The sequence below is a fragment of the Nicotiana sylvestris genome, chromosome 7 (assembly GCF_000393655.2).
Source record: "Nicotiana sylvestris chromosome 7, ASM39365v2, whole genome shotgun sequence".
In the NCBI taxonomy this organism is placed as follows: Eukaryota; Viridiplantae; Streptophyta; class Magnoliopsida; order Solanales; family Solanaceae; genus Nicotiana; species Nicotiana sylvestris.
The window spans coordinates 142,188,013-142,260,101 of record NC_091063.1 but is presented as its reverse complement, the minus strand read 5'-3'; the positions used below and the strand labels follow the sequence as shown (position 1 = coordinate 142,260,101).

The 72,089-nt window shown below is 39.6% G+C and overlaps 1 protein-coding gene across 4 annotated transcripts; it reads left to right on the top strand.

Moving 5' to 3' along the window:
- The first annotated feature begins 20,422 nt into the window (after positions 1 to 20,422).
- LOC104248191 (uncharacterized) lies at positions 20,423 to 42,590 on the top strand. 4 transcript variants are annotated; one of them, XM_009804399.2, is made up of 18 exons: positions 20,424 to 20,737; positions 24,250 to 24,449; positions 25,590 to 25,722; positions 26,050 to 26,201; positions 26,603 to 26,686; positions 26,795 to 26,857; positions 28,185 to 28,316; positions 28,400 to 28,606; positions 31,444 to 31,563; positions 31,778 to 31,824; positions 33,760 to 33,922; positions 34,044 to 34,181; positions 39,573 to 39,695; positions 39,803 to 39,901; positions 40,254 to 40,343; positions 40,536 to 40,617; positions 41,759 to 41,889; positions 42,044 to 42,590. In XM_009804399.2, the coding sequence occupies exons 2-18, from the start codon at positions 24,309 to 24,311 to the stop codon at positions 42,173 to 42,175; spliced, it is 2,037 nt and encodes a 678-aa protein (XP_009802701.1). In that variant the 5' UTR covers positions 20,424 to 20,737; positions 24,250 to 24,308; the 3' UTR covers positions 42,176 to 42,590. The 4 variants fall into 4 exon arrangements, with proteins under 4 accessions (XP_009802705.1, XP_070006729.1, XP_009802701.1 ...); XM_009804398.2 differs by having other exon boundaries at positions 24,244 to 24,449; XM_009804403.2 differs by lacking the exons at positions 39,803 to 39,901; positions 40,254 to 40,343; positions 40,536 to 40,617; positions 41,759 to 41,889; positions 42,044 to 42,590 and adding an exon at positions 34,852 to 34,878 and having other exon boundaries at positions 20,423 to 20,737; positions 24,244 to 24,449; positions 39,573 to 39,688.
- The last annotated feature ends 29,499 nt before the right edge of the window (positions 42,591 to 72,089 follow it).

Below are 72,089 nucleotides of genomic sequence, written 5' to 3'. Positions count from 1 at the left end.
AGCCCCACAGTTATGACATTGTGATCCTGGAAAAGCATCCATATAGGAGTTAGGTAAGTTAAAATGAGTGTTGCGTAAATAAAAGAAAGTACCACCGTGAAGACAATCAAAATATTAGTTCAGGAGTAACCCTACAAGCACAATGGCGTGGAGATAAGTAACTACGGGTAATTATAGGCAAGGAAGAACATCGAAAATTCTGCCAGGCATACAATGTGATAAGCTCGCAGCCTTACAAGAGTCAGAGGACCCTCCCTAAATACTACAACGAAAGACTAAATGAGAAAGTAAGGAAGAAGGCTTCAACCTAAGCTCAGTGACCTAAGGAGAGAATGGTCGTGTAATAACAGTCTCACAACAACATTGGAAGCACTCCAAAGGAAAGTGGCACCTACCGTGGCTAATGAACAGGAAGTAAAAATTAAAAGTAATACTCGAGATCATATGAGTTGCACGAAAACTCTGGCATGTGTGGGCACTGAAATAAGCCAAGTATAGACGCAACACGGGGGTAGAAAGACTAGGAAAAGTAATAGCTTATTTTGAAAGAAAGCTAAGATGGAACGAAAAAAATTATACGATCAATGATCCAGAGTTGGTTACATTATGATCGCACTTAAGGGTTCGGGGCTTTATACATACAGTATATACAGCCGTAGAAGATTCTGGTATACGTTAAAAGAAATAATTGAGCCCAGGTCATAGACGAAGGATTGAATTATTAAAGGGTTCTATAATGGATATTCCTCAGCATCCATAAAAGGCTAAAGTAATAACTAATACCATGAGCCGTAGGTCAGGAGATAGCTTAAGCCTACATAAAGGCTGATCTGAAGAAGGAGGAAACTAAAGAGTTACATCAACGAAGTAAATCAGGAATCTGATCATTGGACCCAAAAAATTATAGAAATTGTGATTGAGCACATTACACGGTCACTCTTAATATTAGAGGTACAAGAGAGATAGTACGACAACCATATTCTATAACGGCCCTATGATGAAATCGGTTAGAAAAGTAACAGTCTCATAAGAAGTCAGTATGAAGCTCCCACAGGATTGTAGTATTAAAATAAAGCTCTAAGTTGTGGATGTGAATCATACCTATGTGGAAGGGAGGTTATGAAAGAGATACAAGATGTGATGCGAGCTTTTAAGGTAAGTAAGGTAAAAGTGAACAACGTACGAGATACTCAAAGGCAGAAGGTTGGGAATAGTCCATACTTTGGATAGAAGGCTAGAAGCACAGGGATTCAGTATCCAAGAACGATAGCAGCATCGTCAAGGGTATATTTCCCAGCCTATAGTTTCTAGATACAAAGAGATCTAGCCAAGAGAGCAAAGAAGAGATAGAGACGATGAGATGTCTCGTTTGATGTTCCAGAATAATACAAGGATATCTATGGTGAAGCAAGATTATGGGAAGTATAAATGGATATATGTAGGTCGCAAGCTAGAGCATGATAAAGCGACAAGGTTTTAGGAAGACAATAGTAAGAACAAGAAAGGGTGAGTGAGGAGGTGACAAAAATGAATAAGTTCTCGGGGTTAAGCCCATGAAAACAAGAGAGCTGATGAATTCTCTAAGTTATAGAGGGCTCAATATAGCCGAATGAACTCAAAGGAGTCTAAGACTAGCAGCATTTAGAAGAGATGGAATGTTGCCCCGGTAGTAGAATAAGGGCGTGATTGTGATAGATAAAGATGACTTTTGGGCTTTCGATTGAGTAATGACTCGAAGAGAATTTCATGAATCGTAAGGGACCAAAATACCCATATATGGTGAGTCACCTTGGGATGCTATAAAGTACGGTTATGGAAGTATAGTATCACTCCTAGGTGGATCAATCTAATTACCCTAGATGCCCTCGATGAGACGTGAGCCCTAGCGGCAGTGTTACATAAGAGATCAAGTTATCAGTGGTAAATGATGGATCAATATTTAGGTGAATCAACAATAGATGGATAAAAGTTCATCAATAAGAGATGAGATTAGACCATCAGTCGTAAGGATAAGCAACGAGAGTAACAATAAATCGAAGTAAGAATTATAGTATAGTATGACCTACGTAGATGTAGTAAAGTCATAAAAATGGATAATCAAATCTATGAAATAAGATATGGCCATATTCGCAAGTTCTATAAAGTACCAAGCAAAAAACTTCAGTACACCTATAGATGCCCAGAGAGGCATCCTATTAAGCCTTGTATATGTTTACAAAGTAAGGCCTAGAGATTGACTAAAAACTAAAAGGAAAAAGGAAAGATGAATCACATAAGCGCACTTACAAAGCCAGGGTCATACAGGTTGTATGACAAGAGGTAGCAGCAATTGCGAGATTAGAAAGATTTCGACCACAAGTCATGATATGAGCAAAAAGACTAAAGGGGGGAATACCCTAGACTTTGGATTTATTCACAGAGAAACTTCCTAAATATCAAGGAGAGTATTAAGGTATTCACAAGATCTATAAGTTATGAAAATGATAAGAGCATCAGTCAACATTCGAGGACGAATATTCCAAAAGGGGAATGATGTTACACCCTGCAATATTACAATAATGTTACGCCTTGCAGTATTACATTACGATGATGTTATGCTCCACAGTATTATATTACGATGATGTTACGCCTTGCAGTATTACATTACGACAATGTTACGCCCTGCAGTAATGTACGTTGAATTTGTCGTAAAATACTTGACATCTGTTCAAGGACAAGATTATTTGGAGATTATAAGTATTATGCTATTTCAAATAAGCGATGAGTATATTCGTGAAGGAGAGAGGGTAAGCAAATCGAAGAAAATGAATTTTATCGAAGTTTGGCATTTTAGGGTAAAATACGGCCCGAGCTAAAATACCCGGTATTTATGGACTAGTACCATACAAGGTACTCCATGACCATGATAGTAAGGTCTATAAGATGTTTTAAAAGTTAGTAATATTTTAAGTAATTTGAAATAATTCTTAATTATGTGGGTAATTGGTTAATTATTGGTTAGTGGGAGATTAATAAATTCACAATTATTTAGAATTGTGGATAAATGTAATAAATCTTATCACTAAATGTGGCATCAACATAATGAGTCATTAAGTGACTCTTACACCACTTTGCTAGGTGGCACTTTGGAGAGGATTCTTGGCTAAGCCATAAAAACCTCTAAAATTCACAAAATATAGGGAAAGGGTGACGTGCTTTATAAAAGACATAGAAGATTTCTCAAATTCAATGTCACATAAGATTAGGATTAATTCACCAGAGAGCTACAGGAATTCTTGGAATAGAAAAGGAATCCATACGAAATTATATTGCGTAATAGCAACAAAATTTTGCAATTCTAAGGGAGTACGGTGCAATTTTTCTCAAGAATATCATACGGATTTTCCTCTACTTCGATCTGTCGTTACGTGTTGTCGCAATCAATGTTTGTTAAAAGGGATTGTCAAGAGAATCGATTCAGGTATGTTAAGGTTATCCCTTCTTTCTTTTTGGCATGATCCATACGATACAAACGAAACGTGCAAATGCACAAGTTCCATAAATGACTTTATTCATAGAAGTATTAGAGATATCTATGTTCTTGAATTTCCATGTGTCATAATATATTATCATTTGTTCATGGGTCTCAGAAAAATACGAAAGTTGAAAAGAGTTTATTTTATGATATTACTCAAAGGCAAAATGGTCTTATGACAATTCGAAAGATTTTATTAACGTACTTTTCATGCATTGCATTCATGTACATTGACTAGTGACAAGATGGCGTTATATACGCATATATATGTATGTATATATATATATGTATATGGGATATGAGAAAGGTTATGGCGTTATATACGCACCACCACATAATCAGCTGGTATACGTTGATGATTTTGCCCACAGCGGCCGATATGATATGATGGGATGCCCTCAGAGGACGATAATGTTATGAAATATGTACATATGCACGACATGACATTCATACGCATATGCTCATACTATAATTATTTCATGATTTACAAAATTATTCAGACTTACAAGTGGAGTCATTTACTCTATATTTCCTCCACGTCTGTTATGTACCTATTTATGTGCCTTACATACTCAGTACATTATTCGTACTAACGCCCCTTTTTGCCTAGGGACACTGCGTTTCATGCCCGCAGGTCCCGATAGACAAATCGAGAGCCCTCCAAGTGGGCTATCAGCTCAGCAAAAGATGTTGGTGCGCTCCATTTGCTTCGGAGTTGCTTGTTTGGTTAGTATGAGTTAGATGTGTATTATTTGGTATGGCAGGACTCTATCCTGACCTTTATGAAAATTATGTATTCTTAGAGGCTTGTAGACAGATGTCATGTACGTAAAAGATTGTATGGCCTTGTCGGCCTATGTTCAGTGTTCAAGTGGTTATTTTGGTCTTAGAGGCCCATATATCTTATGTATGATTTGGCATTACCTGTTGTATTCTACCTATTTCATGGCAGCACTCCAGCTCAGTTATTTATGATAATATGACATGAAAAGATATGTTATGTTGGTACTCGGTTGAGTAAGATACCGGGTGCCCATCGTGGCCCATCTATTTGGGTCGTGACATAGCAAAACATTGGAGGAACACCTGGAGCGCGTGCGGAAGGTCCTAGACCTACTGTGGGAGCATGAATTATATGTGAAGCTATTAAAGTGCACATTCGCCCAAAAACAGATTGACTTGCTCAGACATGTCATTGAGGAAGGATGGATAAAGATGGACCAACAGAAGATTCAGGCTATCACAGATTGGTCTGTGCCTAAGGATATCCACGCTTTGAGGGCATTTCTTGGCCTATGCAATTTTTATCGGCGATTTGTGAAGAATTACTCTCTCATTGCACTGCCATTGACAAAACTCCTAAAGAAAGTAACGCCTTGGGATTAGGGTCCCAAGCGAATGGAATCCTTTAACGCATTTAAAGTGGCTATGTCTAGTAGCCCTGTCTTGGTCCTTCCTGATTTGGCCAAGCCATTCGAAGTACAAATGGATGCCTCTGAATATGCTCTGGGCGGAGTCTTGCTACAATAGGGGCATCTAGTTGCATACGAGAGCCATAAGTTAAATAATGCAGAACGATGTTATGCCACCCACAAAGAATTATTATTGGTTGCCATCCATTGCTTATGCCTTTGGAGGCACTATCTGCCGGGAACCCTGTTCGTGGTCAAGACACACAACACATCGATTAGCCATTTCATGACCCACCCAAATCTTAATGGTCGCCAGGTCAGGTGGCAAGAACTCCTATCAGAATTTCACTTCAACCTGGAGTACCGAAGTAGGAAGACTAACCAAGTTGTTTATGCGCTCAGCCTGAGGGTGACCTAGCATCGGTGTGCCTACTCAACACCCTAAGGGGGAGTGAAGTGTCCACCACTATAAGAGACCAGACACATTATCTAATCCTAAAGTATCCTGTTGTACAGTATTTGGTCGATTTGGTAGGACATGGAAAGACTCGCCAACTCTTCCGAGACTACATTGACGAGTCTATCTCTCATGTTGTCAAATATTGGGGACTGCCTAAAGACATCGTTAGTGATCGTGATTCTCGCTTCACTAGCAACTTTTGGACTCAGCTCTTTATGTGCCTTGGGTCCAAATTGAGCCACAATTTAAGTTTCCATCTGCAATTTGATGGCCAGACGGAGCGATTTAATGGCATACTGGAGGAATGTCTCCACCATTTTGTTACCGGATCACAGAAGAATTGGGTGAAGCTTTTGGATGTTGCTCAAGTGTGTTTCAATTCACAAAAGAGCTATAGTACAAATAAAAGCGCTTTTGAAATTGTTACCGAACAACAACCACTACTCCCACACACTATGAATGTCCCGAACATGTCGAAATCTCCTCGAGCTACTAGTTTCTCGAAGGAATGGAAGCGAAATTTGGAAATAGTGCGGAGCTATCTTGTCAAAACCCAAAAGCGGATAAAGAATCATGCTGATCAAAATCGTCACTTTGTTAAATACCAAGTAGGAAATAAAGTGATGATGAAATTCCCAAAGCGATACTTGTTTGCAGGGGTCCATGACCCTCGTCTATTGCAAAAATACATTAGACCCTTGTCCATTGAGAAACGCATTAGGAAAGTTGCATACTGGGTGGATACCCCAGCTTGGTGGAAGATTCATCTAGACTTCCATGTTAGACTTCTGAAACCTTTTCGGGAAGACATGATGGATCTTTCACGGAGCAAACTCACAATACCCAGTATTTGAGACCCTAACTCAACCGAAAAAAGGTGTGTAGAAGTTATTCTCGATGATCGAGTGGTTCATGCTTCAAGGAAAGATCACCAAGAGTTCATGGTGAAATGACATGGTTGTGATGTAGAGGAGAATACATGGGAGAGGGGAACAACCTGAAATCGTATAAGAGCCTGATCGATGATTATTTTACAAGTAAGGCATTGAGGGCATCGCCAACTCAGGTGGGGGAGGATGTCATGGGCAATTTTCTAGCCATACCCCATGACCCCTTGGATGCGCCCCATGGCGTCCAAGCAAGCCTCTCAATGCCTAGCGCCATGTGCGGCCACGTGGTCTTGGCCGCGCTAAGTGACAAGTGCGCTTGTACCTGTGTCGCCCCACAGATAGCCTTTGCCAGCGCCCAGCCGCAGGCAGATGCCAACAAAGCGCGCAGACTCTGATGCTAAAGACAAGGTTGCTGCCAACGGACCTGCTTCTACCTTGTAGGAATCTAAGTCCTTTTCCTTATAAATATAGATTAGTTTTATTTCATGTATTTCCATTATGTCTCTCTAGCTTAGTTAGGTCAAGCCCTGTAACTTTGTTTTTTTTTTTTGTTTTTTTTTTTGCATTATTAGGGGGGATCAAGCAATTAAACTTTCTAGAAATCAAGTAATTCTCTGTACGGGTATCTCTCTCCCTCGACACCGTGTTGTTTTTCTGTAATAGCTTTCATTAATGCAATCAAGCTTTTTTTCAGCCTCAATTTTCTTTTTGTTCTCTTAATTGTTCTTGACATTGGTTTTTCCGTATGACACTGAGAATCTCGTCTAGCGTATGGTAGGGAACCCCAGTTGGCGGATAGTAACTACACGGACAATAGTAACTACACGGACATCGGTTGCTTAACCTTACGTCGCCCTTCCAGGAATCTCAGGAAGGCGCCGCGTAACATTTAGCACGTGCAAGAATTACCTAGTTAACTTATATGTCTTGATTTTCTTTTTTATTTATTCTAAAAAACTAGACTCCTTTATAAAGTTAAAAATAAAATAATTAGAGGAGTATAAAGGGTAAAAAGGACAATTGTGCAACAAAAAAAGAGAAATATATAAATTTAAATTTGGAGGAAAAAAATTATAAAGCTTAACTTGGAGCGTACGAACATAATTTTATTTTAACGCTAATCGCATCTAAGCTTATTAGTTCGAACAACAACAACAACAACAACAACAACAACCCAGTATAATCTCACTTAGTGGGGTCTGGGGAGGGTAGTGTGTACGCAGATCTTACCCCTACCCTAAGGTAGAGAGATTGTTTCCAAATAGACCCCCGGCATCCTTCCCTCCAAGAACTTCCCACCTTGCTCTTGGGGAGACTCGAACTCACAACCTCTCGGTTGGAAGTGGGGGTTGCTTACCATCAGAGCAACGTTCGAAGAGACACACAAAGAAAGTACCTTTACTTCAGAAAAAGGATGTCCAAAATGTTTGATGATTAGAAAGAAGACTTTATAACTGCATACCAAAAGATTAATAATTTCTTAATATTAAATTATTATTATTCGTTAATAAATTAATCATAAGAAAGATTTTACAATTTGATTTGAGAATCTTGACCGATAATCGTTCAAATAAATGACGAATTTTGTATTAAGTCAGGTCGATATATGGTTCCTAATTAATATGGGATTGATAAACCAAAATGTTTTGTGTTAACAAATTGCAAAGCGGTTTGGAAATATTATATTTGTGGATGTCTATTCCTTGTATAGTCGGTCTAGCAAAAGAAGGGTTTTAGAAGAAAAAAAATATACTGTAACTTAAATTCTTTGTCTAAAAATTAGGACATTTCTTCGGCTCTTTTCTATTATTATTATATACAACAAAAGCAGAAAAAGTACTCACACTACCGTCATATAACTAAAAATTATTAACGATGTTACAGATGAAATTAACATAAAACTAAATACTCACACTTATCTTCAATATTGAATGTTGCATCAACAAGTGGAGTCATTAGTTTATCTTTCGGACAGTGTAAGATCTTTTGATAATATTTATTTTGTAAACTTGTTGTAGGGAAATAATACGAAATACCGCACTAATATTATTTGTAAGAAGATATAAGAATTGGCTGGAGTCGTGCACTGTCCTAAGAAACTATTTCAGCAATGTGAAATGTTTTTTCAGGATTAAACAAGCTCATCTCTATTTATTTAGAGGATACAATCAACAAAATTAAATAATAAATCCAGTAGGTTCAAAAAATTGGAGAGAAGAAAAAATAACAACAACAACAATAACAATAATAACAATAATAATAATAATAATAATAATAATAATGATAATAATAATAATAATAATAATAATAATAATAATAATAGGTAATGATGGTAGGAAGAAAGTAATGATTAGTTAAAGAAGAATTCTTGGTTAAGAATTGAGTGAATATGATGGCTAAAGACCATCCTATTTATAGCATGAAAATGAGTTTAGTTTCATGACAAGTGTCTTACTTACTTGTCAATTTTCTTTCAAGTAAGGTGACAAAGCATCTCATGCAAAATGACATTTGGCTTAGCAAGGCCATTTGTCAAACAATCTTTTAAATTAATGCAACATGTAAAAACTCTTGTCGTGTACCAATTATTTAAGAGTATTTGACCATAAAACTTTATGCAACAAGCCACTTGAAAATAGATAGGATACTTGTAAAATAAAAAAAGCTATGACTATTTAAAATTTTAAAAATACTCCCACACTTGTAAATTGTTACGAGGAAAAATAGAGTTGAAGACATATAAAACAAGGAGTATGAAGGATGAAGACAACTTATAACACACAAAGTCAGTCTAATTATTTGCTGGAAACTGGAATAGTATATATGGACAAGTACACCAAACTAACATTGGCATTTTTCACCTTTCTTTTTGTTGTTTATGCACACAACTAAACATTGACAGCATGATTATGGTGTCTTTTGTGCCTTCAAAGAGTTACTTGTGGACTTGTGATTGTTTTTAATTGTCACGTAACTATGTTGACCACAGTCACACCTTCTAAAAGCTTTACAAAGATCCAATATTCTTACTTGCTGATAAGTTAGCTGTTCAAATGTGTTTTTGGATTCCTTAAACTGCAAAATTTCTCGTTTATATAGAAAGTACGACGTTGCACTGTCATTTATATAAGAAAAAAGTGAGACGTCGAATAACTTTACTCACTTGTGTTGCAATGAAATTCTACGTCCCGAGGCCTTAAAAACCACCCTTAGCACCACCTCGATTTACATGCGCATAGCCGGGAAGCTTAAATGTGAAAATCTGTGAAAAATGATAAGTTTTGACTATAAAATGAATAAATTTGACTTCGGTCAACGTTTTGAGTAAACGAACCTGGACCCGTGATTTGACGGTCCCGGAGGGTCCATAGGAAATAGTGGACTTGGGAGCATGCCCGGAATCGAATTCCGAGGTCCCAAGCCCGAGGAATGAATTTTTTAAAAAAATTATTTTCTAAAATTGTTTAAGGAAAATTAAAATGAAATTTGCTTAGAACATGATGGTATCAGGCCCGTATTTTGGTTCCGGCGCCCGGTAAAGGTCTTATATATGATTTAAGACATTTCTGTGGAATTTGGTGAAAAACGAATGTCATATGATGTGATTCAGACTTAAATTGTAAAGTTTATGTTTAAAGAAGTTTTGAGAAAATTTCATTGATCTCTAGATTTAATTTGATGTTCATGATGTTATTTTGATGATTTGATTACACGAGTAGGTCCATATGATATTTTTAAATTAGTATGCATACTTGGTTTGGAGTTCCGAGGGCTCGGGTGAGTTTCGGGTAGGGTTCGGGATATTTTAGACTTAAAACCAAAAGTTGCAGGTCTCTGAACCCGTCAGTGCGGTTCGCACAAAATCGTGTGCGACCATGGAAGGGGGCCAGTGCGGTCCGCGGTCGATCTCGTGCGGTGCGCGGTGGAAACCTGTGCGGTCCGCGGTCGAATTCGTGCGATGCGCGGTGGAGACCTGTGCGGCTGCGGTCCATTTCATGCGGTCCGCACAGGGCACTGGACCGCAGTACCTCAGGAAGGCCTGTGCGGCCGCAGTCCATTTTGTGCGGTCCGTACAAGGGGTCTGAGAGGGATATAAATAGACGGGATTTCCAGTTCATTTTTCAAAACCCCAAAAACATAAGAGACGATTTTTCAAACAACATTTCTTCTCCAAATCAATTGTAAGTCATTTTTAACTAGTTTTCTTCAATCTTTAACATCTTTTAACATGATTTCAACTTCACATCAATTATTTTCATAGGATAAATTGGGTGTTTTGGGTAGAAACTAGGTTTTTCAAAAAAAAAAAGGGATTTGGACCTCAATTTGAGGTCCTATTTCAAAACAAATTACATATTTGAGCTCGTGGGGGAATGGGTAATCAGGTTTTGGTTCGAACCTCGGGTTTTGACCACGTGGACCCGGGGGCGATTTTGACTTTTTGGGAAAAACCTTTAGAAAACTCATTTTCATGCATTCAAATTGATTCATTTAGCATTTATTGATGTAATTAAGTAACTTGTGACTAGATACAAGCGAATTGGCGGTGGATTCGAGGAGTAAAGCTATAATTGAAACTTGAGTTGTGTTCGAGGCATCGAGGTAAGTGTTTGGTCTAACCTTAGCTTGAGGGATTATGAGTTGTGTTCTATTTGCTATTTGCTTATTGTCGAGTATGACGTATAGGCATGGTGATGAGTATCTATACGTTGGTGTCAAACATGACCGTGGGTCTTATATTGTGATTTTTCCTAATTTCGTTGTATTGTTCATGCCCTGGTGAAAATTTCTAATTGTTGTATAAAGTTTGTGGAAAGAATTGTGACCTATGAACATTGAGGAGCGTTGGCTCGAGTTGTACAACGTAATTGTGAAAGTATAAGTGACAATTAAACTTTTAGAGCATTGACTCGAGTTGTGAAATGAGTTGTGAAAGTATAAGTGATAATCGAACCTCTAGAGCATTGGCTCGAGTTGTGAAGTGAATTGTGAAGTAAAATTGAGAAAGAGAAGAGATCATTATGTTGTCACCCTTGCCGGGCTATTGTTGATTTATTTGTTGTTCCCTTGTCGGGATTTAATTGTTTAACTATTGTTCCCTTGTCGGGATTTAATTGTTTAATTATTGTTCCATTGTTGGGACTTAATTGGTGACTTATTGTTCCCTTGTCGGGATTCTTATTGCAAATTTCCTTTATTTCCTTACCCTATTTGCCTTGTGATTGTTGTTTGGTTGAGGAAGAGCGTAAAACACGAAGGGTGATGCCGTGCATTGTTTGCTATTGTGAGGAAAGAGTGTAAAGCACGAAGGGTGATGCTGTGCCGTACGATGTACCATTCCGTTCCGATTTTCATTGATTATATGGTGAGGAAAGAGAGTAAAAGCACGAAGGGCGGTGTCGTACACATCTTTATTATATGATTGATTTGGTGAGGACGAAAGTAAAAGCATGAAGGGTGATGTCGTGCACACTTTTATTATAAAATTGCTTTGGAGGGGACGAGAGTAAAAGCACGAAGGGTGATGCCGTGCAAATTGTTGATTTCTGATTCTTTGTTGATATTCGAGTTATGTGGTTTCTTTCCTTACTTGATGCTTTCTATTCGGAACTAATATCTCCCCCACAACATGTTTTTCCCTCCCACATTAACTGGTTATTTCTGTATTTCTTTTCCGATGTGTGTGTGTATATATATATATATATATATATATATATATATGAACTGCACAGGTTTATTTGGTAGTATGGTCCTAGCCTCGTCACTACTTCGCCGAGGTTAGGCTAGACACTTACCAACACATGGGGTCGGTTGTGCTGATACTACACTCTACACTGTGTGCAGATCCAAGAGCAGCTTTCGGACAGTAGTTGGAGTGCTTCCTTCAGTCCATCCGGAGACCCAAGGTAGACCTACAGGCGTCCGCAGGTCCTGGCGTCTCCCTCTATCTCTATTTCCTGTTTCATTTCCTTTTGTTCAGAAACAGTGTATTGTTTTTCTTCAGACCTTGTATGTAGTAACTCTTAGACAGTCTGTGACACTGTGACACCAGGTTTTGGGTATTCGAGGTTTTAAAAGTTGTAATAGACGTAGCCTTAAGATATATAATTGTTGACTTCCGCTTATTTATTTAAAATTCCGCTTTATCATATTATCGACTTGTGTTTGTTAAAAAGAAGCAAAAATGAAAGTGTAGCAAGTAGTTAAGGTTTGGCTTGCCTAGTTCCCATTAATAGGTGTCATCACGACTTCCGAGAGTGAAAAATCCGGATCGTGACATTTAAAAACTGAAGTAGTACAAGCACAACGATAAATCACTAAAAAGCTAAAAGAGAATATTAATAAAAATTATAAAATGAGCGGTATGATCGTTTGGAGAGTAGACTATTAGTAGTGTGTTTGGATTGCCCAATTTTTGGAAGGTCTGACTTCATTTTATAGGAGACCTAGAGTAGCATGTTAGATTTAAATAGGCGCATGTTACATCCTTGTGCCTATTACAAAATATTCATCAAATATTAATTTATTTGCGATTAGCGATTGCTCGCACCTGGAAGTAGCAACTAAGCAAATAAGGGATTTTGTGTCAATCTTAATTATGAAGTTTGTTTCAATTTTTCTGACCGTACCCTTTGTAGCTAAATTACTGAAAATATATTACTTATACGTTAGATCAACGATGTAAGTGCATGATTGTATTTGTACATATAGTTGGGTTATTAGACATTATTTTTAGGAAATTTCTTTCGAACAGTAATGTACCATTCGTTTTGCTTAGTTTAGTTTTGATAAAAAGTCCGTTGCATAAAATGTCCCTTTCTTTTCTTGCACTCGCAACATTGTGTATCCAAACTAGTAAAAGTAGCCAAATTATGTAAAAATATGTGTTTTTTAATCACGTGAAACATTTACAAAATGATGGTAAGAATTTTAATGGCTCGTAAGTGCTACTTTTATTTTTTAGCCACACATGCATAGCAACATTATGAAGTATCTAGGTTAAGAGATATTGGTTCACGTGAACTTAGGAGTGTTAATGGTTCGGTTCAGCGGGTTATTTTATAAAATTTGTATCATATCAATTTTTCGGTTATTCTATTATGTATAATCAAAATTAGACTTTTCAAAACCGTCCCAATCATATCGGTCACACTTTGTTATCGGTACGGTTCGGTTAATTTTCGGTATTTTTTTAAATGTCATATAAAATTCATCAGTAGAAGTAGAATGCAATAACATACGTTCTTTTATAGGACTTAGCAAAACTTTCTAGAGATTTTTACTGTTTAAAGGGTGATAAATTAAAAAAAAAACATGAAAGATGGCTAGAGCATAGATCCATCAACTATTCGACAACAACGTACAAGAAATCAAGTAAAAGCAAAGAAAATATAAATTACACGAGCGGAAAGATATTAACCAAGTTGTATATTACAACAACAACAACAACCCAGTGTAATCCCACAAGTGGGGTCTGGGGAGGGTAATATGTACGCAGACCTTACCTCTACCCGAGAGGCAGAGAGGTTGTTTCCAGGAGACCCTCGGCTCAAAGAGGCAACAAGAGACACTATATTAGTACTATCAATAGACTCATAATAAAACAACATAAAATGCCATGAAATCCATAACATAACATAAATGCCATAAAAAACAAAGTAACAGCAATATAAGAGATATAGGAAATACGAGAAGGATATAAGGTATTAATACACATCAGATAAAGCCCATCATCAGTAGTTGATCAATAGCATCCTAAGACTAACTCCTAACTGGCTAGTCTCACTCTAGTACGCTGTAAAAAAGACATCACAATTTCCCCTAACCTACAACCTTAATGCTCGATCTCCACAATTCCCTGTTTAGGGTCATGTCCTCAGTAACCCTAAGTCGCGCCATATCCTGCCTGATCACCTCTCCCCAATACTTCTTAGGTCTCCCTCTACCTCTCCTCGTACCCACCACCGCCAGTCGTTCACACCTTCTCACCGGTGCATCAGTGTTCCTCCTCTGAATGTGCCCGAACCATCTGAGTCTTGCTTCCCGCATCTTGTCCTCCATGGGGGCCACACCCACCTTCTCTCGAATATCTTCATTTCTAATCTTATCCTTCCTTGTATGCCCGCACATCCACCTCAACATCCTCATCTCTGCAACTTTCATCCTCTGGATGTGTGAGATCTTCACCGGCCAACACTCGGTCCCATACAACATAGCAGGCCTAACCACTGCCCTATAAAATTTACCTTTCAGTAACAATGGCACTTTCTTGTCACACAGGACTCCCGTCGCTAACCTCCATTTCATCCACCCCACCCCTATACGGTGTGTGACATCCTCGTCGATTTCCCCAGACCCCTGAATAAACGACCCCAGGTACTTGAAATTACCCCTCTTAGGGATGACTTGAGAATCAAGCCTCACTTCCACTCCCGCTTCCGTCGGCTCTGCCCCAAATTTGCACTCAAGGTATTCCGTCTTCGTCCTGCTCAACCTGAAACCTTTGGACTCAAGGGTATGTCTCCAAACCTCTAACCTCTCGCTGACGCCGCGTCGTGTCTCGTCGATTAGGACTATGTCATCAGCAAATAGCATGCACCATGGCACCTCCCCTTGAATATGAAGCATTATAGCATCCATCACCAGGGCAAATAGGAAAGGGCTGAACGCAGACCCTTGGTGCAACCCCGTAATAACCGAAAAATAATCGGAATCGCCTCCTGCTGTCCTAACCCGAGTCTTAGCTCCATCATACATGTCCTTAATCGCCCTAATGTAGGCAACCGGGACCCCTTTAGCCTCTAAGCATCTCCATAAGACCTCCCTAGGAACCCTGTCGTACGCTTTCTCTAGATCGATAAACACCATGTGGAGATCCTTCTTCTTATCCCTGTATTGTTCCACCATCCTCCTAATAAGGTGGATAGCTTCTGTGGTAGATCGCCCCGGCATGAACCCGAACTGGTTGTCTGAAATAGACACCGTCCTTCGCACTCTCATTTCTACCACTCTCTCCCAGACTTTCATGGTATGACTTAGTAATTTAATACCCCTATAGTTGTTACAGATCTGGATATCGCCTTTGTTCTTATACAACGGGACCATTGTACTCCACCTCCACTCTTCGGGCATCCTATTAGTCTTGGATATAACATTAAGCAACTTAGTAAGCCATTCCAAGCCTGCTCTACCCACACACCTCCAAAGCTCAACCGGAATTTCATCTGGTCCGGTAGCTCTGCCCCTTCTCATCTTACGCATTGCCTCCATGACCTCATCGACCTCAATGTCCCGACAATCACTTAGTTCATGGGGGCTTCCTCAATTCACCTAGTACAATATTCTGATCCCCTTCCTTATTTAGAAGTTTATGAAAGTAGGTCTGCCATCTCCTCTTAATCTGGTCATCCCCCAACAAAACTTTGCCGTCCTCAGCTTTTATGCACCTCACTTGGTCCAAATCCCGAGCCGTCCTCTCTCTCACCTTAGCGAGTCGGAGTAACTTCTTCTCCCCGCCTTTGTTCCCTAGTTCCTCATACAAATGAGCAAAAGCTGTCGTCTTTGCCTCCGTCACTGCCATCTTTGCCTCCTTCCTAGCTACCTTATATCTCGCAATGTTCGCTCTCTTCTCCTCCTCTCCAGTGCTCCCCACTAACCGCAGGTAAGCCACCTTCTTCGCTTTCACTTTACCTTGTACAACTGCATTCCACCACCAGTCTCCTTTGTGGCCACCGGTGCGGCCTGAAGATACCCCTAACACCTCTCTCGCCGCCTTCCTTATATAGTCCGCCATCGTCGACCACATAGTGTTTGCGTCCCCACTACTTCTCCAAGCTCCCATTGCCGACAACCTTCCTTCCAACTCCTGGGCTTTAACCTTAGTCAAGGCGCCCCACCTAATCCTCGGGCGGCCTCGTACTGACCTCTGTTTCCTTCTTATCATAATACTAACGTCCATCACCAAGAGCCTATGTTGCGTTGCAAGGGTCTCACCTGGGATAACTTTGCAATCCTCGCACAACCTTCTGTCGCATCTCCTGAGGAGGAGATAGTCAATTTGAGTCTTCGCCACCGAACTTTGGTAAGTAACCAAATGCTCCTCTCGCTTCGGAAAACTCGAGTTTGCAATCACTAGATCGAATGCCTTGGCAAAATCCAGCAGTGAGGTGCCCCCTCCGTTCCGTTCCCCAAAACCAAAGCCGCCATGCACCTCAGTATAACCACCTGCCGACGACCCAATATGACCATTGAAATCCCCTCATATGAATAATCTCTCGGAAGGCGGAATACTACGAATAATGTCATCCAACCCTTCCCAAAAACACCTTTTAATCTCCTCATCACAACCTACTTGCGGTGCGTACGCGCTAACGACGTTTAAAGTACACTCACCCACCACCAATTTAATAGTCATTAGTCTATCATTCACACGCCTGACCTCTACCACCGACTCCCTAAGATGGCTATCTACTAGGATACCCACTTCATTCTTACCCATCACGACTCCAGAATACCACAACTTATGCGTTTCTCGCTCTCGATCCGACCCACCTAGTCTCCTGGACACACGCTATATTAATCTTCCTCTTCTGAAGGATCTTCGCCAACTCTATAGACTTACTCGTTAGCGAACCTATGTTCCATGACCCGATTCTCAACCTATAGGCTCCCTTGCCCTCTCTACCTCCCCTGCCTCCCGACCCACCCCCTGACCCCGGGCCCACTCTTTGCCCCATACTCTGCCCCACCTGAGGACATGCCTTTAATCTATCATCCCAGACTGCCGCCACTACACCTACGACAGATCTACAAAAGACTCGCTAGTGCACAACGGACAACAAATCAAACTAGAAGGAAACAAGTGACTACCTGTACACCTATTGGATGATTTAACTATTGTGATCTAAAGTAACATCAATTTAGCTAACACCAAAAGGAAAACAGTAGAACGGGAGGTACCAATTCCCGAGAACCAAACTTGTGTTGATTTGCAGCCCTCGATATACTTGCAAGCTCATGCACCGCTTCCCACTGCCCTTTGTTGACGCTCGTCCAGGTTGCTCTCCTTTGCTAGTGCTCGTGCGCCCAACTTGTCTCCAACAACTTTGAGAATTTTCCTGAAAACACAGAAAATACCACGACCCAAAGACCAAAAAGGGCTATCACCGCTACCACTGGTGTAGCACCGAAAGTAACTAGCAACCAAATTAATCAGCCACTGAGTTCTGAAAATAAACTGGAGATAACCAACACAGTTCTGAAATAGAAGGCAAAATCCAGCAGCAGAAACAGAGACAAACCAGCGACCAAATGAGTTCAACTCGACGGCAGCGGACAACGGTTCAATCCGCCAGATTTCTTAGCTACTGCCTGAATCGGAAGCTCTAAACCCAAATGTCACTTGACATTCCAGAAAAATCGAAGAAAAAACAAAAAGATTTCAACTGTGTTCTGCACACAGATCCGAAGGAGTTCAAAAATCGATTCAAAGAGAGAGAAGATTAATGAAAAAACGGATCTCGAAGAAGCTGCAAAATCCAAAGATAGTTTCTGAAATCTATAAAATGAAGAAAGAAGGAAAAATAAAAATATCAAATTTCTATCAAAATTTGAAGTTTCAACTTTCAACTCTAACCAAGTTGTATATTAAATATTCAAAAAGATAAATCTAAATTATATGAAAGGAAACTTATTCAATACATTGTAGTTTGCTACTCATAATCGCTAGAATACTTTGTATCATGCTAATAAAGATACTTGAAATAATTTAGTTTAAGTATAAGTAGCATAATAAGTTTTAGGAATTAGTATTTTGAGTTTAATTTCTTGTAGGCTTGTAACAATTTTCATAATTCCAAGGCCCAATGAAAAATTTAATGCTTTATTAGTTTTAAACTTATTGTATAAATATATTTTCTACATGTAAAATTTATTCGGTACGGTTTGGTATTTTTTCGGTTTATTTTTATAAAATAAAAAACTTATCCTAATTATCGGTACGGTTATAGATTTATATAAAAACTTACGGTTTCTTTAAAAAAAAAACTAAAAATCGGTTCGGTGCGGTACAGTTCGGTCGATTCAGTCGGTTTTCAAATATCCATTGATACCCCTACGTGAACCCGTCCTTTTCTTTAAGCTATGTATATGTAGTATTTCTTTAAAATTACAAATATATGTACATGTGCGCACCCAAGCTCAAAGACTCCTATGATGCAATAATTATTTGGTGCACCTCTACAAGTAAAATTGGCGGTTCAAATCTCACTATGAATAGTCTTTTTTCGGCACGAAGAGTGTGTGTGTATGTATATATAAAGTCACTAAATTTTCAAAAAAAATATAATTTTGAACCTATAATTTCAAAAGTGTAACAGATTTATGGTAAGAGCCTAGAGTTAAGCCCATTACAATAGTACATCCATCCTTTTGAAATTTTAGATCAGCCTATAAAAACGAACTTGTATCGCAGGAAACATTGATAAAGTGCTGGCGAAGAAATAAAACGCATAAATGTTCTTCTTTTTTTTGTTTTCTAAACGAGAAAATATATAATAATGATACTAATAATAACTGCATTAGGAAAAAAATGCATCACATCACGATACTATAAGTCATGTGTCGTGTCCAAGGATGAATATATAATCAATGCAACGAATATATGAGCGACAAAGGGAATTAAAAGAATAAAAGTTGCTCACACATCGACTCGTGACACTTGCGTGTTTCTAACACGAGACCATTGTTATTTGTTGCCTTTATTTAAGTGGTTATTGCTTCTTAATAAAATCATAAAACCTCTTAGCGCACTATTTATCTTTTTAATTAGCCAACCAGTTACATCCCCTTTTCTCCCACATTGTCGTACGCACATCTCGAGCAGCTATTGCAATCACTTTGTTTGATTCAAACAGTATATTCTAACCAACCATCACCTATACCTATTCATTTTGTTTTAACTCATTTTATTTCACTACTCGATAATTAGAGATTTTTATTTTTTCTACAGAATGCAACTCAATCATATGAACTACTTGCACTCACTTGCCAAATATGATTCTTTATAGTAATTTAATATGATGCATAAATATTCTTAATTAATTCTTGCATTTATACAATTCGAGGTGTATATAATTAAAATTCGTTTTATGCATTATTACACCTAATTTTGAACATATATCATAACATATCTAAATAAGCTTCGTCCTATCCAGGATTATAGTGAAATAAATAGAGTTTCTCTTTACTTAATCAGAGATCGCAAATTTGAGGCTCGAAAATAGAAAAATCCTAATAGGAAATGCTTCTTAGTCAGGGCTTCGATGCGAATACGCTCACTAGGGGTAGCAATAGTTCGTCTTTGCCTATTATTTCATAAAATTTATATCATACTAATTTTTCGGTTACTCTATTTTGTATAACTAATATTAGACTTTTCGAAACCGTACCAATCATCTCAGTATCGGTACACTTCGTTTAATTTTTGATATTTTTTTAAATGTCATGTCAGAATAGCTAGTAGAAGTAAACACTCGATAATATGCGTACTTGTATAGAACTTTAAAAAAACTCTCCCTGTTTAAGAGGTGATAAATCAAGAGAACATGAAAAATAGCTTGAATAAAACCATCTCACTATTCTATAACAATACAAAAAATAAATTAAGTAAAATTGAGAGGAATATAAATCACGAAAAAATATTAATCCTTGGGACTCAATAATAAAATCTACTACTTCAGAAAATTAAATATTCAACAAATAAAATCTAAATCATACAAGAGGGAAGATATTCAATACTATATTGTTTGCTACCTAAAATTATTGAAATATCTTGTGACTTGCTATTTAAAATTATTGGAATATTTGATGACCTGCTACTTAAAATACTGGAACTAATTTCATTTCAACGGGAGTACCAAAATAGGTTAAGGAGTTAGAACTTAAAAGTGTCAATTACATGTTGATTAATAGTCATTTTCATATTCTCAAGGCGTTAGGAAAAAGCAAATGCTTGTTATTTTTAAATTTAATATACAAAATATATTTACAGAAAAATTTACGGTTTTATAAAAAAATAAAAAAATAAATTTGATATACGATTACTCACACCTCAGCACCCTAAATAGCCCACCCCAAGTTCCAACCGGCTCTTAATTGTTCTTTCCTAACAAGATCACATGTACGTACTTAACATGTGTCTAAATTCTCTCAGTTTTCAACCATCTAAATCTTCCCTTTTCATTTTCAATTCTTCGCAATCGGTAAAATCCTTTGTCTTCGTCATGTATTAAGCCATGAATCTCTCTCTCCGTCTTTCTCTCTCTATCATCACCGCCGCTTCATTTTTCTCTCCATCTAGGGTTTTGAAATTTCGAGGTTTCTTTTTTTGTTGTTGTTGAAGAATCATAGCATTTCTACTTTTATACTAGGGTTTTCCAGTTCGCTTTACGGTATAAAGCAGGTTTGAATTCTTCTTCTTCCTTTTCGTTTTTAGCTAATTTGAGTTTATTTTTATTTTTGGACTAATTATTTGTATGCATTTTTATCAACTCTTTTTTTTAAAAATGTTTTTTTATGAGATTTGGTAACTGTTTAATCTACAGTTTTGGAGCTAGGTTTAATCATCCCTTAGGTTTTTTGTATGCTCCGTGCAGTTGTATGCAATGTGTTGGTGTGGAGTTGATTTTGATTAGTTTTTTCTCTCTCGAAGTTTTAGTTTTTATAGTGACTGACACTGATATATTTGGGGAGCACGTGCTGTTTGATTATTATTTTTTGAGCTTAATAGGAAATCGTTTATCTGTTATTTGTTGTTAGTGTTGTTTTTGAAAGATATAAGAGTAACGGCTTAATCCAAATTCATTTTATTTGTTATTTTCTGTTCTATCCTTGTTCAATTGCTTTTGTTTCTTGCACTTTTCAGTCTAAATTCATAGTGTAGCTTTGAAATTGAGACTGATATTGGCGATGATAGCTTCTTTTTTGGCTGCATTTGTCCGATATTTTTTTGAGGAGCACTTGCTGTTTGTTTGTCATTTTGCTGTCCTGAATGTCTTAATTGTGTCGGGGTTTGATTGGGCTTTTACAGGGTTTCTGAAATAGAATTGGTTTGTTACACTTGTTGGGGTTTCTGTTGGCGTTGGTGTATAGGAACGTTCTTTGTCAACCCGATGACGTAGTTCACAAGTCATTTATTATTTGGAATATTGCATTTATAACTACTGGTGTTTTGCGTGCGGTGGTAGAATCCCGTGGGGATTTGGTGCTATAAACGTATTGTGCATGGTTATGCCGAATTGTTAAATGTGGAGAATTCATTAAGAAATACTCCCTCATCCCAATTTTGCTAGAAAGTATTTGGCTAAATGCGGAGTTTAAATGCTTCTGATATAAGCTTAAAGTGCCTTAGGTGCAGAATTGTTCTTTTTTGTATTTAGTGGGATCTACAGCTCGCCATGTCAATGGTAAAATGGGAATGTAATAATTATTAGATTTTAAACAGTTCGGTGCCAATCTTTTTGAGATTGACAATAAAGGGAAGGGGGACAAACAAATTTCCACAGGGAGAATTAAAATTGGTATGGAGATTTTAAACATTTAACCACTTCTTAAAATTAATTTGTTTTGAATATGGTCATTGTTCTTCGACAATTTTCATGTTATAGGAGGTTGTTATTTCTATGCTTGGATGATGCAATTGTGATTTTAGTGATCCTTTGAATGTACTTAATTCAAATTGATCCTTTGTTATTGTACTTAATTCCATTGTACTTAATTCCATTGATCCTTTGAATGTAATGTGATAGTCTTCCTTGTTCCTGAATATTGGGATTTCATTCTATAGATTAAGGTTTTCGACTGTCACATCTTTAGTATGTGAGATCGCCCACCAAGCAGAAGGTGTGGAATTGTCTGTTTAGCCCGTTCTTAATGAGTAATGATGGCTTAATTTGGTATTTGGTGCCTGTAATCTTTAATGCTCGCGTGATTGAGATGCTGTGGCTTTATATACTTGCTGCTTATACACCTGAAATCAAATGAATGGGATTTGAGGATGGAATGCTAAAAGTTTGTAGGAGGTGAATTTATAAATGTAAATCAAACAAACAGATCAAACTGGTGGAGATCACAGTTGTCAAATCTGAATAAGTGTTTTTTTTCTTCCTGGCTCATGCATGTGTGAGGAGAGGGTGAAGGATATGCATATATCCATGTTATAGAATCTGATTCACATCGTTTAAGGTAGAGTGATCTTTTATTGGTTTGATCTGCCCAAGATCATTTTCTCCATGGCTTTTCTAGTATTTTCGGGGATGGACATTTTTTCAAAAGGTTGACTTCTATTTGGTCAATTCAATCGAAAGCGGGTTGAGGTGGTTGGTTTTCTCTATTATTTTATGATATAGGCCCAAGTTAAAATTGGACTTCTCAACTATGAGTTGTCTACCACTGGTAAGTCAAACTGGTGGGTCTAGCTAATTCTGTGATATGGTACTTCACCCTTTAGGTGAGTACTGAGTGGGTTCAAGAAGTTCTTCCAGGAAGAACAGATAGAGAAAATGGTTGGACGATTATAAATAATGTGAAGCGAATCTACTAACTCTGGTTCTTGCACAAATTGAGTGTACCTTCTCCAATTCTGGGTCAAAACTCAAAACTATTGCAATAAATCCCTAAACAAACAAAAGCCAAAAAGAAGCAAGAGTAAGAGTCATTGCCTCGTGAATATCGTGATATTTCTGGAAGGAGCACCATGTGTTGCATCTCATAGAAAAATTATAACGTGCTAATACTTTTTGGATTTAGACCCTAATACTAGCCACATCTCACAGGAACTCATCAAGAGTTAGATTAGCTTTATAATAGTTGTGCTATTACATTGGATGAACTTCAAATCAAGGTGAGGTCTAGGTTTACATCCACCAAGTGGAAATTAAATTGAGTGCGGCTGATGGAAGGGGTGGTCACTTGATTGTAAAAGAATGCTTAATTCTAGTTCGCTGTGGGTAAAGGTAGGTGGTGCCCATAACATGCAAATAGATATTGCCTATAATTAGGGATTGGTCTAAGGAGGTGGAGGGAGAGCTTACTTTCTGGGACCATTCAGAGGTTGTAGAGTGCATTCATGAGAGAGAAGGTTAACATAAGCAGGGATAGAGGAGAACAAAAACGGTTGTTTGCTGGTGGAGAAAGAGGGAGGTCGCAAGGGGCTAAATAGTGCATGAAACTTGCTTCTCGCCGCCAATTGGGGCTCTTTGTTGCTGAGTGATAAAGGGAAAGAGAGTACTATTTAATATTCTCCTTTTTCAGGGAGAAAAAAAGCTCCTTTTTATTTTCTGGACTTATGCCCATCTTATATGTTTTTGCTTTTAGTGAATTTATAATTAGGATCACAAGTGAACAAAAATTCTTTTAGAAGTACTTTTGCAGCCCAAGTTATTTTTGGTCACTTCCTTGAGTTCTCGAATTACGCTTACATCCTCTGTCATGAATCGTTTCTGCTAAAGTAGGCATAATTACACTTAGTTGCCCTCTCAGTTCCCAACCATGGTCATTCATAAACAATTATCCTCTCTCCATCAAAATTGACCATGCTGCGTATTTGAGAACCCAAATGAAACTCAAATAATGGCACTGGAGGAGATCACTATGAGTTTCTTTTTAGGTCGATAAGTTTCTTTCTCTCTAGTTCTCTGGTCCTAAAAAAGGTTGTATTCTTTGACTCGAGTCAACTATTATATTGTTTCAAATCATGTCGACTCCAGCATTGTGTCCTTTTGTGTCCTATGCATTGATATATTTCTTTAATATCCAAATTTATGATGTTTGTTTGGTTCATTAACTTATTAATATTTGAATGATGCATTGAAATTTTATTTATCAAAGAACTATGCATTGGATTTGAATAAATTCAGCCTTCCCCACAGGGTAGTTGAACAATTCAATGTGCGATCTTATTTGTTGTAGGAACAGAATATAAATTACTTACAGGCACCTTGACATATGCTTTTGGTGAGACTTGAATCACCAGCATGGATCTGAATGCCTCGCCACAGCCACAGGATGACGATGAGATATTTGGACAACAATTAGAAGATGAACCGGAAGAATCCAATGTAGAACATAGTGATGACCGTGCAGATTATACGAGTGCAGTGGAGATTTCACGTCGCGTATGTCTCTGTTTCTACTGCTCACTATATCAGCTATTGAGCTGTACTCTTACTGGAACTTGCTTCTTTATTGGATATCTCTTCCGCGTTTTGTTCGATGCATCTCTCCTTTATATTAGATGTTTGTTTGCTGTTTGTCTTCAGCAGATTAATTCCTGTAGATAGCTTTGTGCAACGTCTTTAAGGCAATTTTTTTGGAGAATGCTATTTTTATCCATCTTTCAAACAGATGAAAAGTTGCTTGAGAAAGTATCCGAAGTGTTGAAATTTCCCCTAGCTATTCTTATTCATCTTTCAAACAGATGAACAGTTGCTTGAGAAAGCATCCGAAGTTTTGAAATTTCCCCTTTCTTTTGAATAAGTCCAAATGCTGGATTTTTCTTGACCCATAAACTAGCACAATGAGAAGCTTGAGTTGTCTACAATGAGTGGTAGGCTGAAGCTGCTGAAGTCTTACTGGTATACAGCTGATAAGACTACCTTGGTTCACTAGTACAGAATTCGTGTTAATCTGAACTCTTATATGTTGGCGTTGGATGGGGCCTTAGCATAGCATGGTTGAAGAATGAAGATTAGCTTATTTTATTTTTTTCCTTCCTTTTTTGTGTAATTGCCCCCCCCCCCCCTTCCCTTCTTCTTTCGCTTTTTAGTCAGGCAAGCAGTTTGGGATCAACAAAAAAGTATGGATGGGGAAGTCGCTTAGGTCGTTGAACAGATTATCCTCTGATTAATGGGGATATTCAGCATTATTGGTAATCTGGTTATCTCCAAGTCAGCCATTATTGGTAATCTGGTTATCTCCAAGTCAGCTTAGTTATATAATGTGAACTATTTTTGGTGCCATGCTCAGTACCTCCTCCAATCAATCCCCCCTCTGCCAAAAGGGGGAGAAAGTAAAAGAAATAGGACTTGCTTCTTTGTTGCTTCTTTCAGTAGAAAGTGGAAAAAGATAGGGGACAAGGGAGTAAGTGCCCATAGATAGGGGTATGTTCTTGTGAATTTTGTTACTGTGGGCCAGTGGGGGACCTACATATTATTTTTGATAAGTATTCTTAATTTATAGTTTCCTATCTTTTACATGTCAAAAAGGAAAATATTTTCTAATTTCCATGCCCGCTTTCTAAATGCTATTTGTTTTAGGAGCGGGAGGAAAGGATTCAAAGAATTAAAAGACAACGTCCAGATGATAGGCCAGCATATCCATCTCAGCCACGAATACGCGATGAGATTTTTCAGACCAAGAGACAGAAGCCTAGCAGCAGACTTCCTCCAGGTTATTTGGGTTTTCTCTAGTGTGCCAGTTGTATAAGATGTGCTATGTGTGTGTACTCTCTCTATCTCCCTCTATTTATATGTATCTCTTTCTCTGTGTGTGTGTGTGGAGGACTTGTTGAAGTAGCAATTGATTCTTGCTTCCCTTTGTGTAGTCCATCTTTCTTTTCTATTCTTGTCATCTAAGTGTAACTTTAGGTTGCCCATAACTTTAATAGGATGTGTCTTATTTGACTATTATTTCAACAAAGGTTCTTGTTCTTTTTTCCCGCTCCCTGACTTCCCTTGGTTCTATTACATCATTTTATCTTTTCAATTGCTTATGCAGGTTGGTTGGATTGTCCTGCATTTGGACAGGAGATAGGTTGCATTATTCCTTCAAAGGTTCCTCTGGATGAAACTTTCAACGACTGTGTTCTTCCCGGCAAGAGATACTCGTTTAGGCAAGTCCTCCACCAACAGAGAGTTTTAGGAAGAAAGGTGAGTGTGTTAACCTGAATGTGGTTCTTTGTTCATCCTCTTGATCTGGATTTCATCTTTAAAAGTCCTGATTCCTAGGTGTTATCATGAGGCAAAATTGTATTGCTGTTTGATGCTTTCTTATTACGTTGTGGGCAGTGCATTTGTTTGTTATATATCTTGTAGATTCTAGTTTTAACTTAGATAACTAATGCAAATCAGTTTCTGAAAACAAGGTGCTGCTTATGAATTATGGTCTTAGAGATGTTTTATATCAAACCCGAGGCTTATTTGCTACTTTGTTATGCCGCTTAGTATGATAGAGCCTTCTTAATTCTGGCCCGTTAATTCATTTAGGTTACTTTGACAACAAAGGATCTGCTAAATCCTACAACTGACTCATTTCATGTTACAAATTTCAGCTTGGGATGGTGATTGATCTCACAAATACAACTCGATACTATTCATTGTCAGATTGGAGGAAGGAAGGCATCAAGCATGTTAAGGTTGGTACATGGTAATAAAGTCATGGAGGAGGATAGGTGGTGGGGAAGTAGTTTTTTCTCTCTGAATTATGGTTGTTGTCCTGAATTTGAATCTCTTATGTCTATTAGATTCAATGCAGAGGCCGTGATTCTGTACCTGACAATGAGTCTGTAAATTTATTTGTCTATGAGGTAATTTTAATTATGTTAGTTGCAGTTTCAGTTGAATTCTGTATCTAAGAATGACCTTGCATTACTTAACATGTAAAAGTACTGCAGATTTGCTTATTTACCTTTATCCATCCATGGTTATATCTACTGTGTTTGTTACGGATCTATCTGCACATGTTACACTTGGTGCAATTATTAATGTTTGTTGTTTGTTAATCAAGTGGAAAACGCATGTGTATCGCTGGTTAGTTTGTAATCTTTTAGGTATATGCCCCGGTCTGGTGATAAAGAGTGCAACACGTGATCTATGGGTTAGGAACACATCATGGGTTTGATCCCTACGCAGACAAAAGCCTTGTATTTCAGTAGAGAAGGGTAGAGGGGAAGGCAATTATCCATTGAGTTTGAACTGTGCACCGATGGCCCTCATGGATTTCTCGGTTATCAAAAAGATCTTTTTGGAATAGAAAAAAATATTGAGAAAGGTAGGTGTAGATGTGATGTAAATCTTTATATTATATTATGAATGTACTCCACTCTTTGTAGGGGAGCCTTAACACAATGGTAAGAGTTGTCGTCGTGTGACTAGGAGGTCACGTACAATCCATGAAAATAACTCTTGTAGAAATACAAAGTAATGCTGTGTTACAATAGTTATGGTCTGGCGCGGCCCTTCCCTGGACCTTGTACTTAGTGGAAGCTTGGTGCACTGGGGCAATGCGCTATTATTAATAGGAAAAATAACATTGTTGGGTTGTCCCAATTTGCATAAGACCCCCCCCCCCCCGGGGTGCAGTTCCCCTCCAAAAAAGTAAAGGAAAACACGGAAGAGACACAGCTTTCTGGTGTAAAGAAAGCTGTGTAGAGGAGGCAGAATCTCTAGTTGACCTGATAGGTGCACTGTAATCTTAGGTGGACATAGCTGGTTTTTGTTTTCCTTGTAAATATGGCTTGGCACTGCCCTAGTGCTGTTTTATTTATTAATATTCATGTTATCATTATCAAAAACCACGGAAGAGAGAATGGTCAAAGCATTATGAACTTGAACATCCTTGTAAAGAGTTTTGTTTTTCTTTTCCGATAAATTGCCAAATTGCAGGATATACTGTATTTTGTGAGAATTTTTTCTCAGATAAAAAAGGAGTACTATAATTTTCTTAGAATTTGGAAAGGTGTTCTGTTAACTTCTAGTTAGGTTTTCTAAGCATTAGGAACCTCAGCATTGATGAGAAGCATGCTCTGAGTTTTATTCTGTTTAGGCGAAGAAAGGGTAACTTTTTCACATCCTCAGTGAATACTATATGCTATTGAAAGGAACTGGATACTAATATTTATAGCTTACTATCAGGTTTCACAATTTCTTGCACGTCAGAAACATGCGAAGAAGTATATTCTTGTCCATTGCACACATGGGCATAATCGCACTGGGTTTATGATCATTCATTATCTGATGCGTACGCTGCCGATATCTGTCAGCCAGGTTAGCAATCTTGCTATGTTTTACTTCCTTCTTGCTACAAATTTAACTACTTATCTCTGAATGATCAGAGTACTTTTATGCAGGCAATTAAAATTTTTTCTGATGCTCGACCTCCTGGGATCTATAAGCCGGACTATATTGATGCCTTATATGCCTTTTATCATGAGAAAAAACCTGAAATGGTTGTTTGCCCTCCAACACCTGAGTGGAAAAGATCTTCTGAGCTTGATTTGAATGGCGATGCTATGCCGGACGACGACGACGATGGAGGTCCTGCGGTTCCTTTGCCTGTATGTGTTTCTGCAAGAGAACTTTCTTTTTGATATATTGGCACTTTATTCATGGGTGAAGTGTTTGGTTAATTCCTTCTCTGATGAAAGTTTAAGCCTTCTATTTTCACCGGGGCAGTGTTGAATATGATTGAATGTGAATACTGCAGTGCTACCTAGTGGCTCTCAACATTAGAATGAGAAACCCATCCCTTTATAACGACGACAACAACCCAAGTGGGGTATGGAGAGGGTAGGATGTACGCAGCCTTAACCTTACCTGGAAGGGCAGAGAGATTGTTTCCGATAGACCCTCGGTTAAAGAGAGAAACCCATCCCTTTCTGATACTTTTATGGTGAGGAAGTAGTGAATCTTGATTTTGAGTGCAATATTAAGCTTGATTTTTGAAAATCACCAATTTATGGCATTCCCAAGTTTTTTGCTAATGGAACTTGTCAACAAGTAACACTTAGTAACGACCTTGCAATGCTTGGGATGCAATGACCGCAACAGCTTTTTAATGGCATTGTCTGTCCATTAAGCCTCATGCTTGTCAGATTAGTTGATTAGAGTCTCCTTCCGTCAACCATGAGATGTCTTCCCTGTGTGGTTCGATGAAATTGAACTTGTCGATATGGTATTCTTCGAGTGATGAGTTCTTTTCGTTGTTGTATGAGGTTGAATTTTGGCCAGTTAAGAACTCACATATTTAGAATATGAAAGTAATAGAAATTAGGATGTTGAGGTGGATGTGCATGCACATTAGGATAGATAGGATTAGGAATGAGGATATTCGGGAGGTGGGGGGCGTGGCCCCCATGGATGACAAGATGCGGGAAGCAACGCTCAGATGGTTCGGGCACGTAGGAAGGAGAAGCCTAGATGCTTGCGCAAGGAGGTGTGAGCGGCTGGCTTTGGAAGGCACGAGAAGAGGTAGAGAGCGGCCTAAGAAGTGTTTGGGAGAGGTGATGAGACAGGACATGGCATGGCTTCAGATTTCCGAGGACATGGCTCTTGATAGGAAGCTGTGGAGGTTGAGAATTAGGGTCGTAGATTAGGAGGTAGTTGGGCTTATTTCTACTTCGTACCAGTGTGAGGCTAGTATGATAAGATTTCGTCTTAGATTACTGGTGGTTAATGTTGTGTTCACACTACTCTTCCGTTTTTCATAGTGCCAGGTCTATTTAATAGTTATTGCTTTTCATCTATTTTCTAGTTCTTATGATGCCGTTGTTATTTATAGGGTTTTTGTTGATGGTACTGATATATTGTCTCTTTTCGTCTTCTTGAGCCGGGGGTCTTTCAGAAACAACCTCTCTACCCCATCGGGGTAGGGGTAAGGTCTGCGTACACACTATCCTTCCCATACCCCACTAGTGGGATTTACTGGGTCGTTGTTGTTGCTTCACCCAAAATAGTTTCTGGTCAAATCCTCTATATAATTTGCTCTATTAGACACAATTTCATTGTAATTACAGAATGATAGAAAAATGATCTCTTGTGCTCCTTTTTCTATTCCATTTAAATAAGTGTGAAATAAGTAGCCAAAATTTAATGCTGCAGAATAGTTTCCATTTCTTTTTTATGTCTAACCTGGATTGCCTAAGGTTTCCTACCAGGAAAAAAAGGAGCATTATTGTTTCTCATATAATCCCTCAGAACTGTGTACTTTGCTATATTTCTTATTTGCATTTCCAGCTTTTGCACCTCCATGTTGTTACTTTTTCATCGCCTTTGCCCTTTACTAATTAAAGAAAGATTTGCTCAAGAAGAAATCTAGTTTTTCTTTAAGGCTTGACAAGGTGCTGGAAGAGATCTAACTTTGCTTAGAACTTAGAAGAAGCATAATATTTTCTGGCTTGGTAAAGAGTGTTTGGGATGGGAAACTAGAATAAAATACACATCCTGATGGTGTCATATTTGCTGACCTTCTAGTCCTTTTTCTCTAGTAATTTGCTGGACAATGCATTTTGGTGTTTTTTATGTTATGATGACTCCTTCCTCTCTTTTCAAGCTTTTGGCAATTGGTGCTTAAATGGTTACAGAATAGTTAATTTGTCGGATAGCATCTTCGCAGTTCACAGAAGGATGAGAATAGCAGATGTTTGACTGTTCTTTTCTGATGTTCAGCTTGATTCACCTTTTACTTTTTGAAAGTTTAGATTCCCAATAAACAAACTTGACTGAGAGCCAGAGAGTTGAGCAAGAGAGGTGGGCCTGGTGGTGTAGTGAACAGGTGGTGTGTTGAGCAAAGAGAGGGAAGGGGGGGGGGTTGTAGAAGAGAGACAGGAAGCAACACGGAGGGATATAATGGGGGTTGTGAGGAGTGTATTGAAGTCAGAGGAGGTTTTTGGTTTAAGAGGGTATCATGCTTATGCTTTAAGAAGAATGACCTGCTTGCTTGATCTGACCTAATCTACTACTCCCTCCATTACAGTAAACCTGATTTTGCTTTCCCTGAAAACACGATCTCCTTCGTTAAATGAAAAGTCTTTTTCTTTTCTTTTTTTTTCGTAAAATGAAAAGTCTTTCTCTGCCCCATAACTCAAAATAAGAAAATCTTTTGGTACTTTAAACTGGATTTGACATCTTACCAACTAAATGTTCGACAATTCGAGCAATTGACTAGAAAGCTATCCGAGAAAACTTAATGTAATAATCTATTCAAACGGTGCAGGGCAAACTAGGAGTATAAATTTCAGCATGTAACATTGATATCAAGGTTATAGCTGCTTGTGATTACATCTTTATACCAACATGCTATGGTTTTGGTTTCTACACTTTTGCCTTGCAATGAGGTTTATTTATTCGACAGAGCTTTTAGAATTTCCTTATAACTCATTTTCTCCCTTTTCAGGATAATCATGAAGCGCAAGTGGTAATGTCAAATGACGACATTTTGGGAGATGCAATCCCACAAGATCAGCAAAATTATATGCGGCAGTTCTGTTATCAAGCACTGAAAATGACTCCAGGGGTAGGAATCTTGCAACGGCTCGCTTGATGTCTTTGTAAAATTGTTGCATGGCGACTTTATATATGATGATCTTTTCTGTTGTTTATGCATGTTACTTCTATTTTCTGGTCTTGCTTGGACTTAATTTGTGGATTATGTAGACTACTTCCTGCAAAGTATGCATTTGTCTGCTCTATTCTAACCCAAAAATCCTTTTGGTGTATTTGTCTTTCAGGGTAGAGGCCCACAATTTCCTGGCTCTCATCCAGTCTCTCTTAGCAGGTTTGATTTTATCTCTGTTCGGGGAACTGTACTTCATCATATTCTTTTGGCTGTACAGTCAGGTGGAACCTTAGGTCTAGCATTTTGCGCTTAGCCATACATACAAGAAGTGCCTGTTCACCCACAAATCGGAAAGAAAAAAGAAATTATCACACCTGGTCCTGCCTAATTCAGATTGGAAACTGTGTACAATTTGATTGTGAAAAAAGAGAAAAGGTTCCACATAAAATTCCATTGTTGATACATGATGTTTATCTACTTTTCCTGGATATGTGGAAATGACAGTAGAAACCCTTGCTATGTCATGTAACATGATTGGTTGTCTTTAACATGCGGATAATGCCAGCAAAGGAAAACTAGAATGAAAACTAAGAAGCAAGGAGAGAGAAACATAGAAAACTTCTATAGGACAATCAGAATTGATAGAAGATATCGCCGGAGAAACTAGTCTTAACAGAAAGAAAGAGAGAAATATTGTCACCACACTTACCTAGAGAGAGAGAAATATGGAAGCATCTCCTCATGTCATTGACATGTTATCGCAGTTAAATATAAGCTTGAAGACATCGAAGCCTAAAATCTAAGTTATATAGCTGCAGAATGAGTTATCCTCGTTGCCACTGAGATGGATTAGTTGAAAGCTGGAAACATGTTGATTTGATGATTTGGCAATAGCTTTGATCTTTGGAAAAGAAAATATAGACTTGTTTAAACTGTGTTAGTAACTAATTTTAAACACTAAATTGTGTATTAAACCCCTCATTATTGTGTTTTCACTTTTCTCCTCTTCCTGGGAATTGCTCAAGCGTTTCGTTCTCTACCTCTTGATTTCTTACTGCTGCCATTTATTCTGCTTCTTTTAATCTGTCATTAAGAATCTTTGCCCAATCTTCATTAGCTTTTTTGTCTCCCAACCATGAAAGTGTCCCTTGGCCATCATTTGGTGCTGCAGAAGTCATGCACTTGTCTCCAAAGTATGTTTAGCTCTGTTTCCACAAATGTTTCATCTAACCTTTTCTTGGAAGTCTCCTGATGCTAGCTTATATTTTCTTAAACCACATGTTATAGTTGTGTTTTTGTTAGATCAGATTCTGAAAATATAATAACTACGCTATCACATAGAGAGGGTTTTGGGGAGATCATAGATGTTCAAGTTCTTGCGATGACTTCCGAATTCAGACTGAAAGACATTGATTATTTGACCTGTCAAGAAGCAGCAAAGGCACACCTTTTTATTTTGTATAAATTACCTTGGTTGGGTGGATTTGTGGCCCCTCCAAGGGGCTGTCTCCATTGCGGGAAGAAGTATACGATTCTATTCTTGTTAGAACTCTTGAAAGTTTGATCTTCATGGAAGGTTTTAAAATCTCCAGAGCCCACCATTTTTCTATCTTTTCATTTTGCGTTCTTTACACGGTGGCCAATATTGAACCAACTAGTTCTTGATGCCTCTGGTCAACTTGCATGGTTCGGCAGTGTGCCTATTTTGCCTGTGCAGCTAACACGGTTTCAGACTTTGAAGGTCATGCATGGACGAATGAGTATCTCTGGTTATATTATGCTTGCAAGGCATGAATAAGCTTGTTTTACTTGTTTATTTGGCTAGTGTTTTCTTTGTTCTGCATGATAGCTTGTCAATCGATGTGTTTTGAGTTAGTTAATTATTTTCTTTAGATCCCTCGTACATATTTTACTCATGGATAGTAACCTTCTTGTATTTTTATATTTGAACCTCATATGGACTCAGATATGGATATTAACATAGTCTCTGAGAAAACAATTGTTTATTTATTGAACTGGCTAACTCCCTTACAAACTTTGGGTAGCATCCAATACAAAACAAAGACTGAGAAAACCCATAAGCTAGAGTTCATCTTAAGGTATTTTTTTTCTGAGAATTGTTCATCTCGAGGTAATCTTTGTCATTGTTTGCAGGGACAACTTGCAATTGTTGAGGCAGCGTTACTACTATGCCACATGGAAGGCTGATGGGACACGGTATATGATGCTGATCACGATGGATGGTTGTTTCTTAATTGATAGACATTTCAACTTCCGAAGGGTTCAGATGAGATTTCCATGCAGACATACTAATGAAGTACGCTCATATCCCGTCAGCTATGAGGATGTTCTGATCTTTTCTTTTTGTCTCCTTTTTATGTCTCATTGTTGGAAACTATCTGTGTTTTATCATGTGAAATTTTCGTTTTTTCTCCCAGGGTTTGACCGAAAAGACGCACCACTTCACTTTACTTGATGGGGAGATGGTAATTGATACTTTGCCTGACACACAGAAGCAGGAAAGGAGATACCTCATTTATGATCTGATGGCCCTTAATCATGTGTCTGTCATTGAGGTTGGATTCTAATACAGGAACTCATTTTCATTTCCTTATTAAAATAAAAAAAAATCTGGCTATACGCTTAGGGGTCTTTTTGGTTCTCTGTATTACTGGGAATTATCCCGTTATTAAATTCTGCGTTGATTGCCATGTGTTTGGTTGTCTATTTCCTGATTTTGTGTATATATTAACTGCATTAGTGATGTGGTAAATGTATTAGCCAAAAAAGATGTGAATTTTTAAAAAAGCCAATGAGGAATAGTATACAGATGATAAAGTACCTTTACACTGTTATTTGTTTATTTAACCATCTCCTACTCGTTACCTATGATCGTTCTAGTAATGATTTTAGAATTATTGGGAAGTGTTTAGAACAACTTATTAGGTACAATGTCTTTTTAATTTGTTTTGGAGGTTTGTATGTTGGTAGGAAATATAGGGGGCGTCTAGTGTTAGAGAACCCCTAATTTGTCTAAAAGGACTAACTATTGAATATTAGAATGAAAAGGGTGATGTACTTATTAATGCAGTAAGACATGAATGCATTATCTATTTATTCATTTGGTTGTTGCATTATCTATTTATTCTTATCTCTCATTTATTCCGAAATTTCGGTAGAATTTTGGAGGTATGTGGGTAGAGCAGGCTTGGAGTGGCTGACTGGGCTGTTTAATGTTCTTTTCAGGACGAAGAGGATGCCGGATGAGTTGAGGTGGAGTACGATGATTCCGTTGTATAAGAACAAATGTGATATGTAGAATTGTAACAACTATAGGGGTATCAAGTTACTAAGTCATACCATGAAAGTTTGGGAGAGGTTGGTGGAAGGGAGGGTAAGGAGGGCAGTGTCTATATCAGACAACTAGTTCGGGTTCATGCCGAGTCGTTCTACTACGGAAGCTATCCACCTTATTAGGAGGTTGGTGGAACAGTACATGTATAGAAAGAGGGATTTGCATATGGTATTTATTGACCTAGAGAAAGCGGATGAAAGGGTCCCTAGGGAGGTTCTTTGGAGATTCTGCAGGTGACAGGTGTGCCAGTAGCTTACATTAGGGTGATAAAGGTTGGGTTATGACTATGGGAGGTGACTCAGAGCATTTTTTGGTTTTTATAGGATTACACCAAGGATCTGCGCTTAGCATGTTCTTATTTGCCCTGACGATGGACGTACTAACACACCATATTCAAGGGGAGGTGCCATGGTGTATGTTGTTCGCTGATGATATAGTGCTGATTGATGAGATACGAGGCGGCGTTAATAAGAGGTTGGAGGTTGGATATAGGCCCTGGTGTCTAAAGGTTTCAGTTGAGTAGGACTAAGATAGAATATCTGGAGTGCAAGTTTAGCAACGCGATGGGGGAAACGGACATGGAAGTGAGTCTTGACTCACAAGTCATCCCCAAGAGAGGAAGTATCAAGTACCTAGGGTCAGTTATCCAGTGGGGAGATCGACGAGGATGTCACACACCATATTGGGGTGGGGTGGAAGAAATGAAGGTTAGCATATGGAGTCCTGTGTGACAAGAATGTGCCACCGAAACTTAAGGTAAGTTCTATAGAGTGGTGGTTAGACCGTTCATGTTATATGTGGTTGAGTGTTGGCCAATCAAGAACTCATATACCCAGAAGTTGAAAGTAGCAGAAATGAGAATGTTGAGATGGATGTGCGGGCATACTAGGATGGATAAGATTAGGAATGAAGATATTCGAGAGAAGGTCTGCGTGGCTCCCATGGACGACAAGATGCGGGAAGCAAGGCTTAGATGGTTTGGGCATGTGTGGAGGAGAAGCTTAAATGCCCCAGTTAGGAGGGGTGAACGATTGGCTCTGGCAGATATGAGAAGAGGTAGAGGGTGGCCTAAGTATTGGGGCGAGATGATCAGGTAGGACATGACGCGGTTTCAGATTTTCAAGGACAGGGCTCTTGATAGGAAGGTGTGGAGGACAAGGCTAGGGGGTAGTCGAGCGTTTTTCTAGAGCGGTGGTTAGACCGGCCATGCTGTATGGGGCTAAGTGTTGGGCAGTCAAGAATTCACATATCCAGAAGATGAAAGTAGCAGAAATGAGGATGTTGAGATGGATGTGCGGGCACACTGGGCAGACACACTAGGCTGGATAAGATTAGGAATGAAGATATTTGGGAGAAGGTGGGCGTCGCTCCCATGGATGACAAGATGCATAAGAGAGGCTTAGATGGTTCGGGCATGTGCGGAGGAGAATCCTAGATGCCCCGGTTATGAGGTGTGAGTGGTTGGTTTTGGCAGGTATGAGAAGAGGTAGAAGGCGGCCTAATATTGGGGCGAGGTGTCAGGTAGGACATGGCGCCACTTTAGATTTTCGAGGACATGGCTCTTGATAGGAAGGTGTGGAGGTCGAGCACTAGGGTTGAAGGTTAGGAGTAGTCGAGCGTTTTTCTAGAGCGGTAGTTAGACCAGCCACGGTGTATGAGACTGAGTGTTGCCCAGTCAAGAATCCACATATCCACAAGATGAAAGTAGCAAAAACGACGATGTTGAGATGGATGTGCTGGCATACTTGGTTGAATAAAATTTGGAGTGAAGATATTCGGGAAAAGATGGGCGTGGCTTCCATGATGACAAGATGCGGGAAGCGAGGCTTAGATGGTTCGGGCACGTGCGGAGGAGAAGCCTAGATGCCCCGGTTAGGAGGTGTGAGCGGTTAGCTTTGGCAAGTATGAGGAGGTAGAGGGAGGCCTAAGAAGTATTGGGACGAAGTGATCAGGCAGGACATGACGCAGATTTAGATTTTCGAGGACATGACTCTTGATAGGAAGGTGTGGAGGTCGAGCACTAAGGTTGAAGGTTAGGGTGTAGTCAAGCGTTTTTCTAGTCTGATAGTGCTTTGTCCAGGACTGCTAGCGGCTTATGTTGTGTTTACGCTATTTTTCCGTTTTTCACAGTTTTGTGTTATTGCTTTTCGATTTGTTTGTTGTCTCTTACGATGCTGATATTATTATTTTGGTTTCTGTTGTTACGGATGTATTGTCTCTTTTCGTTTTCTTAAGCGAGGGTCTTTCGGAAACAACCTCTCTACTCCTCCGGGGTAGGGGTAAGGTCTGCGTACACTCTGTCTCCCCAGACCCCACTAGTGAGATTTTATTGGGTTGTTGTTGTTGTTGTTCTCATTTATTATCAAGAAATTATAATAGGTGTTTTTGGAAGGGGAACCTTGGAGCAACGGTAAAGTACATGTCACGGGTTCGAGCTATGGAAGCAGCCACTAATGCTTGCATTAGGTTAGGTTGTCTACCTCACATCCCTTGGGGTGCGGTCTTTCCCTAGACCATGCGTGAATGCGCGATGCTTTGTGCATCGGGCTGCCCTTTTTTTAATTTATTGTAACAGATGTTTTCACTCTTAATTATATTATGCTTATTATTTTTAATCAGAAAAGTAATACATACCAAAGATATTACTGGAAACTAATCTGTATCTGATTTAGAACCAAACTCATGTTTTAGATTATATACTATATCCAGAATTCAACATACTTTACACAATACAAGTTATCCAATGATTATTGTTCGCTGTATTAAGATTCGTATCTTACAATCCATGCATAGTTTCTCTGACCCAAATGACCACTTATAGTGGTCAGATTATAGTCGTAATTTTTCTGTGATTGTTTATTGCACAAGTTGCAGTTGACAGATTTTGAATAATGATGTCATATGTTCATTAATATTTCTTGTTTGAGTATCTTGTAGCAGTTTCGATATTGTCATTTCTTGCAGGTATTCAAACACACCTGGAGCTAACACATCCTTGATTTATGTTATAAGTATATTGGTCTGCGTTTATGTGCGTTGTGTTTAACATGTCTTTTGAAGTCTGTTAGTGTTTCGTGGCAGAGTAAGATTTCCTTGTGTGATTATTTTTTCTTTAATCTGAGTCTTCTAAAGTCATTTATGCTTTGTAATTTTAGAAAATCACAACATGATGTGTTCACCGCTGAGAAGTCCTCGTGTTGCATCCCTCTTTTCAGCCACTGATGCTTGCATCAGGGTAGACTGCCTACATCACACCCATTGGGGTGCGGTGCTCCCCCGGACCCTGCGTGAACGCGAGATGCTTCGTGCACCGAGCTGCCCTTTTTTTATTACTACATGATGTGTTTACTTCTTTAATCTGTTGTCTGATATTGTCAGTGAGTTGAACTGTGTCCCTAATTTATCGCCTTATCACTTGGTGCCAATAGGATCTTTTGACATGCATCTTCGAAGAAAAAGATGTTTGTTTTCTGGTATAATGATGTATGTGTGTTGCATATGAAATTCTTCTACCTCTGAAATGTAACTGTCTTAGCAAAGAACAATATGCCAAAACATTTTAAAGATAATATTCTATTAATGGCAAAGAGCTATATTATAGAGCTATGAGACCTTTACAGATCTTGTAGTGCTCTGAACAGCTGTAGGTGTAGGATGTCAAAGCATGGTAGGAAGACATAGCATACTTTCTTTTTATACACATTATTGAAAGAATTACATATATCTGCTGATTGGACATATTGTTACTGGTTGCCATTAATTAAAAAAATCTTCAAACTCAGTGGATAATGGACCCCTCTACAAAAAGTGGAGCTGCAGGGATACATAGTTGCATTTGAGTCCTTAAAGTGGAGGAATGCTAATATGCTATTTGCTAGGGAATGGAATAGAACTTGTTTACATAGTTTTCATCAGGTGAGCTCCAGCTGCTATCGTGTCACCACTAGTATGAGGCATTTACTGGCCTGATTAGTCGAAGTATTTTTATTTCTTAATTGAATCTGATGTGCATCTCAACCATGTGGTTACCTAAGAGGGTCATCAATAAATCAACTATTCACCAATTCCAGACTATTTGGTTCTTGATCATACTGCTGTGTTTTCTCTGTACGAGTAATTCAAAAAGTTTATTTGTGTTACTGGCTTACTGCAACTAGAGCTCCTACACCCTAATAGGATCGAGTGAAAGAAAGACAGAATTGCTTTGCTACAGCCCAGCGCTTATCAGTAGTGTATATGTGGCACATCATATTTCATTTATCCAAGCCTCATTTACTTCAGAAAAGGTAGATAACCGGCATGTTTCATATGCTTCGATCATCGTGCTGTTTTAATCAGTTGTGTATTGTGGTGTGTGATTATGGTTTTGTATGGTAATGTCTTGGAGGCCATGAAACCTATGTATTTCAATTATTCTTCTCATTCTACACTGGATAAGCATTGCTAACTTCACTTCATTCTGTTTTGCTTGAGTATGTACTTTTTTTTACAAAAAAAGTACATATATACCCAGGAACGGTGTTCTGGTATATAGTAAGCATTGCTCATTCTCTGTTCTGGTATTTTACATATATAGTAAGCATTGCTCATTCTCTGTTCTGGTATTTTACAGCGACCCTTTTATGAACGGTGGAAAATGATTGACAAAGAAGTGATTGAGCCCAGGAATTATGAACGTCAACATATATACCAGAGTAGAAACCCTTACTATAGATACGAGTTGGAGCCTTTCAGGGTATGTTTTGTCAACTTTGTAACGTAGTGTCATAAGATTAATTATAGTTGATTTCTAGTATCATTTTTTCTAGCTAAAGTGGCTGCTGATCTCTCAATGTCTACCAGGTGAGGAGGAAGGATTTTTGGTTGCTCTCTACTGTCACGAAACTTCTCAAAGAATTTATTCCAAAGCTTTCACATGAAGCAGACGGTCTCATTTTTCAGGTTCTAAAGAGTGACAAATCTTTTAGAGTGATTATACTGAATGTCTTCTTGTTCTAGTGTTGTATTGAGTTTCTCCCGAGGAGTCAGTTTTTTGCATCACTTTAGATGTTTCCAAGTTATATGGTGTGTATATTTTGATTGTTATCTTGATGAGACTCTATTTGAAAGTGGTTCAAACTTTATCTTTGTTTACTGTTATGCTGCAGAGAAGTTATTAAAGATGGTAGCATATCCTCATTCAGTTAATTGCGAATGACATATTTACGGCTAACAGTGACAGAGATACACAAATCATACACATGTAATTGTTTTAGGTTCTGTATGCTCAGCTACTGTTTTCTTTCCGTGTTAGGGTTGGGATGATCCTTATGTTCCTCGCACGCATGAAGGTCTCTTGAAGTGGAAATACCCTGAAATGAACTCAGTTGACTTTCTGTTTGAGGTTGTGCTCTCTGCTCTCCTAGTGAAAAGAGCTGTTTCAGTTTCCTCGTCCTTTTGGTTTCTTATTTTTGTTTTATCCCTACTAGTCACCTGTTAAATATCATTTGTCTGCACGATTTAAGTGGAAAGGCCTGGGTCATGTTTCATGCTGTCCTATTGGAATTAAGTGTGAGTATCTCTAATCATATGGCAGGTGGTCGATGGTCGTGAATTGCTTTATCTACATGAACGAGGGAAGAAGAAACTAATGGAAGGGAATAGAGTTGTTTTCCCAGGTTAGGAATTCCCAGTTATATTAGTTAATACCTCTAGTCGTATCATACAGGAATGTTTCCCTTACTTAGGGTTTGGTTGGAAGTATAATAGGCGTGAATATCGTATGCATCCATACACTTTTTAGTGTTTATTTGCTGGCGTGTGTACTTTATCAACCTGGGTGGATGTGATTTCTTAGTAAAATGGTGTGTTGTGGGGAAATTGGATGCAGTGCTATTATTTGATTTAGTTAGCCTGCATTCATTGTATGATCTTAAAAGTAAGGAGGCTAGAGTTACCTCCCAAAAAGAAATAATAAATAAAAATAAAAAGTTAACGAGGCCATTTCACACTTACTCTGCTGCGACAGTTGAGGTTCTTTTTTGAATCTTGTGAGGTGCTAAGTAATAGTAAGAATGTGGATAAAATTACTTTATCTAAAAAAAAAGAATGTGGATAAAAATTCTATAGGTACTAAATACTAAAGGCAATATTGAGAAGAAAAAAAATGAAGGCAATATTGCTATTCACAACTGACCTTCCTTTCTAATCCTACTCTCCTCTGAGTTCAGGACACATATTCTTGCTTTCACTATTTTCTCTTTGATAGTTGAGGCTCATTAGAACGTGGATGGTCCACAACTTGAAATTGGATCAGTTGCTAAAGATGATAAGGGTCGGACATGTTAGTGGGATTATTTTGGAATATTACAATAAGGTTCTCAATGAATCAAGGGCAACAGAAGCTTGTTTGTATTTTCAGAGAAGTAACCATTCACACGTGAATATGAACAAGATAACCCACATTTAGGTGTCTCCTTAATCTTAATGGTAAAATTCTGATTAACAAGATCATCCTAGTCAGACTAGGACATGCATCTCTCGAGATTTTGACAAGAATTGAACAATTTTGTTTCTTCTCTTGCTCTTTAAGATGGTCATTCAAATGGTTGATCCTTGTTGCTTCGAGTTGGTGAGCTACTGATGCTAGTAGTGAGGATAGGGACATCCAGGGAAATGTCTAATCTGTTGTCCTGTAGACTTGCATATCTGAGCAGTTTTTCCTTGTGCTTTATTTGTATCCCCTGATTTTTTTTCCTTCTTCTCTGGGTATTTACCTCTGGTGCATATCCTTAAAATTGGTTTCTTTCATGGTCACAGATAGTTCTGACCCGTCAGACTACGCTGGTAAAATAGTAGAGTGTTCTTGGGATACCAGTAACCAAGAATGGGTGTGGATGAGGACCAGAGTTGATAAAGGAAATCCAAATGATTACAACACTTACAGAAAGGTATGTATCGCTTTAATGGCAAATACTAAGTTATGTAGTTGATTTGTTGATACGTGGACTTGTGCTTTAATAGAACCTCTTCCATATTTTCTCATTTATTAAAGATGGATAGACCCTATTAGACTAATTATTGTTCCTGTACAACAAAATTCAGGTATTTAGAAGTATTACTGACAACATCACTGAAGAAGTGTTGTTGAATGAGATCTATGAGATCATACGACTGCCAATGTACGCTGATAGGATACAGAATGATAGCAAAGCTCACCATGTACGACGCAGATGAAAGAATTTGATTAAGTGGACGGCATTGTTATTGGTGGAAGCTAGTGATTAGATTAACTTCTCATTGGAAGTTAGCCGTGTTCATGTACATCAATGGAAGGGTATTTATGAGCATCCTTAGTCCCTAGGCATGTAATGTGTGCTACACTGGGTTTATTGCATGATCCAGTTGGTACACTGTAAACTTAGTGGTGCACGACTCCGGCCTTTCGTTTTTCCTCCTGTTAGAGGGAATTAGCAAAGAAGTCGTGTATATTAGTTTATTTAGTTTCTCTTTTTTTCTGGTTACTGTTAAGTTGTTGGTAGGTTTCTCCAGCAGTAGTTAAACTTAAAGCTCTATGTTATCTGTTCCCCTGTGAATATGAGTCTGTTATACAAGTAAGTTGTAGCTTATCATTTGCTCTTGTTCTTCGTTATATTCAGATTGGCTACCGAGAGTACTCTGCATGTGTTGCACTGTCTTCCTTCCAATTTAGTAGATATTTCGATGTCCTTGACCTTAAAAATTATCCCCATCTGTTCTATTAGGTGGAATTGTTTTCTTGTTAGTTCGTAAAAAAGGGAATGAAACTTTTTTATAAGTAAATAATTTCACTTTCAAGTTTCGTGGTACCCTTAATGGCATGCTTTTGTAGTAATATGTTTAACATTACAAGTTTCAAGAATGTCTCTTTTCTTTTTAAATTTGTGCTCGGTCAAATTACGGTAATTGGATGGGAAGGAATAATATAAGTAATAGTTTTTGAGTTCATTGTTAAAACGTAGAGCATATTACAAAATATCGACATTATAATAGCAAAGCTCCTAGAGTAATCTTGGAATACAAAACAAGTGAACACCAGTAATCTTTATTTCTGACAAATATGTCGAGGATCTCAATCTTGATAATGATAGGACATTATTTTCTAGCAATGATGTATTGACTTATTTGTTGAGACGTGACGGGTAAACAATGGTTTAACCCATTATAGTGTCCTTCATTAATCCTCACTCGATAGAGGTTGTAAGAGAACAAAACTCACGGGGTTCAAACTTGTAGGTGAGTTGATTGTCACCGCCTATTTGTACCGACCCATATGAGGAGTGACCTCATATGATCATAAGAAAATTATTCTATAAATATCTCATATTTTTATTAGTTTGTGTTATATCTTACAAATGTCATATGAAAATGATCATATAACCTAAAAAAAATATTTGTAATAGATCATAATGCTTCCCTTAAATTGGTGTTCATTCAAACGGAATTGAGTTGGACATACCATATTACGGATCAAAATTTTGCCTTGCAATCTTATGTTTGTCTACAAGAAATAACATAAACAAGAGCAGACCAATAATTCTAAATCTTATATTTGATAAATAGGCAGGTTAGAAATGGGCTAACACCCATATTCGATCCATATTATATAACTGTAAAATTAATTTGTATTTTTTTTATCTATATATGCTAAATTATGAATGTAATACCACTATTAGAGTTGTTTCCATTGAACTACGTATCCTAAATACTAGTTTTAGAGTATGCGCGTTACACATGTATTTCATATTAGTGAGTATAAGTTTTTTCAAAATTACACATATATTATTAACATATGTAATTGAGTTATAAAATAAAATAAAAAAAGTAGTAGTTCTTGAAAATGATGAATATTGATATAGCCAACCTCATAAAGAAAAAAAGTCAAAAACATCACATAAAATTATTCTAATGTCTTATCATGATTTTTGTATACGAATTGTACATTTGCTTTAGGTGCTCGACTTGATAGAATAATATGCTAACTCGTAAGCAAATATATCCGGTATTAATATTATATTCTTCATGGCCTTAAAAAAATTGTATTTGCTCAAGTACATAACATGAATTCCTCCTATTCCTTACTGTTAACTATCATAGGAATAATTTAATCTGATGTGTATTATTTAAACCCAACTACATGTGTTTCTGGAACAAATTAAATAATTATCATAAACATTAAGGTAAATTATTATTATTATTATCTTAACCAACATGAAGGTATCATTATGTAATATATTTCTCAAAAAGTATAAAAATCTATTAACATTTCATGTAATGTGCATTCAGATAAATCATTATAATAGTATTTGCAATATCTATTTTTATATTCATGTACAATTTTAATTTTTTGAATTATAGTTAACTAATTAAAGCTATTCATTGATAATGTTTAGTGATGGTACTTGAATTCAACTGACTATATATTACCTCTCTTAATTTACGAATAATTTTGTTGAAGTGTGATCTCTTTTATTTGGATAGTTTTATCATGAGAATCTTGCCATTATTGCTGATATTTGTCACAAGTTTTATAATTATATAAATAATTAAAGGTAATCATGAGTCCAAATACACACAAAGTATAAAAGACAACAACAATTTAAAACCAAGGAATTCTTTTCTAAATTTTAAAACCAATTCTTTCAAAACTAAATTCAAAATAAAATACATAACTAAGGCGTTTGGATCTTTTGATTTAGTATTTTAAATAATAAACCTATGTTTTCCCACAAGTGAGTTGCACGCCCATCAAATAATATAACTCATATTATCTCAATATGAAAAGTATGTTAATTTAAATAATGTAAAAGTTTTATTACTTTTAAAGTCCTAAATATTAAGAGTTCTTATATATTTTAAATAAGAATTTTTTTAGTAAAATTAAATGACTTTTCCTGGATATTAGGAAAATAATTTAATGACTATTCATGATATTAGAGAAATAATTAAATGACTATTCCTAAATATTAAGAAATTTAGAATGACTATTTTGTCTAGTGTAAATTTTATTTTTAAAGGGTAAAAAAAGGTGAACGATATTTCGCTAAGGGCCTTCGTCTTTTTAATGTATAGTATAGATAGATATATAGTTAGACCTCTGTATAACAACATCTCTATATAACAGTCATTCACTATAAAAGCCAAATTTTCCTTAGAACCGATTTTTAAGTTATATTTTACCTCTCTATAACAACTTTTTACCTATAACAACATTAACCATATTTATAGTAGAACACTCTTTGTAAAATTATTCCTCTATAACAACGATATAGAATCTTTATGATTACTAATAACAATTATAAAAATATGCACACAATCTTTTCCATTGAGCAACGTTTCTATCTTGCATAAGACACAAGATTTGAAGATCTGCACATGATATATTTTTCATTGGATACCTTTTTGCTCAAAATTTGGACACGAATCTTCGTAAATTCAAGCATTATATCGGTACTAAGAGAATGAAATCTATGAAATAACTACAATTACAAAATTCTACCTTCAATCTTGAAAGAATTTATTTTTCTAGTAGCTTTAAAATGTGTGCCTTAGAGTTTAAATCTTTGTACGTTTAGTTAATGAATTTATTTATAAGGCATTAGCTTTCTTTAATATATACCTAGTGAAACATGCATATTTTCTGAGATATTGAATTGGAAAAATGCACAAGTACCCTCCTGACCTATAGTCGCATTTCCAACTACACACTTAAACTTTACGGGGGTCCTATTATCCCCCCCCCCCCCGACTATTTTAAAGTAGAATAAATATCCCTTTGAGAGATGACGTGGCACAGAAAATGTGTTTGCTTTCTTGGAGGCGTGTGAGAGCATAAAACTACCTTAGAATTTTATTAAATGTCTACATATGTCTTCTTACTATTGGATACTTTACAATTAGTTATATTTTATTAATAAAACAATCTCTAACACATTTAATTATTTCCGGCCACTGTAAGGGATTCCCACAAGAACTCCAACAAACTTCTCGCCAGAAAAAATGGAGTCCAGCTCATCATTTTCGTTTTCCTTTACTTTTATTTTTATTCTTGCATCCCCATTTTGCAGCAACAATAAAGATCCAGTAAAAAAAATACCAACTATTGAATTAATATATGAAGATAATGATGGTTTGACAATTCTAAAACTTGAGATTATCAAAACCATCGGCGATGGTTTTGTCTCTGGCGACGATAATGATTCTAATTTTTTATTATTTTTATACTATCCTCTGAGAATAGATCTATCTTTCTTTTATGTTGTACTCTAATTGATCGAGCATTAATTAGTTGAAATTATATTTGTATTTGTAACGACCCGACCAGTCATTTTGAGCATTTGCACTTCGTTCGCCAGTTCTCGAGCATGACTAGCCCCGTATGATGTATTATGACTTATGTAAATCATCGGTTTTGGGTTTTAGGATAATCGGAATAGATTTGGAAAAACAATTTTTAGCTTGAAGCTTTAAATTTGAAAGGTTTGACCAAGTTTTGACTTTTTAGTATTCGATCTCGAATTTGGATTTTTTATGATTTGGTTAGCTCCGATAGGTGATTTTGGACTTGGGAGCGCATCTGGAATGTATTTTGGAGGTCCGTGGTAGATTTAAGCTTGGATTAACGAAATTGAAAATTTGGCATTTTCCAGTCGGTAGTGGAAATCTTGATATAGAGGTCGGAATGGAATTCTGAAAATTTGAGTAGGTTCGTTGTATCATTTGGGATGTGTATGCAAAATTTTAGGTCCTTCAGAGGTGATTTGATAGGTTTCGGCGTCGTTTGTGGAATTTGAAAGTTTATAAGTTCTTAGACTTGAATCCGAGGTTGATTTGGTGTTTGGGTGTTGTCTTGAGTGATTCGAAGTCTCGACTAAGTTTGAATTATGTTATGTGACTTGTCGGTATATTTGGTTGAGGTCCTTAGGGCCTTGGGATGGTTTTGAGTGGTTGACGGGAAGTTTGGAATTTGAGTTATGCTACAGATTTTGCTGTTCCTGTTATTTCTGCACCTGCGGATTGGGGATCGCAGATGCGAGGTCCGCAGAAGCGGTTATGGAGCGCAGGTGCGCAGCAGGGGTCGCATGTGCTGTTTGGTCCCCGCATCTGTGATGACCGCATATGCGGTCAGGCAACCGCAAAAGCGGAAATGCCTTTTATTGAAATTCCGCAGAAGCAAAGGATTTTGCGCAGATGTGGCCCCGTAGATGTGTAATGGGGACCGCAGATGCGGAAGTGCTGGGCAGAGTGTATATAAAGGCTCCATCGTAAATTTTTGGTCATTCTTTACTATTTTTGGCCGGGATTTGAGATTTGGGCATTGATTTTCAAGAGGAATCAAGGATTTTCAATGGGGTAAATTACTTGGGCTTTATTATTTGTGTTTATGATGATTTTTCCATTGTTTAATCATGATATTAGTGAAAATTAGGGAAGAAAGTTGAGAGATTAGGGCTTGAAATTGGAGAGTTTAAATTGGGGATTTGAGGGACCATTTGAGGTCCGATTTTGATAATTTTGGTATGTACGGACTCGGGAGTGAAAGGAGGTTCTAGTTTCGTGACTTTTGTAGGATTCTGAGGCATGGGCCCGGGGGGCGGGTTTGAGCAAATTCGGGATTTTTTATCTAATTTGATAATTTGCATATGGGTTTTATTCCTTTAGCATATATTGATGATAATATATTGATTTTGGATAGAGTCGGAACATTTGGAGGCTGAATCGAAAGGCAAGGGCATCGCAGCCTAGAGTTTGGATTGGCTTGAGGTAAGTAACGCTTCCAAACTTGGTTCTGAGGGTTCGAAACCCTAAACTATATGTTCTATGATTACTATTGAGGTGACGCAAACGCCAAGTGTCGGGCGTATGGGCGTGCACCGTGAGAATTGCGGTCTGGATCATTCTACGGCACCGCTTAGTAATTCTTTCTTGTTGATACCTGTGTTTCTATCATGTGATTAAGTAAATGTGCTGTAAAAACTTGCTAGATATCCTATTAAGGCTTCACGCCAATACTGTAGAGACCCGAGAGGTCGTTTCTTGCTGTCATATCATTAGCTTCATTGATATTTTGTACTCAGCCTTGTTCATGCATATTATATTATGCTAGTCTCGATTATTGTTATTTGACATGTCATATCATTGTTTGGGTTAGTATCATGACATTTTGAGCCCCTGTGTGTGAAACTGGAGAGTGATGACTGAGTGAGACCAAGAGCTTGATATTGAGTGATAGTATGGGATCGGGCTGCATGTCGCAACGAGATATTGAACATGCCTTCGTTGGCTTGTTATGGCGCTTGGGTTAGGAGAAGCCCCTCCGGAGTCTTTACACCCCTAGTGAGCGCAGTTGATGATATTATTGAGGGATGGATCTTCCCTGGACATGGATCTTGTCCGAAGTACTTATTATCTGGAGATGGATCTTCTCCATAAGATGGAATGGCCTTCCTCGGTACTAGATGACTGTTGTCAGTGATGTGTATATATTCCGGGATGGATCCTCCCTGGGCCTTGTGAGCCATATACGGTACCGAGTGGTTGTGAGGTTGTTATTGTTATTATCTGGAGATGGATCTTCTCCATAGGCTGGAATGGCCTTCCTCAGTACTGAGTGACTGTTGTCAGAGATGTACATATTTTGGGATTGTTCTTCCGTGGGCCGCACGAGCCATATACAGAACTGAGTGGACGAGCATTTGAGATTGTGGGTAGAGGTGTACATGGACCGGGTTGGTTCGGTTTTTATCAAAACCAAATCAAACCAACTATATCGGTTTGGATTGGTTCGATTTTGTCGGATTTTTCGGGTTTTCGGGTTTTTTTGTTACATGAATATTATTTCAATCTTACTTTGTTAAAATTATAGATAAAGCTTTGATATGTGAATATATGTTTAGTAAATATGAAAAAAAATTGACAAACATATGATCTATTAAATTATTCTAATGGGAGAATTTTTTTAGTAACACATGATAGTTATTTTCTTAGTCGGCTAACAATAATTTTTCGTTAATTTACGCTTTTAAGGTTAATACATGAGAGGATCCCAAATATTTCTACATTTTCTAAAGAAAATTCACTATAAAGTCTTAAAAATATAAATAAAATTTATATATTTATATGTCGGTTTGGTTCGGTTTTTTTTACTCAATACCAAACCAAGTCAAATCAAACCTAGTCGGATTTTTTAATCGGCTTGGTTTGGTTTTTCGGTGTGGTGCGATTTTCCGGTTCGGTTTAAACACCCCTAATTATGGGCACATGAGGCACTCAATATGGTGCATTCCATACAGCATGTGCATTGACATGTAGATGTAGCAGAGTTACACTTCTTTACCTTGTTCATACTTGCTCTGTTTTACTGTTCGAGCTGTTTATTTAATTGAAAGCATGCCTACGTTTCTGTATATTATTTCTGTTATCCTTGAGGAGGTTGAGTTCGTCACTACCTATCAGTCCAAAGGTTGGACTTATTACTTACTGAGTTGGTGTACTCACGTTACCCCCTGCACCTCGTGTGCAGATTCAGGCCCTTTGGATCCAGTGGCGGTGGTTGATCGAGGCTTCTGACTTAGGAGATTATTGAGGTACTTGTACGGCGTTCACAGGCCTTGGCTATCCACCTTAATTTCTAGTTGTATTTCAGTTGTTCCCTTAGACATTATATTAGACTATGTATTTTCCTTAGACGCTCATGCACTCAGTGACACCCCAGTTTTGGGCTGGATTGTATCTGTTCTTGGAAATTTTTTATGTTTCAAATAGTTCTTTAACTGTTAAAAGCTTCCGTAAATATTTTTAAACTTATTATTGTGTTGATTGTTGAGTTGAGGTTGGCCTAGTTTCACGATAGGCTCCATCACGACGGGTCGGGTTTTGGGTCGTGACAGTATTAATGTAATAAAGTTCTATGGTTATGGGGAAAAAAAGAAGGTGGCGAATGCGATAATAGGTGAAAATAAAAATGGTGGAAGTCAAAATTTTCTTTTGGAGGTGGTAAAGATATTGTGTCTGGTGAAGCAGGTATGATAACGATGATTTTTGGGATTAATGATAACGGAGGCGAGAGAAAGAACAGAGAAAGAAAGGAGAAGATTGAAAAAATTGGGGAAAAAAACTAATTTTAGTGGTAAAAAAATTGAGGCGCACATAGTCCACCACACAACATAAATATTGTTGTGACATTTTAAAGGTATATTTATTCCGTTTTAAAATAGTTTAGGGGAGTAATATGAACCCCGTAAAGTTTAAGTGTATAATTGAAAATCCAACTATAGGCCAAGAGGGTACTTATGCATTTTTCCTTTTGAATTTGAAGAATTTTCTTATCTTTTATATGTAATATTAAAAAAAATTAATTTTTGGATAAGTTTTATCTATAACAACCAAAAAATATTTAAACGTCAAATGTTGTTATAGGTGTATAACAGTCCTTCACTATAAAAGCTAAAAAATATTCGGAACAAACAACGATTTTATGAGAGGTTTGACTGTAGATAATTAATTATATACAAATGGGTAGTAAATAAGTATCTCCTTAATTATATGCAATTAAATAAGTAATAATCACTACATCCACGCTAATCAACTAACCCCTTCCCCTTACATCTCTGATCTAACCCCTCCCCCAACCTTACCCCATCTAATCTTAGCTAACTCCACCCCTATAATCACGTTCAAAATCTTCTTCCCCTTTTTAATTACTTTTCAAAACCATTCTCCTCTTTAAAATCTAAAATCATGAACGTTTTCATTATTGAGTTTCAAATCTTCATCTTTCACCCAATTGTAGAATCAGTTTAGATATGTCAATGAATTATCGATTGATGATCTTATGAAAGTGCCATCTGACAAATAAATATTTATTAATTGAAGATGATGGTGTTCCGAGACAAGTTTTAGCACTGTTTATTATTTCTCGATTTGCGTGTGCAGTCCGTGTCTTATTCCGAAAAGTTTTAATGTGCAAAATAGATAAAATGTGAATTTTTGCCTTTAAAGTGGTTTGAGTTGACTACGGTCAAGATTTTGTACAAACGGACCCGGATCAGTATTTTGATAATCCCGATGGGTCTGTATCGTGATTTAGAACTTGAGTGTATGCTCGGAATTGAATTCGGAACTCCCTAACTTATTTTAACTCATTTTGCCGAAAAACTAGCATTTTTAAAAGTTGAAAGTTACTAAGTTTGACCGTAAGTTTGACTTCTTAGCTAACGGGTTCGGAATTTTGATGTTGAAACTTGGAATAGGTCTGTATCCCTATTTGAAACTTGTCACAACCCGAAATTCTCACCCTCAGGACTGTGATGGCGCCTAACATTTCACTTGCTAGGTAAGTCAACGTTAACTATATCTATTAACCATTTTTAAAAATTCCAAATTAAAAGACATCAAAACTGAATAGTCTGAAATAAGGTGATAAACTACTAAATGACGAAATCCAAATACAAATCCCAAATATGGTGTCACGAATACATGAGCGTCTAGAGTACTACAAATAATGGTCTGGAATAAAACATAACTGTCTGAATCAACATATACAACTAAAATGATGTAGAAGGGGACTCCAGGGTTGTGAATGTCGTGCAGCTATACCTCAAGTCTCCACTGATAGCTAGATCCGAGCAAACCTCTCTCAACGTAGTTGTGGCGAACTCCAGTATCTGCATAAGAAGTGCAGAGTGTAGTATGAGTACAACCGACCACATGTACTCTGTAAGTGCCGAGCCTAACCTCTGAATACTCGATTGGTAGTTGTTGTTGTAGGCAAACCTTGCAAATGACACGAACCCCCGAAATCCATAACGCAGGCGCAAAGCATATCCTCCAATACCTGAATGGTGTGCTCGAACTGTCTGTTCGTTTGGGAATGAAATGTTGTGATGTGCTCAGCTCAACCCGTGCGCCTAACTCACACTATACGGCCCTCCAGAAGTGTGATGTGAACTATGTACCTCAATTAAAAATGATGGACACCGGTACACCGTGCAGACGAATTATCTTACGGATATAGATCTCAGCCAACCGCTCTAAAGAATAGGTAATTGTTATTGGAATGAAATGTACCGACTTGGTCAATCTATCCACAATCACCCATACAACGTCAAATTTCTTCTGAGTCCGTAGGAGACCATCAATGAAATCCATGGTAATACGCTCCGACTTCCACTCAGGAATCTCAAGCCTCTGAGATTTGACGTTGTATGGGTGATTGTGGATAGATAGACCATTAACAAAATCCATGGTAATATCAGGTCTTCTCCACCGATAATGTTGCCTCAAATCCTAATACATTTTGGCAGCACCCGGATGGATGGAATATCGCAAACTGTGGGCCTCCTCAAGAATCAACTCACGAAGCCCATCTATATTGGGCACATAAATCCGACCCTACATTCGCAAAACCCCATCATCTCCAATGGAAACCTAATTGTCATCCCTATGTCGCACCGTGTCCGTAAGGACAAGCAAATGGAGTTATCATACTGACACTCTCTGATGCACTCATACAAAGAAGACCGAGAGACCGTGTAAGCTAGAACACGACTAGGCTCTGAAATATCCAGCCTCATGAACTGATTGGCTAAGGAATGAACATTTGACTTTAGCGGTCTCTCACCAACTGGAATATATGCAAGGATCTGCATACTCACAGTCTTTATACTCAAGGAATCAGCCACCACATTGGCCTTCCCGAGATGATACAAAATGGTGATATCATAATCTTTCAACATCTCTAACCACCTCCATTGCCTCAAGTTGAAATCTTTTTGCTTGAACAAATATTGTAGACTCCGATGGTCTGTGAATACCTCATACGACAAGCCATAAAGGAAATGCCTTCAAATCTTCAATGCATGAACAACGGCCGCCAACTCTAACTCATGAACAGGGTAATTCTTCTCATGAAACTTCAATTGCCGAGGCGCATATGCAATTACCCTTCCATCTTGAATCAATGTTTTATCGAGCCCAACATGCGATGCATCACAATACACCGTATAGAATCCTGAACCAGTGGGTAATACCAACACCTGAGTTGTAGTTAAGGTGTCACGACCCGGATTTCCCACCATCGGGTGCATGATGGCGCCTACTATCGGAGCTAGGCAAGCCAAATATTTAAAACACCTTTCCTGCTTTTTTTCAAACAATATAATAAACGAGACAAAATCTAAGCGGAAGACTTTAAATCTAAAGCAACTGAAAACCAAAAGTGCGGAAGTTTAATACACATCACTACCCAAGGTCTGGTGTCACTAGCTCACGGACTACTACAGAATACTACAAACAATGTCTGAAAAGGAAATACATCATATTTGTCTAATACAAGATGAACAAACGGAAAAAAAAACATGGAAAGGACTTCGGCCTGCGAACGCCATCTAGGCTACCTCGAGAGTCCCTGGACTGAAGATAGCTCCCAGAAGTCCTACTGCTGCGGTCCGTAAGCTGCTCCCTGATCTGTGCACCAAAAATGCACAGAGTGTAGCATCAGCACAACCGACCCCATGTGCTGGTAAGTGCCTGGCCTAACCCCGACGAAGTAGTGACGAGGCTAGACAGTACCTACCATAATTAACCTATACAGGTATATATACAACAAGTGCAAGAAAGCAATAACAAGATAATACAAAGTAAAACTGGGAGGGGGGGGGACATGCTATCGGGGAGTAACAGAAAAAAATGAAATATCGGAAATAAACAGAAGAAACTCCGGTTTCCATGATATATATACATATATATATATATAGTGGACGACATGCCACACGATCCCATAATATCATATATAAGTGGACGGCGTGCCACACGATCCCATAATATCATATATAAGTGGACGGCGTGCCACACGATCCCATAATATCATATATAAGTGGACGGCGTGCCACACGATCCCATAATATCATATATAAGTGGACGGCGTGCCACACGATCCCATAATATCATATATAAGTGGACGGCGTGCCACACGATCCCATAATATCATATATAAGTGGACGGCGTGCCACACGATCCCATAATATCATATATAAGTGGACGGCGTGCCACACGATCCCATAATATAGATCGTAATATCTGACTTCATATAGTAGACCCCTTCAGGGGAGAATAACAACTCAATACCTTTAACCCGGCAAGGGTTCAGCTAACAGCCCAAAATATCCCGACAAGGGAGAATATATATATCAGTCTACACATCCCGGCAAGGGAGTATTCACAACACATTCTCCTTTTAAATCATTCTTCCTCAACCGTTCACATTATATGAAACTTATCAAATAAACAAGGAGCTTGTGTCACATTATTCGAATTAAAAGCAATCAAGACTCACGGTCATGCTAGACTCCGGTGCATAGATAACCGTCACCATGCCTATACACCGTACTCCACATTAGCAAGTAGCAAATATCATCCTAATCCTATTCCCTCAAGCCAAAGTTAGAACAAACACTTACCTCGAATGCTCCAAACTCAACTCACGCTTCTAGTATAGCTTTACCTCTTGATTCCACCACCAATCCGCTCGAATCTAGTCATAAGTTACTTAATCACATTAATAATTACTAAACGAATCATCCCCAATACATGAAAATAGATTTTTCAAGGTTTTTCCCAAAAAGGTCAAAAATACCCCCGGACCCACGTGGTCGAAACTCGAGGTTCGGACCAAAACCCGGTTACCCATTCCCCCATGAATCCCAATAGATGATTTGTTTTTAAATCGGACCCCAAATTGAGGTCCAACTTCTCAATTTGTAGAAAACCTAGGTTCTACCCAAAACACCCAATTTTCCCCATGAAAATCTTTGATTTGAAGTTGAAATTATGTTAAAAGATGTTAAGGAATAAAGAAATTAAGTTAGAAATCACTTACCAATCGTTTTGGAGAAGAAAAGTTGTTTGGAAAATCGCCTCTTAGGTTTTGGGTTTTTGAAAAGTGAAAAATGACTGAGATTTTCCGAACTTGTATACCTTTCTGAGGACCTGGCGCGGACCGCACAAAAATGTGTTGCGGCCGCGCCGAGTGGGAGAAAAATTGGGGCTTCTCTGAACCCTTCCAGCGCGGACCGCACTGTTTTGGTGCGCGGCCGCGCTGGCTAACCTGAAACCCTAGCCCTCAAACTCATCCACGCGGACCGCACAAAAATGCATCGCGGCCGCGCGACTCCAGCGCGGACCGCGCGGAAATGACCGCGACCGTGCTGGTGTCTGCAACACCTGAACCTGCATTTTCTTAAGTCCAAGACCTCCCGGGCCCCATTCAAAACCCACCCGATCCCTCGGGGTTCCAAACCAAACATGCACACAACCTTAAAAACATCTTACGGACTTACTCGTGCGATCAAATCGCCAAAATAACATCATATACATAGGATCAAGCCTCAAACACATGATTTTCTTTTCTTCAACTTTCATAACTCAAATTCTCCATTTTTAGTCCGAAACACGTCATATGACGTCCGTTTTTAGCCAAACTTTACAGATAGTGCTTAACACATATTTAAGACTTGTACCGGGCGTCGGAACCAAAATACGAGCCCGATACCTATATTTTCTAACTCCTTTTCATTTCAAATTTTCATATCAAATTTCAGAAAAAACAATTTCTTTCAAAAATTCATTTCTCGGGCTTGGGACCTCAGAATTTGATTCCGGGCACACGCCCAAGTCCCATATTTTTCTACGAACCCTCCGGGACCGTCGAATCACAGGTCCGGGTCCGTTTACCCAAAATGTTGACCGAAGTCAACATTATGCATATTAATACCAAAATTCATCAAATGTTTCACATAATTCACATATTCTAACATAAAAACTTTCCGGCTACGCGCCTGAACTACGCACGCCAATCGAGGCAACTAAAAGTGAGGTTTTCAAGGCCTCGAAAGCGCGGAACAAGGAAGAACTACGGTGATGACCCTTCGGGTCGTCACATTCTCCACCTCTAAAACAACCGTTCGTCCTCGAACGGACAAAAGAAAGAAGTACCTGAGTCGGGAAATAAATGAGGATAACGGCTCCGCATATCGGACTCGGACTCCCAGGTCGATGCCTCAGGAGGCTGACCTCTCCACTGAACACGCACCGAAGGAAAACTCTTCGACCTCAACTGTCGAACCTGCCGGTCTAGAATAGCCACCGGCTCCTCCTCATATGACAGATCCTTGTCCAATTGGACAGTGCTGAAATCTAACACGTGCGATGGATCTCCGCGATACTTCCGGAGCATAGATACATGAAACACGGGATGCACAGCTGACAAGCTAGGTGGCAAGGCAAGTCTATAAGCCACCTCTCCCACACGATCAAGAATCTCAAATGGACCGATGAACCTAGGGCTGAGCTTGCCCTTCTTCCCAAATCTCATCACGCCCTTCATAGGCGATACACGGAGCAATACCCGCTCACCAACCATGAAGGAAACATCTCTGAACTTGCGGTCTGCGTAACTCTTCTGTCTGGACTGAGCTGTACGAAGTCTATCCTGAATAATCCTGACCTTGTCCAAGGCTTCCTGAACCAGATCCGTACCCAATAATCGAGCCTCTCCCGGCTCAAACCATCCAACTGGAGACCGACATCGCCTACCATACAACGCCTCATACGGAGCCATCTGAATGTTGGACTGGTAGTTGTTGTTGTAGGCAAACTCTGCTAAAGGCAAAAACTGGTCCCACGAGCCTCCAAAATCAATGACACAGGCTCGGAGCATGTCCTCAAGAACCTAAATAGTCCTCTCGGACTGACCGTCCGTCTGGGGATGGAATGTTGTACTCAACTCAACCTTGGTGCCCAACTCTCGCTGAACCGCTCTCCAAAAATGCGAGGTAAACTGCATACCCCGATCCGAAATGATAGATAGCGGCACCCCATGAAGGCGAACAATCTCCCTGATATAAATCTCGGCTAACCTTTCGGACGAATAGGTGGCTGCAACAGGAACAAAATGCGCTGACTTGGTCAGCCTATCAACAATGACCCAAACTGCATCAAACTTTTTCCGAGTCATCGGAAGTCCAGTAACGAAATCCATCGTAATCCTCTCCCACTTCCACTCGGGAAGTGCAATCCTCTGAGATAGACCACCAGGTCTTTGATGCTCGTACTTAACCTGCTGACAATTCAAACATCGAGCCACGTGCGCAACGATGTCTTTCTTCATCTTACGCCACCAATAGTGCTGCCTCAGATCCTGATACATCTTCGCGGCGCCCGGGTGAATAGAATACCGAGAACTGTGGGCCTCCGCTAAGATCAACTCTCGAATCCCATCAACATTGGGCACACAAACTCGCCCCTGCAATCTCAATACACCATCATCATCTAAGGTTACTTTCTTGGCACCTCCACGCTGCACCGTGTCTCTCAAGACACACAAATGGGGATCCTCAAACTGCCGCTCGCGGATACGCTCTAATAGTGAGGAACGAGCAACCGTGCAAGCTAACACTCTGCTAGGCTCAGAAATATCCAACCTCACAAGACGATTGGCCAAGGCCTGAACATCCAAAGCAAGCGATCTCTGGCTGACTGGAATATAAGCAAGACTACCCATGCTGGCGGACTTCCTGCTCAATGCATCGGCCACCACATTGGCCTTCCCCGGGTGGTATAAGATAGTAACATCATAATCCTTTAGCAACTCTAACCACCTCCTCTGCCTCAAATTCAACTCTTTCTGCTTGAACAGATACTGAAGACTCTTGTGATCAGTGTAAACCTCACACGTCACGCCATATAAGTAATGCCTCCAGATCTTCAAGGCATGAACAATGGCTGCCAACTCGAGATCATGAACCGGATAATTCTTTTCGTGGATCTTCAACTGCCTCAAAGCATAAGCAATGACGTTGCCTTCCTGCATCAACACTGCACCAAGCCCAATACGAGACGCATCATAATAGACCGTATATGGCCCTGAACCTGTGGGCAAAACCAATACTGGTGCCGTAGTCAGAGCCGTCTTGAGCTTCTGAAAGCTCGCCTCACACTTGTCCGACCACCTGAACTGGACACCCTTCTGGGTCAATCTGGTCATAGGGACTGCAATGGATGAAAACCCCTCTACGAACCGACGGTAGTAACCTGCTAACCCCAGGAAACTCCGAATATCCGTAGCTGAAGCTGGTCGAGGCTAGTTCTTGACTGCCTCTATCTTCTTCGGGTCTACCTGAATACTTGCTGCTGATACGACATGACCCAGGAATGCGACCGAACTCAACCAAAACACGCACTTTGAGAACTTAGCATGCAACTGACTATCCTTTAGGGTCTGAAGGACCACTCTGAGGTGCTGCTCATGATCCTCCTGACTGCGGGAGTATATAAGAATATCGTCAATGAAGACTATCACGAACAAGTCCAAATAAGGTCTGAACACTCGGTTCATCAACTCCATGAACGTTGCTGGGGCATTAGTCAATCCAAATGACATAACCAAAAACTCATAGTGCCCATACCGAGTGCGAAATGCTGTCTTAGGGACATCAGACGCCCTAATCCTCAGCTGGTGGTAGCCAGATCTCAAATCTATCTTTGAAAACACCCTCGCACCCTGAAGCTGGTCGAATAAATCGTCGATCCTCGGCAGTGGATACTTATTCTTAATTGTAACCTTGTTCAATTGCCGGTAATCGATGCACATTCTCATCGAACCATCCTTTTTCTTAACAAACAACACCGGCGCACCCCAAGGCGAAACACTGGGTCTAATGAAACCTTTCTCAAGCAAGTCCTGCAGTTGTTCCTTTAACTCTTTCAACTCCGGCAGGGCCATACGATATGGCGGGATAGAAATAGGCTGAGTGCCCGGGGCCAAATCAATACAAAAGTCGATATCCCTGTCGGGCGGCATACCCGGCAAGTCTGAAGGGAAAACCTCAGGAAACTCCCGAACAACGGGCACAGAATCAATAGAAGGGGCCTCCGCGCTAGAATCGCGAACATACGCCAAGTAGGCCAAACATCCCTTCTCGACCATACGCCGAGCTTTCACATACGAGATAACACTGCGGGTACAATGACCAGAAGTCCCTCTCCACTCTAAACGGGGTAAATCCGGTAAGGCTAAGGTCACGGTCTTGGCATGGCAATCCAAGATAGCATGGTACGGGGATAACCAATCCATCCCCAATATAACATCAAAGTCGGCCATGTCCAAAAGCAACAAATCAACACGGGTTTCAAGACCCCCAAACACTACGATACAAGAACGATGAACTTGGTCGACCACAATAGAATCACCTACCGGTGTTGACACATAAACAGGAATACTCAACGAGTCACTAGGCATAACCAAATAGGGTGCAAAATAGGATGACACATATGAATACGTAGATCCGGGATCAAATATCACAGAAGCATCCCTATCACAGACCAGAATAGTACCTGTAATCACAGCATCTGATGACTCAGCCTCTGGCCTGGCTGGCAAAGCATAACAACGGGGCTGGGCCCTACCTCCCTGAATCATATCCCTGGGACGATCTGCTGCTGGTTGACCCCTACCTCTAGCGGTCTGAGCTCCACCTCTAAAACCTCTACCTCCACCTTTATGTCCTCTGCCCCCGCCTCTAGCTGGCTGGGCAGGCTGTGGGGCAACTAGTGCCTGGATCATCGGGCGAGAACCCTGCTGCTGCGAGCTGCTGGAAACTCGAGGGCAATATCTGGCAATGTGACTCACATCGCCGCAAGTATAACAAGCCCTCGGCTGCTGAGAATAACAAAGTGGTGGGGCACTGATAGGTGCTGATGGTGAACTGAAGAGCTGCTAGTCAGAATACTGCGGCTGAGAACCACGACCACCTGGTGTACCATGAGAAGCCTGGAGAGCTGACTGAAAGGGCCTCGAAGGATGGCCTCTACCATAAGAGTCCCTACCTCCAGACGAGGTACCACTGAATCTACCAGAATGACGAGGCCTCTTATCAGACCCATGACCACCTCCCTTAGCAAGTGCCATCTCTATCCGGTGGGCACCATCTGCCGCCTCCTGAAATGAAATCTCACTACCGGCACTCATGGCCATCTGAACACGGATCGGCTGGGCCAACCCATCAATAAACCTCCGCACCCTCTCCCTATCGGTGGGGAGTATCACGATGGCATGACGGGCAAGATCAATGAACCGGGTCTCATACTGGGTGACCATCATAGGACCCTGCTGGAGACGCTCAAACTGCTTGCGAAGAGCATCTCGTTGAGTAACTGGGAGAAACCTCCCCAGAAATAACTCTGAAAACTAATCCCAGGTCAATGATGGCGACCCTGTTGGCCTGGCTAAACAGAAATCCCTCCACCAAGTCTTGGCGGATCCTGCCAGGCGAAAAGTGGCGAAGTCGACCCCATTGGTCTCTACAATGCCCATAGTCCGTAGAACCTCATGACAGCTGAATATGAAATTCTGAGCATCCTTTGAGGGAGTGCCACTATATGTAGTAGTGAAGAGCTTGGTGAAACGATCAAGCCTCCACAAAGCATCCGCGTACATAGCCGCACCGTCACTGGACTGAGCCGCAATTCCTGGCTAGGCTGCCACAGCTGGCTGAACTGCTGGAACCTGAGCCTGAGGAGCTACCGGCTCTGGAGTACGAGTAACGGGAGTCTGAACTCCTCCCCCATCCTGAGATGTGGCTGGAGCTGCGGGAAGCAAACCCGCTCTAGAAATGCCCTCCATAAAGCCTACCAGTCGGACCAAAGCGTCCTGAAGCACTGGAGTGGCTATGAAACCCTCTGGGACCTGAGGTGGGCCCACTGGAACAGCTGGGGCCGGAACCTCCTCCTCAAAATCGACTTGAGGCTCCGTCGCTGGAAATGCTGCTCGGGGCTGAGCCCTACCCCATCCTCGGCCTCTGGCACGACCTCGCCCTCGCCCTCTGCCACTAATAGGGGCTGCTGCTGGGGGATCAGGTTGTTGCGCGGTAGAAGAGGAAGCACGTGTCCTCGCCATCTGCGAAAGAACAGAGTGAAAGGACAATCAGTACTTGAGAAACAGAATCACACGACAAGAATGAACAAGGTGAAGTTTTCCTAACTCGGTAGCCTCTGCGGGATAAATACAGACGTCTCTGCACCGATCCCTCAGACTCTACTGAGCTTGTCCGTGAGTTGTGAGACCTAAGTAACCTAGAGCTCTGATACCAACTTGTCACGACCCGGATTTCCCACCATCGGGTGCATGATGGCGCCTACTATCGGAGCTAGGCAAGCCAAATATTTAAAACACCTTTCCTGCTTTCTTTCAAACAATATAATAAACGAGACAAAATCTAAGCGGAAGACTTTAAATCTAAAGCAACTGAAAACCAAAAGTGCGGAAGTTTAATACACATCACTACCCAAGGTCTGGTGTCACTAGCTCACGGACTACTACAGAATACTACAAACAATGTCTGAAAAGGAAATACATCATGTTTGTCTGATACAAGATGAACAAACGGAAAAAAACATGGAAAGGGACTTCGGCCTGCGAACGCCAGCTAGGCTACCTCGAGAGTCCCTGGACTGAAGATAGCTCCCAGAAGTCCTACTGCTGCGGTACGTAAGCTGCTCCCTGATCTGTGCACCAAAAATGCACAGAGTGTAGCATCAGCACAACCGACCCCATGTGCTGGTAAGTGTCTGGCCTAACCCCGGCGAAGTAGTGACGAGGCTAGACAGTACCTACCACAATTAACCTGTACAGGTATATATACAACAAGTGCAAGAAAGCAATAACAAGATAATACAAAGTAAAACTGGGAGGGGGGACATGCTATCGGGGAGTAACAGAAAAAAATGAAATATCGGAAATAAACAGAAAAAACTCTGGTTTCCATGATATATATATATATATAGTGGACGGCGTGCCACACGATCCCATAATATCATATATAAGTGGACGGCGTGCCACACGATCCCATAATATCATATATAAGTGGACGGCGTGCCACACGATCCCATAATATCATATATAAGTGGACGGCGTGCCACACGATCCCATAATATAGATCGTAATATCTGACTTCATATAGTAGACCCCTTCAGGGGAGAATAACAACTCAATACCTTTAACCCGGCAAGGGTTCAGCTAACAGCCCAAAATATCCCGACAAGGGAGAATATATATATCAGTCTACACATCCCGGCAAGGGAGTATTCACAACACATTCTCCTTTTAAATCATTCTTCCTCAACCGTTCACATTATATGAAACTTATCAAATAAACAAGGAGCTTGTGTCACATTATTCGAATTAAAAGCAATCAAGACTCACGGTCATGCTAGACTCCGGTGCATAGATAACCGTCACCATGCCTATACACCGTACTCCACATTAGCAAGTAGCAAATATCATCCTAATCCTATTCCCTCAAGCCAAAGTTAGAACAAACACTTACCTCAAATGCTCCAAACTCAACTCACGCTTCTAGTATAGCTTTACCTCTTGATTCCACCACCATTCCGCTCGGATATAGTCATAAGTTACTTAACCACATTAATAATTACTAAACGAATCATCCCCAATGCATGAATATAGATTTTTCAAGGTTTTTCCCAAAAAGGTCCAAAACACCCCCAGACCCACGTGGTCGAAACTCGAGGTTCGGACGAAAACCCGGTTACCCATTCCCCCAAGAATCCCAATAGATGATTTGTTTTTAAATCGGACCCCAAATTAAGGTCCAACTTCTCAATTTGTAGAAAACCTAGGTTCTACCCAAAACACCCAAGACCTCCCGGGCCCCATTCAAAACCCACCCGATCCCTCGGGGCTCCAAACCAAACATGCACACAACCTTAAAAACATCTTACGGACTTACTCGTGCGATCAAATCGCCAAAATAACATCATATACATAGGATCAAGCCTCAAACACATGATTTTCTTTTCTTCAACTTTCATAACTCAAATTCTCCATTTTTAGTCCGAAACACGTCATATGACGTCCGTTTTTAGCCAAACTTTACAGATAGTGCTTAACACATATTTAAGACTTGTACCGGGCGTCGGAACCAAAATACGAGCCCGATACCTATATTTTCTAACTCCTTTTCATTTCAAATTTTCATATCAAATTTCAGAAAAACAATTTCTTTCAAAAATTCATTTCTCGGGCTTGGGACCTCAGAATTTGATTCCGGGCACACGCCCAAGTCCCATATTTTTCTACGAACCCTCCGGGACCGTCGAATCACAGGTCCGGGTCCGTTTATCCAAAATGTTGACCGAAGTCAACATTATGCATATTAATACCAAAATTCATCAAATGTTTCACATAATTCACATATTCTAACATAAAAACTTTCCGACTACGCGCCCGAACTGCGCACGCCAATCTAGGCAACTAAAAGCGAGGTTTTCAAGGCCTCAAAAGCGCGGAACAAGGAAGAACTACGGTGATGACCCTTCGGGTCGTCACATAAGGCAGTCTTGAGCTTCTGGAAGCTCAACTCACACTCATCCGACCACCTGAACGGGGCACCCTTCTGGGTTAATCTAGTCAATGAAGTTGTGTTGGATGAAAACCCCTCCATGAACCAGCGATAATACCCACCAAACTCACGAAGCTCCAAATCTTTGTAGCTGAAGTAGTTTTAGGCAAGTTATGAATTGCCTCAATATTCTTAGGATCCACTTTTAAGTCCCTCGTCCGATACAACATGCCCCAAAAAGGCAATTGAATCCAGCCAAAACTCACACTTCGAAAACTTGGAATACAACTTGCTATCTCTTAAAGTCTGGAGTACAACTCGAAGATGTTGCTCATGCTCCTCTTAACTACGGGAGCAGATCAAAATATCATCAATGAACATGATCACAAAACAATCCACATAGGTATTAAATACCCAGTTCATCAAATCCATAAATATTGTTGGGGTATTTGTCAAGACAAATGACATCACTAGAAACTCATAATGCCCATACCGACTCCAAAAAGCTATCTTAGGGACATCCGATGCCCTAATCTTCAACTGATGGTAGCCAGATCTCAAGTCAATCTTTGAAAACACTTTAGTACCCTGAAGCTGATCAAATAAGTCATCAATCCTCGGCAAGGGATACTTGTTCTCGATAGTGACTTTGTTCAACTACCGATAATCTATACATATCCTCATCGAACCATTCTTCTTCTTCATGAATAACATGGGCGCACCCCAAGGCAAGACTCTAGGTCTATTGAATCATTATCAATTGCATTCTACAACTGCTCCTTAAGTTCCTTCAACTCAGGTGGCGCCATACGGTATGGTGGAATAGAAATGGGCTAAGTGCCCGAAGCCAAGTCAATACAAAAATCAATATCTCTATCGGGTGGCATCTCTGGTAGCTCAGCAGGAAAAATCTTTGGAAACTTACACACAATAGGTACTGAATCTATAGGAGGACCTCTGCACTAGAATCACGGACATAGGCCAAATATGATAGACATCCCTTTTCGACCAAGGCTTCACGTAAGAAATAACTTTGCTAGTAGAATGGACAAAAGTCCCCTTCCACTCTAATCGGGGCAAACCTGGCATAGCTAAGGTCATCATCTTGGCGTGATAGTTCGATATAGCATGATAATGTGAGAGCCAATCTATGCCTAAGATAACATCAAAATTCACCATATCAAGAAGTAGGAGATTTACACTAGTCTCAAGGCTCATGATAGAAACCACACATGAGTGATAAACACGATCTACAATAATAGAATCTCCCAATTACGTGAACACATATACAGGAGCACTTAAAGAATCACGAGGCATAATCAAATATGAAGCAAATAGGATGACACGTAGGAATAAGTAGAGCCCGGGTCAAATAGAATTGAAGCATCTCTATAGAAAACCGGAATAATACATGTGATGACGATGTCAGATGACTCTGCATCAGATCTAGTTGGAAAGGCATAAAAATGACGTTGGGCCCCACAATTCTGACCTCTACCCCTCGGGCGAGCCCTAGCTTGCTGGCCTCCACCTATAATGGGTTGACTTTTACCTCTGGAAGCCTGACCCCCTCTAGTTGACGGAGCGGGCGATGAAGCAACCTGTGCTAGAACCATGGCATGAGAACTCTGCTATGGCATGTCGCCATGTGACTTGGGAAAAATCTAGAAAGGTGCCTCGGATCTCCACAAGTATAACAAGCCCTCGGCTGCTGTGACTGGTGACCCTGAAACTGGACCTGTCGACCTGGATAACCACCCTGATAACTCTAGATCAGAGGTGCACTAATAGAAGCTGATTGTGCTTTGTAGGCTAGTTGCTCATGATGAGGCACATAAAGACCCCGACTACCCGAAGCATCGTACGATGCTTGAAGTGCTGACTGAAATGGCTTGGGAGACACCACTGAAACCTCTAAAATAATGATGCCTCTTATTAGATACCGTACCCCTCTCCTGACTACGAACCATCTCGATCCTTCCAGCAATCTATACGCCCCTCTGGAAAGAAATGTCATCTCCAGTCTCATTGGCCATCTATAGCCTAATAGTGAAAATAAGTCCATCAATGAATCTCCTCACTCTCTCCCTCTCAGTAGGGAGTAAGATAATTGCATGGAGAGCTAGGTATACAAACCGGGTCTCGTACTGGGTAACAGTCATGCTATCTTGATAAAGGCGCTCAAAATTCCTGTGATACTTCTCTCTTAGAGTGAAAGGAATAAACTTCTCGAGAAATAGATGCGAAACTAATCCCAGGCAAGTGAAGGTGAACCAGCCGGTCTGGTCAACACATAATCGCTCCACAATTTTTTGGCAGAATCGGTTATCTAGAACACTATAAAGTCGACCCCATTGGTCTCAATAATGCTCATGTTGTGTAACACCTCGTAGAAACAGTCCAAGTAATTATGTGGGTCCTCAGAAGGTGCACCACTTAAGTGAATAGGGAAGAGCTTTATGAACTTGTCCAATCTTATTAATCCCTCAGTAGACATCGCGGGCCTCTCCCCGAGTCTGTGAGGAAACAACCGGTTGAACTATCGTAACTAGCTAGACTGCTGGAGTCTGATATATGGGAGCCATTTGCTCCGAAGTGTGAGTAGCAGGAGTCCTCCCCCAGCCTGAGAGACGACTCGTTCCTCCAAAAATGCATTGGTCTGGGCCATACTTTCTATAAGGCTTACTAAACGGACTAGAGCGTCCTGAAGCACTGGAGTAGCTAAAAATCCCTTCAGAACTTGAGCGGATCTGACTGGTGTAGTCTGAGCTGGGATCTCCTCCTCATGATCAATCTTAGGCTCTACTGTGGGTGCTGCTACTCGAGCTCTAGGCTTAGCTCTGCCTCTAACTCGACCTTTGGCTCGACCTCGACCTCGGCCTCTACCCCTGGTAGTGGATGCAACATGGGGCTCCAGCTCCTGTTCGGCTGTAGATGTTGTGCGTGTTCTCACCATCTGATAGAGAACAAGAATGAAATAATTCAAACATTAATAATAGAATAGAATTGCATGATAGGGAAAGAAAAAAGTGAAATTCTCCTAAAACTCCACAGCCTCTTGAAGATAAGTACAGGCATCCCCGACCGATCCTCCAAACTCTACTAAAGTTGCTCATGACTCGTGAGACCTAAGCAACCTAGAGCTTTGATACCAACTTTTTACGATCCTGAATCCCAACCTCGGGACCATGATACGCCTAACATCCACTTGCTAGGCAAGCCAATGTGAAATGGATAATTAACCGATTTCAACAGTTAAAAACAAAATATTAACCAGAATAACGATAGAAGTCTGAAGCAGAGTGATATAACACCGGATAACAAAATCTAAACATATTCCAGAACCTGGCATCGCGAATACATGAGCATCTAGAGTGCTACAAATAGGTCTGAACAAAGTAAAACAATTTTGAAACTCAATAAAATAGTAATGATAGAAAGGAAGAGGACTTTAGGGCTACAAACGCCGTACAACTATACCTCAAGTCTCCAACAACGACGGGATCCGAGCAGGAAGCTCTAGGATCAATAATAGTATTTGTACAAGAAGTATAGAAGTTTATTATGAGTACAACTGACCTAATGTACTCTGTAAGTGTCGAGCCTAACCTTAACGAGGTAGTGACGAGGCTATGACAAGACATCTACATAAATAAACATGTACAAGTGTATATAAAACAACAATAATAACAAAGAATGATAAATTACTAACTAGGAGGGTACATGTGAGAAGGGGAAGATATGGTAAATACGACAAGTATGAAATCATGAAATAACCAAGTAAATCACCAAAACCGGAAATCAATGATATGAAAATGGCACGGCATCACCCTTCATGCTTTTACTCTCGTCCTCTCCATGCAATAATATGAATATAATGGCATGGCATCACCCTTCGTGCTTTTACTCTCGTCCTCACCATATAAATAATATGAATTAAATGGCACGGTATCACCGTTCGTGATTTTACTCTCATCCTCATCATGAAATAATATAAATTCAAATAATAACCAATGCGGGGAATAAGTTAACTTCAAATATGGTTTCAAGATATCAAGCTTCAACTTCAAAAATATTCGACATCTTTAAAATAAGCAATAAATATGGAATGAATAATTAAAGGATTAATAATCTAACCTAAGCATGGATAACATAATTAATGAAACAATATAATACAAAGAAATAATTTTCCCCCGCATGCTTTAACCCAATGACAATGCATAGGTACTCGTCACATCACGTATACATTGTCCCCACACATAAAATACATAGCAAATAGACGAACAAGTCTTAATCCCACAAGTCAAGGTTAACCACGACACTTACCTCACTTCCGCAATCAAATCAATGCTCAACCACGACTTTTCCTCTAGAATTAACGTCCAAGCCAATCAAATCTAACAAAATATAGTTCAAATAATTCAAAATAAGTTTAAGAAACTACTTACAAGTGAAAGAGATTCAATCTTTAATATTTTTAAAAAAAATCAACAAAAGTCAACCCCGGGAAGTCAACAAAAGTCAACCTCGGTCTCACTTGGTCATACTCGAGATTCATACCAAAACCCAATTACCCATTCACCCCGATACCGATTATGTGATTAGTTTCGAAATGCGGCCTCAATTTGAGGTCTAATTCTCAATTTCTCAAAATCCTCAATTTCTACCTAAATCCCTAATTTCTACCATGAAAAAGTATAGATTAAAGGTTAAAATCAATGGGTGTTTATGAAAATATAAGAAAACAAGTTAAAATCTACTAACCTATGAAGTTGGGATGAAAAACCTCTTCAAAATCACATATAGACTGAGCTCAAACTTGAAAATGATGAAAACTGACGTAATTCCCGACGTTGGGATATTTTAATCACTAGGCCTCAGGTCTTCTTCGCATTCGCGAAGGACCTGACGCAATCGCGAAGAATAGCGGTCCGAGTGGCCTTCGAGTTCGCGATGGCCTTTCCCCTTGGCCTTCGCATTTTCGGGCCTAAGCTCGCGTTCGCATAGTGTAACCGACTGCCTCCACCATAATCCCATAAACCTTCGCGTTCGCGAGAGAATGGTTGCGTTCGTGAAGGGTAAGCCCCCCAATGCTTCGCATTTGCAAACATGCCATCACATTCACGATGAAGAAATCCGCCCCAACCCCAAGTTCTCCTTTGCGATCACGAGAGTAGCTTCGTGATCGCAAAGCACAATGCACCAACCATTAGCAACAATGAAAAACAAGCAACTTCTAAGTTCAAAATGGTCTGTAGCCTATCCGAAACTCACCCTAGCCCCTCGAGCTCCAAATCGAACATGAACACAAGTGTAATAACATCACACGAACTCGCTCGCCTGATCAAAACACCAAAATAACACCTACAACTACGAATCGGATATCAAAATGCATGAAATTTTCAAAGAAACTCAAGAACTTTCAAATTCACAACGAGTGTCCGAATCCTATCAAATCAACTACGTTTTGCACCAAATTTTTCAGACAAGTCTTAAATAGTAAAATGAACCGATATCAAGTTTCAGAATCAAAATCTGAACCTGGTAGCCATAAAGTCAACCTACAGTCAAACTTCGGAATTCTTTAAACCTTCAAATTACTATTTTTCAACAAATCATGTCAAATCAAGTTGGGGACTTCTGAATTCAATTTCAAGCATGCATCCAAGTCTAAAATCATGATACGGACACACTGGGATTGTCAAAATACTGATACGGGATCATTTACATAAAATATTGACTGCAGTCAATTCAAATCATTTTTAAAGCTAAAATTCATGTTTTCTTTAATTTTTCATGTAAAAACTTTCCGAAAAAAGATACGGGCTGCGCACGCTGATCAAGAATCACTACATGGAGCTAATCAAGGTCTCAAAATACTCAAATAAGTGCTAGACTCAGAATAACATATCGGATCATCACGTTACTACTAAAACAACAACAAACCCAGTATGATCCCAACAGGTAGGGTCTGGGGAGGGTAGTCTGTACGCAGACCTTGCCCCTACCTAATTCAGGTAGAGAGGTTGTTTCCAATAGACCGTCAGCTTAGTAAGGGCAAGAAGAGGAAGAGGAGAGCAAGGAAGGACGAAAGAAGGAAGAGAAAAGAAAAAGGGAGAGATAAAGGATAAGTAGTACCAAATAATAGCAATAGGGAATACAATACCCGAGGCAAACAAAACCACACAACGTAATAAAAATCTAAGAATATGGAGGGACATGCATGCTACTAAGACTATCGGTGAACAACTAAAAACTACCCACTAACCTTCTACCTTAATCCTCAACCTCCACACCCTCCTATCAGGGGTCATGTCCTCAGTGAGATGAAGCAGTGCCATGTCCTGTCTAATCACCTCTCCCCAGTACTTCTTAAGCCTACCTCGACCTATTCTCAAACTCTCCATGATCAACCTCTCACACCTCCTGACAAGAGCATCAATGCTTCTTCTCTTAACATGTCTGAACCATCTTAGCCTTGACTTCTGCATTTTGTCCTCCATGGAGGCTACTCCCACTTTGTCCCGGATAGCTTCATTCTTAATCCTATCTCTTCTCGTACACCCACATATCAATCTCAACATCCTCATCTCTACTACTTTCATCTTCTACACGTGAGAGTTTTTGACTAGCCAACACTCAGCCCCATACAACATAGTAGGTCAAACCACCACTCGATAAAACTTACCCTTAAGTCTTGGCGGCACATTCTTATCACAAAAAACACCGGAAGCGAGCCTCCACTTCATCCATCCCGCTCCGATGCGATGTGTGACATCTTTGCCAATCTTCTCGTTACCCTAGATAATAGACCCGAGATACTTAAAACTCGCTCTCTTGGGGATAACTTGAGCATCAAGCTTAACCTCTACGTCTGCATCACGGGTCCCATCACTAAATTTTCACTCCAAGTATTCTATCTTGGTTCTACTCAATTTGAAACCTTTAAACTCCAAGGTCTATCTCCAAACTTCCAACATCGCGTTAACTCCACTTCGCATCTCGTCATTCAACACTATATCATTGGAAAATAGCATGCACCAAGGCACCTCCCCTTGGATGTGTCACGACAGTACATCCATCGCCAAGGAAAATAAAAATGGGCTAAGAATCGATCCCTAGTGCAACCCCATCACCATAGGGAAATGGTCCGAGTCACTACCCACAGTCCTCACCGGAGTCTTAGCATCATCATACATATCCTTAATCACCCTAATATACACTACCAGAACGCCGCTAACCTCCAAACACCTCCACAGTACCTCCCTCGGGACTTTATCATACGTTTTCTCAAGGTCAATAAATACCATATGCAAATCCTTCTTCCTCTACCTGTACTACTCCACTAATCTCCTTACCAGTTGAATTTCTTCCGTAGTCGAACGCCCCGACATGAATCCAAACTAATTCTCGAAAATAAACATGCACATCCTTACCCTGGCCTCTTCCACCCTCTCCCAAACCTTCATAGTGTGACTCAATAGCTTGATACCTCTATAATTGTTGCAATTTTGGATATCACCCTTGTTCTTGTAAAACGGAACAATCGTACTCCACCTCCATTCTTCGGGCATCTTCTTTGTCTTGAAAATAACATTAAACAACCCAGTGAGCCACTCCAAACCTACCTGCCCCGTGCTCTTCCAGAATTCGACCAGAATTTCGTCTAGCCTCATCACTCTGCCCCTGCACATCTTACGCATCGCCCCTTCCACCTCCTCTACCATAATCCGCCTACAGTACCCAAAATCCCGCCGATTCTCAGAGTGCTCCAACTCACCCAGTACAATGCATCTATCCCCTTTCTTGTTCAACAGTTTATGGAAGTATGTCTGCCATCTTCTCCTAATAAGTGCCTCGTCCATTAACACTTTTCCATCCTCGTCCTTGATGCACTTGACTTGGTCTAAGTTGCAGGCTTTCCTCTCCCTCACCTTGGCCAATCGGTACAACTTCTTGTCCCCGCATCTGCCTCCGAGCTCCTCATACAAACAAGTAAATGTCGCGTTCTTAGCCGTCGTAACTGCTAACTTCGCCTCTTTCTTTGCCTTTCTATAACACTCACGATAAGTCCTTTTCTCCTCCTCGTTTGTACTCTCCACTAGCTTCAAATAAGTAGCTTTCTTAGCTTCCACTTTACCTTGAACCTCTCCATTCCACCACCAGTCCCCTTTATGACCCCTAGGAGAGCCCTTCGTGACCCCTAAGACCTCTCTAGCAGCTACCCTAATGCAATTTGTACTCGTGAACCACATACTAGACACGTCCCCCTACTTATCCAAGCCCTCATAGCCAACAACTTCTCCCCTAACTCCTGAGCTTTGTCCTTGGTCAAGTTACCCCACTTTATTTTAGGTTGCCTATACCCCACCCTCTTCCTCCTGCTCCTCTTGATCTCCAGATCCATAACTAGGAGCCTATGTAGGGTCGTGAGGTGCTCACTTGGGATGACCTTTCAGTTAGTGCACATACCTTTATCGCATTTCCTACAGAGAAGAATCAATCTGAGTCTTGCCCATTGAATTTTGGAAAGTGAGCAGATGCTCTTCCCTCTTTGGAAAACTCGAGTAAGCTATAACTAAATCAAAAGCTCTAGCAAAATCCAACAATGAATTATCTCCCTCATTCCTATCCCTAAAACCGAACCCGCCATGCATATCATCATAACCTCTAACACTAGCCCCAATATGGCTATT

Bases quoted from the DNA above. Each gene is read 5' to 3' on its own strand.
- LOC104248191 (XM_009804399.2), top strand. From the start codon at position 24,309: ATGGATCTGAATGCCTCGCCACAGCCACAGGATGACGATGAGATATTT. The intron at 26,687-26,794 runs GTTGGTACATGG...TATGTCTATTAG, and splicing joins AAGGCATCAAGCATGTTAAG to ATTCAATGCAGAGGCCGTGA. The intron at 40,618-41,758 runs GTTAGGAATTCC...TCATGGTCACAG, and splicing joins GAATAGAGTTGTTTTCCCAG to ATAGTTCTGACCCGTCAGAC.